The sequence below is a fragment of the Pteropus medius genome, unplaced genomic scaffold (genome assembly GCF_902729225.1).
Source record: "Pteropus medius unplaced genomic scaffold, Ma_sr-lr_union100, whole genome shotgun sequence".
Classification (NCBI taxonomy): Eukaryota; Metazoa; Chordata; class Mammalia; order Chiroptera; family Pteropodidae; genus Pteropus; species Pteropus medius.
This window is the reverse complement of record NW_024347788.1, coordinates 13,997,649-14,053,910: the sequence shown is the minus strand read 5'-3', so window position 1 is coordinate 14,053,910 and position 56,262 is coordinate 13,997,649. Positions and strand designations below refer to the sequence as shown.

The 56,262-nt window shown below is 50.7% G+C and overlaps 2 protein-coding genes and 2 pseudogenes across 9 annotated transcripts; 2 read left to right on the top strand and 2 right to left on the bottom strand.

Annotated features, from left to right (window-relative positions):
• Window positions 1–2,017: 2,017 nt before the first annotated feature.
• LOC120614496 (uncharacterized) lies at window positions 2,018–2,136 on the bottom strand (annotated as a pseudogene).
• A 1,731-nt stretch (window positions 2,137–3,867) lies between these two features.
• On the top strand, window positions 3,868–6,632 carry LOC120614422 (5-hydroxyisourate hydrolase-like). 4 transcript variants are annotated; one of them, XM_039877323.1, is made up of 4 exons: window positions 3,868–4,026; window positions 4,514–4,711; window positions 5,867–6,002; window positions 6,362–6,632. In XM_039877323.1, the coding sequence occupies exons 1-4, from the start codon at window positions 3,932–3,934 to the stop codon at window positions 6,449–6,451; spliced, it is 519 nt and encodes a 172-aa protein (XP_039733257.1). In that variant the 5' UTR covers window positions 3,868–3,931; the 3' UTR covers window positions 6,452–6,632. The 4 variants fall into 4 exon arrangements, with proteins under 4 accessions (XP_039733257.1, XP_039733258.1, XP_039733255.1 ...); XM_039877324.1 differs by lacking the exon at window positions 3,868–4,026 and adding an exon at window positions 4,029–4,156; XM_039877321.1 differs by lacking the exon at window positions 3,868–4,026 and adding an exon at window positions 4,077–4,235.
• Window positions 6,633–6,752: 120 nt separating this feature from the next.
• Window positions 6,753–13,249, bottom strand: LOC120614423 (dynein regulatory complex subunit 4-like; annotated as a pseudogene).
• Window positions 13,250–26,978: 13,729 nt separating this feature from the next.
• Window positions 26,979–52,928, top strand: LOC120614421 (zinc finger protein 705A-like). Of its 5 annotated transcripts, none has more exons than XR_005655983.1 (7): window positions 26,979–27,069; window positions 37,184–37,266; window positions 38,853–38,979; window positions 39,629–39,799; window positions 40,981–41,063; window positions 44,364–45,328; window positions 52,126–52,928. XR_005655983.1 is itself a non-coding variant. In XM_039877319.1 (6 exons), exons 2-6 carry the CDS (start codon window positions 37,255–37,257, stop codon window positions 44,433–44,435), a joined length of 465 nt encoding a protein of 154 aa, XP_039733253.1. In that variant the 5' UTR covers window positions 26,979–27,069; window positions 37,184–37,254; the 3' UTR covers window positions 44,436–46,407. The 5 variants fall into 5 exon arrangements, 1 of the variants encoding a protein (XP_039733253.1); XR_005655982.1 differs by lacking the exon at window positions 52,126–52,928 and adding an exon at window positions 46,201–46,407; XR_005655981.1 differs by lacking the exon at window positions 52,126–52,928 and adding an exon at window positions 45,942–46,407.
• Window positions 52,929–56,262: the final 3,334 nt, after the last annotated feature.

The window sequence follows — 56,262 nt, the reverse complement described above, 5'->3', positions numbered from 1 at the left end:
TGGCAGGAAGTGTGTGTGAGGCTTCAGTGTGAAGTCAAGTCTCATCAAGCACCAGAAGACACACTCAGGGGAGAAGCCCTTTGTTGGCAGGGAGTGTGAGTGAATCATTAGCATTAAATTGCATCTCAACAGCCACAGGACAAATGTAGCGACCACGCCCTTGATGCCCCAGCTCTGAGGGGGCTTCAGAGGAAAGTTACCAACCCCTCATGCTCCCCGAGAGCTAGAGTGAAAAGCGGACAGGAGTAACTGGTTGACAAATCTTCCACTTTCGTGACAAGAGATGAGATGGACAAATTGTTCTTAGCGCTACGGGGATGTCAGCACCAACCTCCATGGCATTTTTTTGCCTCCTGTTCTAATAAATTCTGTCTCCAAACAACTTTGAAGCCCGCATACCTCGTTACCTCCTTGTCAGTGAAATCAGAGAGGGTCCAGGAGGGCCACAGAGAACTCCTACCCTCAGCCATGGGAACTCAACCCCTGGAAAGGTATAGGCCTGGAGCCAGTCTGGTTAGGGTCCTGCCCAGGGAGAGAATCTAGGATTTGAGACAGACTCGTCGGGGAAGGGAGTTCCCTGGACCCCTGGGAAGTGCGGCCTTTCTCCCAGTAGGCACCCACCCTCCTCCCCCTCTTCTCTTGGCTCCTCTCCTGGTTTCCTGTCTGTTAAATCCTGGGAGGGACGTGTATGTGTGCGTGGACAAGCGCGTGGCTCGGTCTGGGGCACTTGGTCTGCCTCACTCTCTCCTTGCTGTCCCTTCGGGGTCAGCATCTCATGGTGCACAGCATGTATCTCCAGACTGGACCACAGTGGGTTCGGCTCTCAGCTCTGCCCTCACCAGCTATGTGACCTAGGCCCAGATACTCAGCTTCCCTGTGCCTGCATTCTAACCTATGAAACGGGAACGGTAACCAGCCCTTTGGTCTGACAGAGCTGAGTCGGCTCAGGCAGGACCCGGCACGGATGGCTGGGAACCCAGGCGTCTCCCTGAACAGCTTCCAGGGCCCACGTCTTCTGGGTCTTCAGTGTTGGACAAGGGGGCGTGAAGGGAGGGTGAGGGCATGGGAGTCTCCGCATTCAGAGCCTGTGCACACACACTGCTTTCTCTGCGAGAAGGAGGCGTGAGGTCAGGGAGGCAGAGTGCACAGAGCACCTCCCTCCAGGCCACTGCCCTCCCCACTGAGCCTGGGCCCCTTGGAGCCTCCTTCCACTCAGGTACTGAGAATGCCCCGTGAGGCTGACCTCGCCCACCCCTGCTGAGAACCGGCTCTGGGGACAGTCGGAAGTGGGTCTGAGCTCCTGCACGGCCTCATCTGCACACGGTGTTCTCCAGCCCCCAACACAGCGGCTTCTCTAAGGCACCCCTTCGTACCTCGGGACCCCCGTGGTTCAATGCACCCATTTCTATTTCAACAGTCTTATTGTACCTTTAAACTTATGTTTGTTAAGTAGAAGCCGATGGGACAATGGACATGCTATGAGCAGGGAGACATGCACAAGGTTGGTCATTCCTGGCCGCCTGCTCACAGATAAAGTCCACAATGGCCCAAGATCACGGGATCCCCGTGAGCCCGATGGGTGAGAGTCCAGGCAGAGCCGAGGTGAGAGCAGGGTGAACGGCTACACTGGGTGACGGGCCGACGGCTCCAAGTGGCCACGTTTCTCTTGGAACCAGGACGGACTTCGAGTACACAGGGCAGCACACACGGTCCGTGAGGGTCCCATCGCACCCTCTCCTGCACGAACCACCTTTCGCTGCTGAGGGAGACCAGAGCGTATCTCAGTCCTGCTCCTGCTAGGATGGGTTCCGAAGGCTGATCTCTGACCCCGGCTCCTTAAAGGAGACAGGAAGGAGTGCAGGCCACCCAGGGGCCACCCGAACCCCACAGCCCAGAACTGTGACCCACCTGTCCCTCTCCCTGAGCCGGGCTCGTGAAGAGTCTCCGCATAGACTATGTGGGTTTCAACAATGAATATCCGTTACTGTCTTTGCATTTTTCCCATGAATTTTTTTAATGCCTGCAGCACCTGGTATTTCTAGGTGGTCTCCCATCCAAGTACCAAGCAGGCCTGACCCTCCTTAGCTTCCGAGATCAGGAGAGATCGGGCACGTTCAGGGTGGCATGGCCGCAGACTCCATGCATTTTTAAAAAGATGTGTGTCTATAGTTCTGTTTCCCTTCCCTGGATACTCGCCTAGTAATGTAGGGAGGAGGCACCTGCAGAACACAGGAAGATTTCTGCTGGGATTGCTAACAAGCCATTCCCCACACCCGTGAAGGGGAACCAGGAACCTAAAGTCATTCCCCAAGGCTAAAACCATGGGGAACCTATGGATTAAAGGCGGGGAACTGCCAGCTGGCTCTTCGCTCTGCAAACTCTCACCTTCTCCCTTGCACACTCTTCCCCTCCTCACCGAATGTCCCTCCTACCAAAGGAAACGGGTTAGCAAAGTCTTTTCAACTGTAACTCACAGGAGCTAAACAATGAGATATAAACTGAATTCCCCGAACACCCGGGGTCCCTCTCAGTGCCTTTACTCTGTCCCCCTGCCTTTCCACAGCCCTCTCACGGTCCCTCTCACTGTCTGCCTCTGAGAAGAGACCACACTGTCTGTGGAGTGCGACCCCTTTTCTAATACACTTTCCTTTTGACTCTAACTTTGGCGTGTGTGTTGAATCATTTCTAGGGTCTCCACCAAACCCTCTTCTCTAGGTGCGGGGCTTCATCTCCCCACCAGCTCGAGGAAATCTGCCCTGTCCTGCATCACTAGGACAGAACGCTTTAAATATTCGGTGGCTTTCAGCAGGGGCTGTGGGCGAGGGGCGGAGTTACGGGGTGATGCTGGCAGAGAAGCTGGGACTGACGCACAGTCCTGTGGGAGGGGAGCTCACAGACGGCCACCGGGGCTGACCCCTGACCTGTCCTGGAAGGCTGAGTAATTCAAGACGAGTAGAGAGGTCTGCTCCCTCCTCCTCCCCTTCAGCAACAAACCGCATTCCTAACGTGCTCCCCAGCCTCCGAGATGGCCCCAAATTCACCTCCATCATCCTGCACAGTTCCCCCTTCAAAGAACAGGGCTGACCTGCGATGTGAACACGATGTGTGCACCTCCCAGGGCTCACTGATAAGGAGGATTTGACTGTCACTGTCTCACAGGCTCGTGCAGGGAGCTGGCGTTCACCTGCCCCTCCAGCCCAGCTGGCAGCTGCTGGCAGCCACGTCCCCGTTTTTTAAGAGGAGGCTCAGAGGAGTGAGCCCTGCTGGGCTCTGCGTCTCCTGTCTCCTGACAGTCCTATCCCCATGACACCTGGCGGCCCCCAGGGCCACTCCAGCTACACCTGCTGGTTTCCCGGCACCTCCCCCTGACATTGCGCTTGTCTTGGATGGGACAGGTCGATCGATAGTCCTTGGACAAAAAGGACGTCAGCAGCTAAGGCAACAGGACGGCGTGGCCAGCTGCCTCCACCGCAGCTATGCGTTGTGACCACAGTGGCCACCGCAGCTATGGCCAGCCCCGCCTACTTTCTGCTGTGCTGGTCTGCCACCCAGGTGAGGATGCTGCCAGCTTGCTTGGGGACCTGTAGCTGGGCAGGTAAAGGAACACTGGGCACGGTCAGCCAAGAACCCAGAAGAGCAGTGTGTTCTCCATAGCAGAGTCAGGCAAACCTCAGTAGGGACTGAGCAGGCGCGAGGGTTTACTTATCTGAAACTTAGTAAACGTGTCTTAACCCCCCCCAACCCCGCCCCGCAGCCCTCGTCCCCCCCCCCCTCGCTCCCCAGCCCCGCCCCATCCGCGCAGGTTCCCCGGGACTCGTCCGCTTCCGGCCCGGGAGGAACCTCCGCGGCCCTGCAGGTCTGTTCGCCCAGTTCGCCCCTCGGGCTCCATCCTCAGCGAAGTCCCCTGGGGCCCTCCCGATTGGGCACCGAGATGAATCCCCCACCTCCCCGTTTGGTCAGAAACATGCCTGCCCCGCCCCCAGTCCTGGGAGGCGATGTGGGCGGGGCAGGGGCCGGCCCTGGAAGGTATCTGTTCCCCGAGGCTGGTTGCGGGCGTGGGGTGACCTCTGGCCACCTCGACCTGCTCGGGCAGGAATGAGCTGGGGGGGAGGGGCCGCCGTGCACGCTGCAGCAGCGACACCTGGGCTTCCCCGAGGTAGGGGGCCAGGCCTGGACCGTGGTTCCTGTCCCTTGGTTTGCCTGAGACTAAGGTCCGGGGTGACCCATGAGCCAGGGTACAAAGAGGTGGATTCTGGGAGAACAGGGAGACCCAGCTGGCCATCCTGGCCAGTGCTGGATAGCTGGAAAAGGGCCGGAGGGGGCGGCCTGCCTGTCAGAGGTGGAGGGGAGGGGGCCTCAGCGGGGGCGATGGGGGACGTTCCGTGTGGTTTACCAACTGTATTTCACTGTTAACACTGCAGCCTTGTAAGGCTGATGAGAAATTCCAGCCAAGGGGCAGTGTGGGACGCTGTCCCCTGGGGCTGTTTACTCTAAGGCTGTTGCCTCATTGCAGTTGCTGTGGACACAAGGCTGAGCCTCACACAGTCGTCCCTGCCCCTCTCATGGCCCAGGACAGAGGCATGGGGCCGGTCAGCAGCCCACTGACCACACATGTGCTGGACACGGCCTCGGGGCTCCCGGCCCAGGGCCTCGGCCTCCGTCTGTCCAGGCTCGAGGACCATGGCCAGCAGTGGACCGAACTGAGAACAAGGTAGGAGGAAGGTCTGGGGCAGGACCTAAGCACGGGGCCGGTCCTGCGTTCTGACCTGTGACCAGAGCAAGGATCCCAGCCAGCAAGGAGTGTGGGCACTGAGGGCTGATGGCAGCGCGGACCACTGCCCCACAGTGCCCTGCTGACTCCCGGAGCCAGCTGCATCAGCCAGTGTCGTCCCTTCTGGGACAGCCTCACACCCCTGAGGCCTGGGTTGGTTAAGGCCTGAGGCGGCTTCTGAAAGGCCTCACTGTCGCCACGTTTAACAGGTGACCCTGTGCGAGGCAGCAAGCTAGCCGTGTTCCTCTTCTTTCAATCCTCGCCACGCGCTGTGGGCAGGCTCCACGATTACCCCTTTCACAGGCTGGACACTGAGGCAGCAGGAGGCAAGGGGAAAAGCTGGATTCCGCCCACGCTGGGCCTGTGCCCCTCGCTCAGGCTCTGCTGGGGGAGGCCCCGCCCAGGCTGGGTCATGGCGCTTGGGCTGGCCCTGTGAGCAGGCCCCCCAGGCCCTCAGGCCTGGAGGAGGCAGGCTCCTCTGGTGGTAGAAGTGGGGGCCCAGGCCCCAAAGGTTCAGGGCTCGAGAGTGTGGAGTGCATCCCCTCTGCATTCAGCCCCTCACAAAAGCTAGGGGTCCAGGTCTCTTGTGAGGGTCAGCTGCGGTCTTGGAAGAACACGTTGAGTCCCGGGGTGGGAGGTCATATGGACCCACTCCCACGCCCCAGGGACTGCTGGGATGTGATGCTCTTTCTAATCCTGGCGCAGCAGATACTTGAAAGCACAGTTGGTGGGAGCAAAGCCACAGGCCTCAGATCCCTCGGGTGCTCAGTGCAGCTGGGAACCGGGCTCGTGCAGATGGGGGTCTGCACAGTTACCGACCCAGAAAGCCATGCACAATGCAGTAAATGAAAAATCCCAGCTATAAAACAATATGAATGCTATTATGCACTGTAAGTTTGCAAATAAGAATGCTTATGCATAGAGAAAACCTGGAAAAATGTAGGCCAGATGTAAAGCGACTTTTGCTCCTGGGGTAGATTCTGGGAGGTTTTCTCCCTCTGCTTCTGGGTTGTCCAACGTGCCCCTGGGCCACTCCATAGCCCTGAGACGGGGTGTCTGAGGCTGGGGACCCCCATGCCCTCTCCTACCCCCTAGCTACACCGACCACGACGGCCGCTGCCCCGGGCTCCTGCCGGCAGGCCAGATGAAGGCGGGCACCTACAAGCTGTCCTTCGACACCGCGGGCTACTGGAAGCAAAGGGGACAGGAGAGCTTCTACCCGTACGTGGAGGTGAGGGCCTCGGCCGCCAGGAGAACAGTGACCTGCCCTGCTCGGGGCCAGGCTGTGCGGGCGGCTGAGGGTGACTCAGCCCTTGGGGACAGAGGTGCCGCCAAGCCCTATCCCACTCACTGGGCCCGACCTCGCAGCCTCCCCTCACCTGTTCAGGGTGGACCCCTGGGCAGCCCCGGCAGGCCCAGGGGGTCCCTAGAGCTGAGCACTTCTTTGGGGAGCGTTCGGCCCTGCCCACAGCTCTCCAGGTCCTCAGCGTCGGGCTCTAGCTCCGGCCCACGTCCCGGAGCCTTGGGGCCGGGCTGCTGGTGGCCGCGTGCGGCCCCGCGCTCTGCCCACAGCCTGCTCTGCTCTCCCAGGTCGTTTTCACCATCGGCAACGAGACCCATAAGTTCCACGTCCCCCTGCTGCTGAGCCCTTGGTCCTACACCACGTACCGCGGGAGCTGACCGCCAGCGGGCCTGTGGGTGCCCATCCCGTCACCATGGCCCCCGAGCCACCCCCGACCCTCACAGTGGGCTGCATGCCCCTCGGGGGACCTCAGGCCCCACCTCCTGCGGGGGGTTCTGGCTCCCCTTTCCCTGGGGCGGCTGTGACTTGGGCATCAATAAAGTCTCTGCTGGCATCCACGAGGCTGCTGTGGTCACTGCGCAGAGCTCGGCGGGTGCTGCCTGGCCCCGGGGCGGGAGGGGTGCTGGATGGGCAACTGGGGAGGTGTGTCTCCCACAGCCATGGGACAGGACACGTGGCCAACGTGGAAAGCCTTCATTTGCTGACCAGACAAATCTCAAAAACACACACCTGCTGTCCTTACTGTATAAAGGGGGTGTCGTCCAGGGAGAAGTCCCAGGCGGGGGCTACGTTGGCGTGCCCACGAGTCCCACGGGGCCCTGCCCCAGTGTCTGCCCGACCACGGCCGTCTCCAGGGGCTTGAAGCTCACGTTATCCAGGGGAACCCCGAAGGCCAGGAGCTTCGCCTCGTAGGTGTGCAGCAGGTCGCTGTGGGCCTGTGGGGACAGAGCAGTGTCGGAGGGGCTGGGCCCACAGCACGGGCAACGCCAAAGCCTACCCCCGCTCAGGCCCCCAGCTCCGTGGTAGGAGATGGTGCTGGCGAGCCACACGCTGACCTTCGCCAGCTGCTCACTCTGCCGGACCTGATCCTGAACTCAGGTGACCCATAGTGGCTGATGCTGCCACCACTCCTGCCCCACAGCCAGGGAGACCGAGGCGGGAGGTACAGACTCAGAGCAGGACTGTGGTCTGGGTCTGCTCCTGGCTCCACGGTCTCCAGCTGCCCGGCTCGGGCCCCTGTGTGTGCGCATTCCCTGTCTTGTCTAGAGGCACCTATCTCCTGCCCCCGGGGAGCATGTGGGCGGCCCCACCCATCCCAGAGAAGCTCAGGCTGGGCCACATGGTTTCTGCTCCCTCCTCTGGTAAGTGGGTGTTTTCAACAGGGTGCATTTCATCGGACGGTTTAAGGGTTTGAAGAGCTGACGCACGAGAAATGCGTGGAGCCTGTGGCTTAACTGGACGCAGAAGCCCAAGGGGCCACGTGATCCTCGCCGTCGTCAAGAACAGTGTGCCAGGGCTTGAAGTGGGGGTTACAGGGCGAACTGAGGCCGAGCTCCAGCGAGAACTGGGGGCTGGGCCTGGCTTCCACTCTTCACTGGGGTCTGGGCCTCTTGACAATCGGACACAACCTCTGGAAATCCCCCAAGAACTGCACGCACCAGTAGATGTCCCTAATTTTATGCACATAAGTATCGGGGTGCCAGGGAATCTGAGGGAGGGTCCAGATGGGCCGGCGGGCTGGGGAGGGCCAAGAGAAGGCCCAACACCAGCGACAGGCACTGCCTTCATCAGGTGCGACAGGACCAGAGGCGACGTCCACTCACAGAACTGGGCGCATCTAAGTCACTCGGGGCGCTGCTGCTGTGAATGCGTCCTCGGGCAGTGCTGTCTGCATCCCCACAGGCAAGACCCAGAGCGGTGGGGACACTGGGTGCAGGGCCCAGCCCCCACCGCCTCAGGGCAGGGACGGGGTCAAGGCATTCACGGCCCTCCAACTGCAGGAGGCCCACGCCCAGGTGCGTCGTGGGCATGGGGAGGGTGTGCAGCTTTCGTTAGACTTATGAAGGGGTTGGAAAATCTTAGACCCTAACTGTCCCTTGCTGGGGACAGTGGCCTGAGTCTGGGGGAGCACAGGAGGCCAGGTCAGTGCTATGGTGTGAGGGTAAGAGTCAGAGCTGCTGGACAGGACAGACGGCCCTGGCTGACCAGCGTGCGCCGCCAGGCCCTGTGAGGGACACCAGGAGAGGGGCGCGGCCCTGAGCATGGGGGTCCCGTACCTTGCAGACTCGGGCCAGCTCGTACTGTAAGTCCGTGATGGCGCTGTTCTTTGACTCCAAAACGTCCTGCGGAGAGAGGCAGATGTGATTTTGAGACTCGTCTTTGGGCCGAGGCAGACAGGGTAGCCTGGGGTCTGGGGCTCCAGCTGGTGCCCCAGATGTGCAGGGAAGAACAGCCTGGCCCCACTGAGGTAGACACCCACGTGGGAGAAGCCGGCGGGGAGGTCTCCAGGGAGAGATGACACAGGACCTGCCTCTCCACGAGAACTCCGCCTGGGTGGTAAGAGAGGAGACGGGCGGGCCTGGCTGGTTCCGGAGCCACCGCCACTGCCACTGTGGCCCGGGGGGGGGGCCCTCACACCCCCACCTGCCGCCTGGGAGTCGCTCTGGCACAGGGTTCCTGCCCACGAAGCCGGGTAACTGACCAGGGAAGGCGAGAGCTGACGCACGGCCACCCTGGCCCACGGTGCTGCTGCACGGACCCAGGGCAGGGCTGTTCATCCCCCATGCCACTCACTGGCAGCACAGGGCCTCGTCCAGCCACAGGACCAACTGTCCTTCCCAGGATCAGAGGCAAGAAGGTCCCCCAGCGGCCAGCGCTGTGCTCACGGTGGTTCACACAGAGACAGCAGATCCAGCAGCGGCCACGGTACTGGTGTATCAGCTGACCCAGCCACCTCTGGGCGCTGAGGCCTCATCTGTCTTGTTTACTGCTGTCCCCTGTGCCCAGGACAGTCCTAGCACCGAGGAGTGCCCCAAAGAACTGGACTGTAGTGAACGAAGGCTCTAGCCTCTGCCCAGACCTGACCCCACTGGGCAGCCATCCCTGACACTCCCACAAAGGCCTGGGCTTCCTCGCCCCGACCGTCCATGCAGAGCAGGGCATCGTAGTGTCCAGGGGGTTGCTGGCAGTGGCCTCGCTGAGTACAGGAGACTCAGCTGTCCCTAGGCCTGTGTCTGTCGGCCTCCAGAAGCCCAAGATTGGGCCCAGAGGTTCAAGAATGGCTTGAGATGCAGGGCCTGACGGCTGAGCTGACTCACACGTGAAGAAAGGGCCAGGGTGACCTCAGACAGGAGCAAAGCCAGTGAGAGGGCGGGGACCTGGTAGCCCAGGCCTGGGAGACGCTCCGCATGGCTGAGGGTCTGCACAATGACCACAGAAGCGAGACAAGGGGCCCCCAACCAGAGCCCAGACCACATGCTGGGGGCAGCAGCATGGGGCGCGGCCCAGTCCTCCCCAGGAGCCGAGCTGCGTGCGGCCTACCTCCAGCTTGCGGGACACGAGCGTCAGGGCCATGGGGTCCAGGCTGGAGGCCACCAGCACCTCCTTCCTGTCCACGGCGGTGCTCAGCACCTCCAGCTTGCGCTCCAGGACCAGGTTCTTGAAGCCGGCCTTCTGCTGCCCTCCAGGACGGCCGCGGTGAACCTGCGGTACAGCTCGTCCCGCTCCTGCTGCACCTGCAGACGGGCGGTGGGGGGGTCACACGGCGCTCCTGGGGCCTCTCGCGGCAAGAAGCCCCTCGCCCTCTGCCCCAGGCCAGGACACACTGCAGCAGAGCCAACACCTTCTCGGTGTCGGCTACACCAGTGCCACCCGCGGGCAGGCGGGTCTGCGTCTACACCGGTGCCTGTACCTTCCCTCCCTGTGACAGTACAGCTGCCCACACCTGGGCGGGAGGAAGAAGCACCAGCTGGACCCTCCCTAGGACGCTGTCTCAGGAAGCAACAGGGCGCACTGGCAAGGCCTGGAGAGGCCCCAGGGGGACCTGGCCCTAGGTTGAGGCAGTGAGCTCAGGACAGACACAGGCTTCAAACTCCAACAGGCAGTGTTTGGGGGGCCTCTTGGGGACCGACCTCCTCTGCCCCTGGTCCCAGACCCCCAGGTGCTGTTGACGTGCCCCACAAACAGATTTAGAGCACAGCCCTGGAGCCAACTGCCTGTCAATCAATAGTATTTTTTTATCTCCTAACCGTTACTGTTACCTGTGGAAAAACCAGGACTTCAGAAATGTGAAAAGTCAACACCCTTTGACCCCGCCTCCCAGAGCCAAGCGAACATCTGCTGTGACTCCTTTGCTTGGCCCCTTGCAGGCATCTCTGAAGAAGCCGAATCTAGGTCTGACATGATGGACGTCCCTGCACGTGTATGGGACGGAACCGGGCCCAACCCATCATCGTCGTCTGCGGCTGTGAATTTCAGTAGGTGAGTGAAAAAGCAGGCTGCCCGCGCCACAGCTCACGGAGACGGCAGACCCCGCAGACGGCACGGGCGCAAGGAGGGCATCCCTGCCTCACCAGACACCTCGGAACCGCGCGTCCGGGAGACGCTTCCACCCAGCCACGTCGGCGAGGTTCTGCGGCGCGTGCGGGTGGGAGGCGGCCCCGTGGGCCCTGTGCGCGACGGGCTCAGAGCAGCCCTCTCAGCTGCCTCTGCTTGAAACCCGAATGCGAACCTCCTGGCCCAGTAATCCCACTGCGAGGAGGGGACTTTCCTGAGATGGTCACACGTTGTAGCAGTGACGCCGGTAACAGCGAGGGACTGAAGCAGCTGTCTCTCACGGGACCGGCTCAACGGACGAGCACTCGCCGGGAGCAAGAAATGGATGTGAGGACGAGGCCACTGTGCAGGTGCCACCTGGGGGCGTTCCAGGGGTGACCCCACTCTCCGTGAAGCACGAAGCCACAGCTACATGAGGACACAGGAGGAGGCCTGGGGGACTCCGGAAGCCACTATCCCTTGTGAGGACCAGCATGAGGCAGCAGGAGGGCCCTCCCGCTGCCTTACAGACCCAGGAGTCCGTGAGCCCACAGTGTGTGCGTGACAGGACTTAGAAACGTGTATGTGGCGGAAAAGATGCTGCTTCTGTGACCCCTGAGGGGTGGGCAACCTGCTCCCCACCAAGGAGCCCACCTGAGACCCCGGGCCGCCTACAGGACGTGCTACAGGCCTCTTCCTCTTGAGGGCAGAGGGGCAGGCAGTGGGGCCTCCCTCTTCCGAACCCAGAAGCCTGGCCCGGCATGAAGGCCTTTGAGAAGCAGACAGGCAGGCACCAGGGAGGGCCCCTCTGCGGCTGGAGCCCGGCCTGCTGGCCCCTCACCTGGACGAATTGCTGCTCCAGCACCTTGTGCCCCCACTGCAGGGCCAAAAATAACAACCAGAAAGAACAGGCTCAAAGGCACAAGTGGCCCAGCCCCACGGGGCGGGTAACGGAGACATCTCTCACAGCACACGGGCTGCAGCCCCAGGAGAGTCAGGCCCCTCTCGCCGGGCCCTGGGCCTCAGCCACGGGTGGGCTGATGGCCCTTCTCTCCGGAGCCAACGGTGAGTTCGGCAGAAAGTCACCACCAGGATCTGCTTGTCCCTCTCATGGCTCCCGAGCCTCTTCTGCATCTCGTTCATCTCCTCCCGAGCCTTCTGCGGAGGGTCTGCCAGGCGCCGGTTCTGCATGGACACTCCATCATCTCCTTCTCCAGGTGGTCCTGCTTCTTCCGCATGTCCTCCAATCTGCTCCTGTCAGCACAGGTCGGGTGCGGGAGGGCTCAGCAGGCAGCACCGGGGGCTGTGGCCTCACCTGCCCCGAGACCGTGCCTGCCGGCGGCTCGCATGCGGACCACCTAGACCTGATTTATGTGTAAACACAGAGTGTTCCGCACAATTTTAACTCATTCTGAATTTTCCAAAATGTAGTTCCACGAGATGTGTTCAGGATGCCCCAAAGGGCATTGTGGGAACCCCATCACTGCCAGCACTTGGGTGACAATAACGCCTGCCTGTGCCGCGTGCTGCAGCCCCACTGCAGTCTGCCCAAGCCCATACCCATCGGCTACAGGTGGGGCAGTGCCTTGACTGCTCCCAGCTACGGGCACAGAGAAGCTGCCTCACCCGTGAGCTTCAGTCAAGGGCACCGAGGGGCATTATCAGTATTTTCACAGGCAGAGTGCGGGGTCTGACGGGTCGGGAGCTGTCGGCACACCGGCCCGGCCCGGCCCGCGCGGCACCTTGAGGGAGTTGATGAGGGCCAGGTTGTTGAGTGTGATGTCGTAGTAGTTCTCCATGTCGGTGAATGCCTCCTCGTGCCGCTGCATGAGCATGTTCTTCCTCTCCTCCACCTCGTGGATCTTGGTCTTTCTCCGCAGGTCAAGCTCATCCCGAAGCATCTTCATCTCCTTGTCGTACTTGGCCTCGATTTCTGCAAGGCAGCAGCCAACAGCGCAGCTCGGCAGGTGGAGCACAGCTGGGCCCGTGCTACCCAACGAGCCGCTCCCGGACAGAGGCCGTGAAGCAAGGCCTGCCGCGGAGCGGGTGGGCTGAGGCGGAGTGCTTTCCCGCGACGCCCACAGAGGACACGTCCAGCCCACACCACACCGCCATCCGCTGTCCTCTGCCTGTGGCTGGCACTGCTGACCAAGCCCTGCACGGGGCTTTTCAACAGCTGAGCATCCACTGACCCTAGTGGCACTAGCCACGGTCCAGGGGCTCAATTACTAACCAGACAGACTTCTGAGATGGAGCCTCCTCAGGCCAGGACCCCTGGAAAAGGCCACCCTAAGAACACTGCCCACGAGACTGAGTAACCAGCACCTGCTCCTGGCCACCGGTCTGGGTGGGAACCACGGCCCCCAGCTCCCATGGAAGGTCGCTGCGCCAGGGCTCTGACGGCCTGTCGCCTTGCACACCTGTCGCCTTGCACACCTGTCGCCTTGCACACCCTCTTCTCCCTGCACACCTGGCCTGAGCCCTGCGCTCACAGGCCCAGCCGTGATCTGCCTTCTGATGGCTCCGCCCCACCTCCCGCGCCACCTCCTGCGACACACGCGTGAGACACTGACCTCGCACTGGCCTCTCAATTCATTCCGCATCCTGGTGACCTCCTCAGTGTGTTTCTGCAAAGGCAGAAGCAGGACGTTACTAGGGGACGGAGAGGGGCCTCGCCCTCGGGCTGGCCCTGCTCCTCGCCGTGCAGAGTCAGGCTCAGTACACCCCGTGTGGCTTCCGGTGGGTGCTGTCCCCTCGTCTCCGAGCTCATGGGCCATGCCCAGAACGACACATTTCATAATTCATGGCCCTTGGCTAAAGTCACCTCTGAGGTTCCGAGAATGTTAACGGACACTCCAGGCACTGAGCACACTTGGCCCCCGCCTGCCCCCCACGGGGTGGAGGGTGCCATCTGCACAGACCTCCTTCTGGGCCAGCTTCATGACCACGGTGCCCTCAGCCTTCATCCCCATCAGGTGGTCAGGTAATTCTTAAGCTCGTACAGCAAGTGCTTCACCTTCTGCTTGTAGACATACAGGCAGGAGGAGTACTACCAACTTGCCTGCACACACACGCTCACTGCACATGCACGCACACCTGCACACGCACACACCTGCACACGCACACACACCTGCACACGCACGCTCCCCTGCACGCGCACGCTCACCTGCACACGCACGCTCGCCTGCACATGCGCACACGCACCTCCAGGGGCCCTGGGAGGACAAAGGTCAGCCAGAAAGAGGGAGGGGCCACTCACGTAAAAACAAGAGAGCTACAAGAAGTCGGGAGGGCTCTGGGGACAGGACACATTCAGCAAACAATAAAAAAAAAATATCTCTTGAATTTGGCAATAATCCAAACAATTATATCTTTCCATACACTCCTGGGAATTTATTCTAAAGAAATTTCTCGAAAGAACACAATAGCTTTCTGCTCAAAGATATTAGCTCCAACATTATTAAACCATCAAAAATTTATTTAAAAGAAATAGATCTAAGATGATTTTAAATATAGAAATGATTGAGAAATTAGAGTGTACCCACTACAAGATTATATGGTCCAAGGTGTATCAACGTGAAAGGCGAATGGCAGGAGCAAACACAGTCACAAAACGCGGAATGGGGAAAAGTTCACCTTTAAAACTACGTGTTAAGCAAAAATATGCAAAATCGGTAGACCCCTGACAGTCAAGAGGTTTGGTCCAGAGCCAACTGTCAAACTGCAAATAGGTTTAAAAAAAGAGGGCAGGCTCCCAGTGATCTGGGCACCACCTCGGGCCACCCACTGAGCACGACCTCGGGCCACCCACTGCAGCTTTCCTCGATGACAGCCCTTCCCCACAGGGAAGGCACGTTTCTCACTTCAAGAGAGGAACAAGGAGGTGAGGACCCCAGGTGGGGCGTGACTCCCCATGAGGGAGACACAGCACCCCGGCATCTGAGTAGGACCTCAGCAAATGACAACATCTTCAGGTCAGGGAACTTAGTGTCACTCACAGTCTAAACTAGGTTCCTCCCTACTGCGATTGGCTCACATTGTTAGATTTTGCCATCACTCAGTATTTAGATTTCTTATAAATATCCAGGTACCTAACTTCTCTTAACAAATCAGAAAACAGATGGCATGGCAGCCCATTGCCCACAAGATAATAATCCACTGAACTGACTGCAGCTGTGCCCAGCCCCTCACCCCTCCTGGCACTGGACGCCTCCAAGGTGTCCATGCCTCGGACCTGCAATGGTGAGGCTCTGCGGACCCACCACCGCCATGTCACAGTTCCGTCTGTGCAGGGACGGGGAGTAAACAGGAAGACAAGAAGCACCTCAACTGCTGAGGCAACGCGATGTACAAGCCATTCTGCACAGACCAGCCGCAGTGACCCCCCAGAACACAAACTGCACCCCACCACCCTCTCCTTAAAGTGCCAGTGGCTCCCTGCATGTGCGGTAAGTCCTCACTTAACATCTCCGATAGGCTGTGACTTTAAGAGAAACGGCGCACAAGGAAACCAGTGTCACCACAGGCCGATGCCGTAAACCAGAGTCCAGGCTCCCCAGCATCTCAGCCCCCTTACAACACGCTGCCATTCAAGGGCCTGCTCTAAAATCGAGCCACTCTTAACCAAGGTGGCACAGGGCCTTCGGTCCCGTCAGACGCTCACAGCCGGTCGTCAGTAACAGGCTGGAGGGGGCACCGCTCCCGTTTGCCACTGGCTGCAGTTTTCAGGAGTCTTTTAATTAAAATTGTCATTATATAATTATGTCCTCTAGCCCTAAATTTCATCAAAATGGACAAGTAGCTTAAAATCACTCCTGTTGTTTAATGGTGAGTAAAACGATCAACAAAAATACTATAGACGCAGGTACTATGATAATATCTGTGAAGGTCAGGGGCATAAAACAGTAAGATTGAAGACATAGAAAACTAAAAATAGTTTTTGTATCAGGAAAGCATTCCCTTCCAAATCCCTGGCTCTGTATAAAAAAGTTCTTCATTGTGGCTGCACTGCATTAAAAAAGTATATGCAGTGCATGTGGGAGTGCCAGTGAGGGCCACGGGGACCGGGAAGGCCAGACGGGCCTGGACAAAGCGAGGGCCACGGGGACCGGGAAGGCCAGACGGGCCTGGACAAAGCGAGGGCCACGGGGACCGGGAAGGCCAGGCGGGCCTGGGCAGAGCCTCAGGAGCCCGGCTGTAGGGAGATGGACCAAGAGGCAGGGCAGGACGAGCGGGCACTCGTCTGAGGTTCACGGAGACAGAAGGCCAGAGACGACGCAGACTGCCCCACCCACCCAGGGCTGGGCGAGGCGCACTGCCCGCTCACCTGCTCCTTGCTCACGTCCTCCGGAGCGAGCCCGTCAAAGATCGGGGTGCCTTTATGGGCGCCTTCGGTGAAAGAAGCGATGACTGGGTAAGGAAGGGAGGCTCTGTGTGGTGCCCGCACCTCTGGGCGGCTCTGATTCCTGCCCGGGGTCATCTGGGAGCAGCGTGCCTGGTCCGGACACCATCAGCCTCTCACTGCTGAACACGCCCCCCCGGAGCCCATCGCTCCACCTTACGGGGTCCCACCCCTAAGCGCACTCACATTCTCTGCTGACGCCTCTGGAGAAGGAGACACCTTCCTTTTCAGGAGAGCGGCTCCTCCCCAGAAAGGAACAGAGGGGCCTCGTCCCAAACACACTCCTTGGCACAGGGCAGAGACTGCCTTGGTGTGGGTGCAAAATTTACTTGGCCTCAAGAAGAAGAACCCCAATGCCAGTGTCCAATGTCACCACATGGGCCAATATGCTTGGTGACCACCGCAGAGAAACCTGCACAACTGTTCAGAAGTCCACAGCCACGCGAAGCGGCCACAGGAGGCTCCTTCCCTCCGATTGTGAACCCGCCCCCAGCCCCTGGTCCAGGGGGCTACCCCACCGCGGACACTCGGCCCCCTCTGCAGTTCTGGTGTCCTCCTTACTGTCACCAGTCACAAGATGAGCGAGGACCTTCCGCCACCTCGCACGTCCCCAATGTCGCACCCCACACCTCGTCCTTCTGCCTTCGCGTGCTCCGACTCCCTGTGGCCCGTGCTTGTGCGTGTGCATCTACGTGTCTCTAACATTTTTATGATCACAAAAAAATTTTATGGACATCTCAGCAAGCATGAAGAAGGGGCCGGAGGAGAGGAAAAGCATGCACATCCCCATACGCTAATAACCAGGAGAAGCGGTTTGCTGGTCTTTTTCCAGTTGGTTTTCAAAGAGCCACACACTGAAATCTTCATCCCTAATGCACGGCCCCCTTTCTACCCAGGCTCCAAGCGCCTCACAGGCGTCCCGCCCACCAGCCCACAGCAGCTGCTACAAGTTCCAAGTTCTTCATTGGGGGGAGGGGGGCTGAGGGCCCGCCTACCTGAGAGACAGGTGGAGAGCTGTGGCTGTCAGCACAGGCCAGATTCCTCAGAACTTCTCCAAGGAAATAGCACTGCCCTGGGCATCCCATGGGCACTGGAACCCCTGGATGCAGAGGGACCTCCAGCCACCCTGGCACGCCCCCACACTCTCCATCCCAGCGACTGGACGAACTGGGGTGCCCCTGCCCCCGCTGTCCTCCATGGGGCATAGGGCGGCAGTGGCTGCCCCAACGCAGGTTGCTGACAGGAGCCCGCCCCAAGCATTGCGGGAAAGTTCCAGAGCCGTCCCTTACGGGAACCGTAAGCGAAGCCGCACGTTAGAGGTGCGTGAAGAGAGTGGGCGCCAACCCCGCACCCGCACGCCCAGGTCTCTGCTCCGCGTCTTAGCACGAACCGGGCTCGGATGAGCAGAAACGATTTCCACTCTAGTTCCCTTTAAAACGGGACAGGCTTGACGTCTGTCCGTCACGTGTGCAAAACTCACTTTCCTTCCCCTTCTCAGGCCCCAGGCCTGGTGCCTGCGCCACGGACTGCATTCCACTTCGCTTTCAAAGGGTTTGGGCACCGTGGGCCGAGCCTCCACATGAGGTTCTGTTAGGACAAGGCAGGCTAGAGGCTGTGGGCCAAGGTCTCCAGCCCCTGGAACTAGGGGCAGGCTTGGTACTGCAAGCCAAGGTCCCCACTCCAGCCCCTGACGGAAGAGCCCAGGTTGGGGGCCAAGGCTGTAGTCTCCACTCGTTTCTCTAGTCCAGGGGACGGGCTCGTCGCTGGGGCCAACACCTGTACTCTCCCTCCTGTTAAGAAAAGACGGGCTTGGGACCGGCGGCGAGGCCTCCGCTCTGATGCCTGTTGGGAGGTGACAAGCTTGTGGCCATGGGTCAGGGTTTCCACGCGGCTTCTTTTTTTGTTTGTTTGTTTGTTTGTTTTTAAGCGAGGCAACCCCTGGTTGACCTCACAGATTGCAAGGACCTTGTCAGCTTACAGTCCCTTATTTTTTATTTTTATTTTATTTGTTTACACCTAAAGCACCTGGTCTTCCTGGGTGGTCTCCCATCCAAGTACTGATGAGGCCCGACCCTGCTTAGCTTCCGAGATCAGACGGGATCGGCTCGCTCAGGGCGGCCTGGCCGTGGACTCTGCTTCCTTTTAAAAGGAGACAAGCTTGGTGCTGTAGGCCCAGGGCCCAGCAATTCCCCCTGTTGGGCAAAGCGCGCTGAAGGCTGCGAAGGCTGCTGAAATGCAGCTTTCTAAAAGCTGACTCAGCGCTCGAGAGACGCGGCAGGAGTGGACAGTGCCGCCTCGGCCACGGAGCTCGCTCCCTGACGACCACGGTCCTGACGTCCGCAGTGCAACGTGACTGCAGGAGCCGCTGCTGCAGCGAAGTTCCCTAGTGACCGATGCCGCGGTGTCTGCTACGGAACACGTGACAGCCGCTGCTGTAGGGCGGTCCTGATGCGGCCGCTGCCGAAAACAGCCTCGCGCGCGAAGCGCCGGCCCTGCCCTCTGCCCGGGCTTGTCCCCGCGGCCATGGGGCGCGGGGTCGAACCCCGCCTGCGTGGGCTGCTTGACGGGAGGACCTGCTTGACGGGAGGACCTGCGCGGGCAGGTCCAGGCTTCCCCCAAGCAGAGGAGCGGGAAGGAACTGAGTTTGTTTAGCCCCAGGTGTCAGGGACCTCCTCCCTGGCTGGGCACAGCTGTGGGTCACCGCCAGGGGCTGGCACTTCGAGTGGGTGTTGGTGAAGATAACCGGCCTCACCCACCCGACCGAGGGGTCTCAGGTCTTTGAATTGTTAAAATGACCTCAGCGAGTTTGGAACCTTTTGACTTAAGTTTCTTGTCTCCACGCGAGCACAGATTTTTATTATGTGACCATCAAATTTACACGTGGTGAGTAGAACGTAACCGAATGGTACAGACGTTCACAAACCACTCTCTGAATGTCTCCAGGGGCTCCTGTGCCACCCCTGCTCCTCCGACTAAGTGAGCTGCCCTGCATTATATGAGCAACTTGGAGAAATGTGAGTGTGTTTATCTTGGCATTCTGACAGCTATCAGACAAAAATGATCCGAGAACTCCTTCCCGTAGTCAAAGAACCGTCAATGCCATAAGCTTACAAAATTAGAGATTAGACACGGTGCTTCTTTAAATATTCTGCTAGAGCGTATTGGAAAGGTGGCACTCGGGGAAGATGGGTTAATCTCCACCCAGCAGGAGAGACTAGAAGTTATTCGCCTACACATTTATTATTTTTAAAGTTTATTTTTTCTCATTCTAAATAAAAAAAAATTACTACCCATGGTACACAGTGTACATAAAATTATGGGCAGCGATACACAGGGCTGAGGGGGCCCAAACCACTGCCTGGTCTAGCCTGAGGCCCTTCGGGTTGACACTTGGTGGCCGGGCTGTGCCTTCCCCTGCTGTGCAACTCCCTTCTCCTCAGTGACCTCTGGCCCCCACCCCTGCAGTTCAAACCCATTTTCTCCAGGTTCCCGGCTCCACCCCTGGGGAAGACAGGCCCCAGAAGACCAAGTGGCCAGAAGACAGAGAGCGGGGAGAAGAGCTCGCTAAGAGTGCAGACTAGTCCCCCACAGTGACGGGGAAACTATGGCAGGGGCAGACATGACAGAAACAGCCTAGCCTGACCCAAAGGCCTGCAGTACCAGAAACCCGGCCGTGAGGCACAGCGCTGGACCGCAGCAGTGAGGGGTGCAGAAATGGTCAGAGGCTGACGCCGCAGAAGGCGTAAGTGCCATGAGATGCAGATCCCAACTGGAGAGTGGCAGGAAGGGACTGATTAACGCACGGTGGCGGGGGTGGCGCTGAGGACTGACAGGAAGTGGGCATCCGTCCATTGGCCCGGATGGAGCAGACAGGGGCAGGAGCTCAGCCTCGTCAGAGTGAAGACGCGGGTGAAAACACTGAACCCTGAGCCTAGTCGTTGGAGAAGGACAGTGGTGAGGGCCACGGCCGTGGCCGGACGGTCATGGGAGCGGAGAACGCAGGATGTGGGGGCTGGGCTGCTGCCAGCCCAGGGTCGCTGACTAGGCGTGTGGCCTGTGGGTTTGGGATCTTTTCAGGGGCCTTCACTGTGTTCTCAGGTCTTCCGTATGCCTGCAGGTCCCCAGAGCGTGAACTTCCCACACCAGGCCAGCCCTCTGACCCGAGAGCGGCCCCAGCCTCAGGCAGGGCTAAGCTGACGACTCTACCGCACCTGACGGACAGGTCCACTCAGCACAGCTGTGCAGGGGGGGCGTTCCAGCAACGCCGCCTGAGGAGCCTGGTGGTCAGCCCCTCTTACAAATGCTGCACCTGGAGTGGGGTCCCCAAGGCCCCTTCAGCTCCAGCCCTAGGCTAGAGCCCAGGACCCCACCGCAGGCAGCCTCCCCGGCTCTCCCTGGGGGCTGCGGTCCGGCTCCCGCAGGCCTCTCTGCGGTCTCCCCACACCTGAGCTCTCCAGCTGTCCGCTCTCAGACCTGGTTCCTTCTGGTCTGGTCCTGGGCTGCCTCTTTTACATGCGAAATGAATCTTTGGATGCACCCCACTGCCCCCAGGTGTGGTGAAGTACAGAGGGTCTCTAAGCACAGTATTAGTTCAAAAACTGCTCCGGGGAAGTTAGGGAGCCAGGAGGGGAGGGCGGCATGAGGTACATATAGGTAAGAGCCAGATAAGAAGGTAGTTGAGTCAGATGTGCCAAGCCCTGTGCCAGGTGTCACCGTGAGGACTCTACGTTCCACTGGACAGCTCCCAGGGCACAGAGCACCACATGGCGGCACCACCCTGGGCCTGACGCGTTCTTCACCTGCACAGACGCCTTGTAGAAAGAGATTTTCCATCTGGTATCATTCCCAAAATGCACACCAGATGGCAGCAGAGAAGAGCATTTCTTTGCAAACTCCACCTTAAAATGAGACGAGCTTCCGGTTAACTAAGCTCACTTTGAGATAAATCCTGTTCTAGGCCCTTTACACACCTCGTCTCAGCCACTGCTCCCGTTTGTCAGATGAGGCAGGGACAATTATTATCTCTCTTTCACAGGTATTTAAACTGAAGGCTGATCCTAACACAGTTCTGAGTCCGGAACCGAGGCCTACATGGGCCAGAAGAGCAACGGGACCCAGACACGGCGTCACCCGAGCAGCAGCGCCGGGCTGAACATTTGTCATTCTATTTGAAGAAAATTTGCATATAACCTGATGGTCCAGCTTGCCACGTAATCATAAAGCTGGCTTTTTGGGGTGGGACTTGGGCACCTGCAGAAGGGGACAGGTGAGGAGGGGGAGGTGGCCTGGCCCCTCACAGGGCTACAACCAGCACCAGGCCCCTACAGAGATGACTCCCCACTTCTACACCCGGCCATCCTCCAGCCTTTTACGTCTGCTCTTCCCAAGTCCGGGACACGGTCTGCTTCTGCCGTGTTCCCCTCTCTGAGGTCCCAGCTGCCAGGACTCCCCAGCGGCTCAGGATGGAGTGTGTGGTGGCAGCTTCCCTGTGGGGGAGTGCCTGGGCCCAGACAGGTGCGGGGCTGACTCCTGACCGCCCCCCTCCAGCAGTGCGACTTCAGGCAAAGAAATGGAAACTCAGTCCCCCCCGTCTGTCACATGGGGTAACTGCTCCCTGTCAGGGGCCGTGAGGGCGCAGTGAGGTGGTGACGTCAGCTCCTGCCCCACACGTGATCGGCACTCGCTCTCCCTCCCTCTCCCCTTCTCATCTACCTCCTACAGGCTGGACAAATCAAATCATCTCTTTTGGCAGAAGTTGCCAAGGTCCCCCTGAGCGCTGACGGGCATCTGTGCCAGCTTTGTCCGGAGGACAGCACTAACCACGCCCTTCTCCTCTCCACACTCACGGTCCCTGCCTCAGCCCCGGCCAGCGCCACCTCTCCCCAGCCTTCTCACTGGTCTCGCTGCTTCCTGTCCCTCTCTCGTCCAGTCCGACCCCTCACTGGACCAGCTTGGTCGTTCTAGATTAGGGATCTGATCCTGTCACTTCCTATGCACAGAACTGCCCACAGGTTCCCACAGCTTGGAGAATAAAGTCTCTGTCACAAGCACACTGTTGAGGCTTTATCAGGCTCGTTTCTCTCCTGGTCTCATTGCCTATTATTTCACCCCAATTCTGTCACCAGTACCCCAGCCGTCGGCTCTCACCCCTCTGGTTGGAAGATCGTGAGGCCTTTAACAGAGGCACCAGCACTGAGGCTGCGCCTGACGCAGGCACCTGAATAAAATGGACTTTAGTTAATAATCATGTATCAATATTTGTTTATTAATTGTAACTATTCTGTAAAAAAAAATAGAGAGAGGAGAAATTAAAATAAGAGAAACCTATGTATTAAAATGTAAACCTAGAAGAAACAGGTAACTTCCTAGCAAAATTACACATTAATAAAATGGGCGCTAAAATAAAGAAAATACAAACAGATCAATTACCCGTCCAGGGACCTCTCCAGCTGCTGGCTCTCCTCTGTGGTTCTGGGGATTCCCCGACCCGGCGCAGGGAAGGGGGACAGGGGCAGGGCGGTCAGCAGCTCCACTGAGATCTGCCTAGTGTCCTCCTCCCCAGTCGGGGGCGCCCAGTGAGGGAAATTCAGGGGTCACTGGTTCTGCCAGAACTTTTTTGACTTCAAGAAACTGGACACACTTGCTCAAGTAAAATTAATTTTCAAATGGCAGAAATAAATTAATACTTGCAAGAGACAAGTTTAAGAGAGGGGTTGAGCCTGGCAGGTCCCGGCTCTCGCACTGTCCCCGTGGGACCTGATCCCTCTTCAGCCCTCCCCCCTGCTAAGTGCCTGCGGTGGCGCCCTCACAGGTATGTCTCCCTGGCTATATGGGGCTCCGGGCCACTCCAGGTGAACGCCCCCTCCCCCCCCACCACCACCCCAGGTTCCGTGAAAAGCCACAGCTTCCAGCCTTCGGCCTGGCTGGGGTCACACCCCATGCTGGGCACATCAGAGCACCTGGAGCTGTCCCGTGGGGGTGGCCGGACGTGGGGCTATCTGGGTGGAACCGCGGGGCAGGGGGGGGGCGGGTGCATCCCCGGAGGGGACTGGGGCCCTGGCCTGGGGCGTGAGAACAGACGCTGGGTCATGGGAGCAGCAGACGGCACGTCACTGACACCGCCTGCACAGCTGCGGGGTCCGTGCCCGAGGAGGAACCGGGCCCCGGGGTCAGGGGTCAGGGCTGTGGCCGGTCCGGTGCTCGCTGTCCTCCCGCGGGCGGAGAAGCCACGTCCCCACTGCTGGGGGTCTCGGGGGTCCTGTCCTGGGCTCCGGGTCCTCACAGCCCAGGAGCCCAAGCGCCCTCGGGAGACACAGCGGCCTCACCTGTGTCCCTGGGGGGGTCAACCCGGGGGTCAGGCCTGCCCCGTCCCCGGGAACAAAGGGGCTCACGGGCTCCTGTCCCGTCTCTTCTCCACCGCAGTGAGCGGAGCAGCGGGAGCCCGTGGACCGGTCCGCCCATGGGGTCCGCAGGCCAGGACTGGACCATGGACGCGTATGGCTGTCCGGGTCCGTGCGGCCTCCGTGTGAACCCCCCGGGGGGAGAGCCCGTCGCCCTGTCTCATTCTAACGAGTCTGAACCGCTGAGGTTTGTCGCAGCCGACGGCCCGGGGCTGCGGGGCCACGACACTCCGCGTCCCCTGGGTCCTCTCCCTGCTGGCGGCTGAGGCTGTGATGGGGGTGGCGCTCGTCTCACCCACGTGAATGTCGGCGACAGAAACACGCCAAGGGGCTGTCTGGGCTGCCTAGTGGCTGCTCAAACGCCGGGCAGCGCCGACAGCTCGGTAACTGGCCAGGGCGGCTTCGCAGGGCCCAGGCTGGACCCTGGACATCTGCCTGCACGGTCAGAGGCCCGGGGCTGCCCACAGCTGCCCACTAGGATGGGAGGGAGGACACAGCCAGCCCCAGGAGGGCCTCACCAGCCCCACCAGGCTGCTCCTGGGAGCTGGCCGGCCATTGCACCCAGTCCTGTACAAACCTACAGTCCACTGAGTGCCCTCGAGTGTCAGGGCTGCTGGGGCACAGCGGGAGGAAACTCCATGTGACCCCACAACCCTAGGCTGAGGACGAACTGGATTTGAAACGGTGACCAGAGTCCAGGACTGGGGGACAGACTAGCAATGGCCCAGCTCAATCTCTGAGTCATGCGTGACCCTGGCCAGGTCCTGTCCATCCTGGAAGCCTCAGAGAGATAAAGAAGGGAGAGGAGGAACTGGGCCGGTGAGGCTTAACCTTAACCCTCCAACCCTAACCCCCTGACCATTATCCTAAGCCCCAACCTCTAACCTCAAACCCTAAACCCTGACAATCCTACCCCAGGACCCCAGGACCCGGAACCTGACCCTCTGACCCTGACACTAGTCTTCTAACCTTGACCCTGACTTATTCTAACCCTGTCCTTGACCTTGACCCTAACCCTAACAACAACCTTTTATAAACAAAACTCTCGATGAATGAAGCATAGATGGAACATACCTCAACAGAATGCCCCAGGGAGAGGCCGAGTCCAGACCCCCACAGCGGTGTGCTGGGCAGCTGCGCTCCCGCGGGGCCTGAGCAGGCGTCATACAGACCACGCTCATGCTCCCAGAGGCGGGCCGTGAGCTCAGCTCCCGGAGTGCTGAGCTCACGATGAGCTCTCCGTCCCCAAGCCTCCACCCTGGTCCCCCTGCCACCTGGCCCCTGCCACCATGTGGGGGCAGCAGGAGCCCAAAACAGCACCACAGCTCCAGGCTCTGGACTTCATAGGTCAACACCAGCCGTGGTCCTCACAGGTTAGACATCCCCGAGGAACGTGGAAATGAGAAAGATCATCCCAGGGTCTCCTTACTCTGATCTGGGGCAGACATCAGGACTGTGCATTTTTTAGTGCACGAGGGATAACAGTGAAAAGTAAAGCTTGTAAAAGCGTAGCCGACAAGATAAAGACGGATCCTTAATATGGGTTCAGGGAGCCCTCGGGTCATTCACTCGTATCCCCCATGAACAGAAGCACGGGCGGCTCCTACGTCCCGTTTATGGGCCACATGCTGACCTGCGTCTCATCCATGCACGCCCCTCTGACGGAGCCTCGCCTTCAGGCCCAACTTCGTCTTTCTGGACTTTCCCTCATCCTTCAGGAATCTGCTTGCATACCGTGTCACCTTGGGAGCTTTTCTGGAATGTTTCACACAGCATTGGTACCTGTGCTGTGCTCCCACAAATCTCCATGGCTCCCCAGCAGGCCATGTGCCACACGTCACAGTGGTCCCTAGCTGGGCTGTCTCCTACCCTGGCCTGGGCGGGCTCAGAGCAGGGACACCACATTCTATCTCACTCGGTGGGCACCAGAGTCCCCATGGTGTCTGGTGTGTGAAGGCACTTTGATGAGTGTGGTAAATGTAGAAGCTAAGGAACAGATGATTTATGACATGCAAAGTGCTGCTCTGTTTGAGGTGTATCAAAGCTGGCTATGACCGGGCCCTTCGGAGCCCTTTATTACACACTGAATTGTACCCTCCTCAAAGTTCATATACTGAAGCCCCAACCCCAACGTGTCTGTGGTTGGAAATAGGGCCATGAAAGATGTAATTCAGGTCAAATGAGGTCATAAGGGTGGAGCCATAATCCAATATTATTGGTGCCCTTATTCCAGCCAGCATGAACGTCAGCATTTCCAAAGGAAATAGGGAGATATCGGCCTACGACAATGACTTTTTGATTGACCAAACTTTGATCAGACTCCTGAACCTTCTCCTAAGCCCATATGTGCACTTCCTTGTAAAATCCAGTTTTAGCAAGAACCCCACTAAGTCAGCTTACCAGAATTCCCCATCCTTGATATCTGATCACCCTTGGTATCTGATCAGATTCCTCACCCTACATTGTGGGCCAGACTGTCTTCAACAAGAAACCTCTTAGGTCAAGTTTAGCCAGAATCCCCCTAACCCTATTGTTTCCTTTTAGTAATTTTCTGCCCACTGATGCCCACCCTACTCCTTGGCTATAAATTCCCAGTTCCTATGTTGCATTTGGAGTTGAGCTCAATCTCTCTCCCCCACTGCGGTGGGCCCTATGCCAATTATTGACATAGCTCTGCCCCATGAATAAAATCTTACTGTGCTTTAACAAGTGTCATTAAATATTTTTTAATTTATCATTTACATTCTGATAGCTCTGGGAATAAAAAAAATGAAGTCACGATATATTTAGAAATTAACGACTTAATCAAATTATGGGATGCCATCCATGCTAGTGGGCTCGTCCTAAAGGTCCTGGCTTTACAAATCATCTCAGCGAGTGTGAAACAGAACACGTTAGATGTAAAGAATTTGTATTCGCACAAGCAGCGAGTTTTGTTCTTTGAAAGCAATGCCTCGGCCCCTCAACCTCATGGCCTAGGTCCTGGTCCCGCGAACCCCCCGATATTGAGCCCCAGTGCTGTAGATACAGGCACCCTTGCCAGAGAGTAGGGAACGGGTACGGAAATCATGTTCTGTGGCATCGTCCTGCCTTTCACACGCCTGTTTCCGCAGACAACTCCAGTCCTTGCTCAGGTCAATGACTCATTCCCTGCGCAGCAGCCGCGACATCTGGGATCTCACCGCCGCCCACCTGGACCCGAGGCCCAGTCGCGCCCGCAGCGCTCGCAGGACACCTATCTCCGGCGCGAAAACGGTTGTTGACTTCAACCGCGTTCCACTTGTTCCCAGGGAAACAGCCCAGCCCTCACCAGAGTGGCCTCACGACTGTAAGCTCCTACCCTGATCTGTCTGAAATATTTCACCTGAAGTAGGGGGGAAGCAGCCCGGCCGCACGGGACGCCAAAGCGATTCAGACAGATGCAAGCGCGGAGGCCCTAGGTGCGCGTGGTGGGAGGCGGGGCCTACCCGGAACAGCCCGGGGCGGGGCCGAGGCCAGGCCCCGCCCACCATGCCGCCCCTCGATGCCCCGCCCACGCCGGCCGCTCCGCTCCGTCCGCCCCGCCCCCGGCTCCGCCTGTTCCTGGCTGAGGCCCCGCCCCATCCTCCGTCAGTTCCTGGGGACGCGGAAGGGGCTTTCCCGCCGCGACGGCCGCACTGCGGTGAGTGAGCTCTGTCCTGTGAGGTTTAGGTCCGCCCTCCGCGGCCTCCTCCGCACTCGGGGACGGCGGTCCTTGCGGGTGTCACAGGCCCCGCCCCCGGGGACCCCGTTGCCCTGAGAGACCGGGAGGCCGACCGCCGCGGCGCGGCATCCGCTCGTTTCTGTTTCCCGTCACCGGCGCCCCGAGGCCGTCGGCGCCCGGCCCTTCTGCCTTGAGTCCCTGCGCGGTGCCCCCGCCCGGCGCGACGGGTCTCGGGACGTGGGTCGTCGCCCTTCTCCGCAGTCGCCCCTCCCGCCCCTCGGGCAGCCCGGGACGCCGGGCCGTCCCCTTGCCCTGGGGTTGCGCCGTCCCCAGTCCTGAACCCCCCGCATCGTCGTCCTCCTGCAGCCGGGCCTGCCGCTCCCCGGGCCTCTCGCGGTCACCGCCTCTCGGGGGGCCCCTGATCCCCACGCTGTCCTGTGACACGTCGTGTCCTTCTGTCCCGAGTCCACTGTCTACCCCTCTGGCTGTGCCTGCCAGGGTGTGTTCACATTTCTGATGTCCCATTGGAAGGCGAGCTCGTGCTGGGCAGAGGGCCATTTCATCCATCCCTGTGGGTGTCGAAATGCGGGGGCGGGGGGTGAGGGGAAGGGACGGAGGAACGAGGAGATGGAGGGAGGGAGAGCGAGGGCTCAGAAAAGGGTAAAACAGGGCACGGGCGATGGGTGGGTGCGGTGGACTTGGAACATAGTCAAAGTGAAAAAGTGACCTGGGCAACAAGCAGTAGGGTGCATAGATGAGGGGACTTGGACCAATAGTAGCAGTTGGGGCAATAGAAGGGTAGATTCCAAATATATTGGTTGTTTTTTTAAATTTCCACATTAAATTACCTTTTAAATTAATTAATTAATTAATTAATTAATTAAATTAATTAATCTGTGTCAGATTCAGACTATGAGTCTTTAAAGCTTTTCCAGTCTATACTGGTGTGTAGTAAATAATTTTACACTCTTTTAGTGTGCAATTTGAAGGGATATTGTTTTTTTGTTTTGTTTTAACAGTGAAAACCAGGTTTAAACATAATCTAGTCAACAGCTGTTTTTTGTGATCTTTTAATTTAACGGTCTATGAACTAAAGTTTCCAAATAAGTATATGATTCCTTCAAATTCCCTTAGTTTTTTGTTGTTGTTTTTTTAACGAAGGTTGCTCTGGATTGTCCTGGTTCTAACAGAGCTTGTCTGTTCCTGATGGATCTGTTAAAACTTCCCTCAGAACTGTTTCTGTAGCTGACCTTTTATGTTTTCCAGGGCCAATAATTAGATATTATTATTTTATTTGAGGTACTAATGTGATAATCTCGAAAAGAGCAATTAAATGCTTTTAATTAATATGAATAAAACCATGCAAGAGAAGTTGCTCTTGCTCAGGAGGATGAAATATGGTCTGGACTATTTGGGGCAGAAGCGAGAAGGGCAAGCCTGGCCACTGGACAGTAGAGGCCATCCTGTGCTTGTGAGGCCAGTGACGGTTGCTCTTTGCTAGCATCTCCAGTCCACATCTCTGCCTGCCCCCAAGCACACAGTGTAACAGGACAACTAGGAAAAGACCAGGGCTTTTTAAACTAAACAGAACAAAGATATCTCTCCAATGAGGAGGTGGCAGTTGGCCCTGGGAATGCAGTTTGGGTGTAAAGGAGTGGGAGAGAGCCTGGGAAGTTCAGGAACAGGAGACAAGGAGAGCTCCGCCCTCCCTTACCTGGTGAGCCAGTGCTCAGCAGCTGCCGGAAAAGACTGTGACTTCAAAGGGAGGATCACACAAACTCTCATCCATAGCTGCCATGGGATGTGTGGCTTCATCAGGATGAAGCAAAAGCAAACTCATCTATGGTCTCCCTGTAGGAATTCATATCCCTTTTCCCCAGTGGTTCAGTGGACAGCAGATGGCCGTCTCTTCCACGTGTTGAATTCCTCCCCACCTGTGTGGTTGTAGTAAAGGGAAAGGAAGTTATTCCGACACCTGGATGACACATTCTCAACACTCAGGAGTGACTTAGCAAGACTGATCTTGCCTGAGGAGGCAGGAAGATCAAGAGGAGTAAGGACTGGCTCTTTCTCTGGGAAAAGTATTAATCTGTTGATTGTCTCTTCTTTTCTGAAATGCTGTTTTTCATACTTGTTAATCTCTGACAATCGAGGGTCCTGGGGAAGGTTCCCTCAGTCCACTCCCAGTTCTAGACCTATGCCATCTCACTGTGAACCAGCCACAGGGAGCTTATAAAGTGGCTCCATGTGGGAGCCACTATGATGAGGGCTTCGTGCCTCAACATTGATGGGAGGCCAGGACTGGGTCCGTGGTGTTATTGTGGTTGGTCAGTGGGGATTGCAGAGTGGCCAGATGTGGACGTACTGTCAGCTCTGTGTAGACCAGGACTAAAGAAACCACACATTAGTAGTGAATTAAGTCAGGAATACCTGAAATAGCCAGGAAAAGAATATCGATGAGGGGAAATTTGTTCTACTTGATTGTATAATGCATTGAAAGCTTAACAAAATCTGTATATTTGGTTTCAAAATATTAATGTTTTGCAATAGAAGGGCAAGTTAGAAACTGATAGCCATAACAAATTAAAGTAGCATTTCTTCCACATAATGGTGTGTGTTTTAGTCCGTAATTGTTTAAAACTGGAATTACTCTAAATGTCTAAATGTCTAGGGAGATTTTAATATTGTTCACAGCGCATCCATCCCAAGGAGACCTTGATTGTCATAGATTTGTAAACTGACTTCTATGCAAATATCTAAGAGTTCCTACACTTTGGGTAAATTGAGGTTTGATTGCTGGATTAAGAGATGGTGTATTTCATATTGCAATAAATTATGGCAAAGACTCCTTTTCCCTCCCCCTACCAACAGCTGCAAATAAGTTCTTATCCACCAACTTGTGAGATCTCCCCCTGCTTTAACCAGGACTTTGTGTGTGTGTGTGTGTGTGTGTGTGTGTATATATATATATATATGTGTGTGTGTATATATATACACACATATCTATGTATTTACACATATATTTGTAAAATTGAATAAAATACAACTCTTTGCTTCTCTTTCTGTTTCACGAATTAAGTGACTGAATAAATTTATTCATTGTAGACATGTATATATAAAATGAATTTTTCTACTTGACTCATTTTGATGTGCATTTAGATACTATTTGATATTTTGTAGTTTAATCAAACACACACGCACCTCTGCATACTCTGGTCTGGTCTTACAATGTTTATGCAATGAAGGCAAAATCCTTCCTTCATGTCCTTTGCTTTTGTGTTTTCCTTTGGAAGGTGTCATCTATTTCATATTATAAATAATACGTTCCATTCGGTACTAACATTCTATTGTCTAAGAATGTTTAACCGTTTAATCTGATGTGTTTTAAAGTTTCAAATAGTATAGGTTCAGATGTAATTTGACCTGCCTCCATTTTTTTCCTTTTTACGATTATTTTGGCTATATCTTCAACCTCAAAATGAGACAAAATTTTTATTTATTTTTTTATGTGAAATACTGCATGTGACTTTTAAATACGGGTTGCACCAAATTTCTGCATTCACTGAGGTTTTTGTGTGACTGTGTCCTCTGGTCTAAGAAGCCTGGTTTGGCAGACTTTTATCATGTCATTTTATGTCCTCAAAAAGTTTTAAAATTTCTTTACATGAGTCTCAAACTTATTTCAAATGGGAGTTATAATATTTTGCTGTTGTAAGTAGAAACTTATTTTTGTTAGTTTGTAAGTTATTGTTACTAAACAGGAAATACCAATGTAAGTATATTCAGAATAATATGTAAGTATATTCAGAATAGATTTGATGAAAAATATTCTTAAGTACGATAGTTAAAATGGATTCTCTTGTATTTTTGAGTTTGCAGTTTACATGCCTTCTGAGAGTAAGTACGGTTCCAGCTCTCCGATGCCATATTGTATTTCTTCTCCTCTTGGCCCTGACCCTGAGGGTTTTGTGCGCTGGCGAACCAGTCCCTCTTCTCGCCCTTGCCTTTAGTGAAGCTGCTTCTTTGTTTACTGCTCAATATATTTGCTAGGATTTTCTCGATTAACAAGAATTGTTCCCCACCATTTGACATGAATTTTAAAGATTTTCAATTATTTTTAAAGATAAAATATGTTTCCTAGAGTCTATTGACATGATCTAATTTTTTTAGATCCTTAAAATTACCGTGTGAGAGTGATGGGTTTTTAGTATTGAATCAGGCTTTCGTTTGCAGTAAACTGCACTTGTCCGTGTTGTGCCAGTATTTAACCTTGGCAGTAATGGCCAGAATAAATAGTTAAACGGCTAAATTGTATTAATATCTTCTGTAAAATATACTCAATGAACATCATTGATATCATTTCCAATTTTTTTGTACAGGTATATACATTTTGATTGGCTTGGTTAACTAATGCAAACACTCGTTTTTCTCCTTTGGAGCAATTTACCTTACAAATTTACTCTCGAATCTATTTTGGAGATAGATTTTGATATATAATTTAACAATGAACATTGCCTAATGAGATTGTTCTTATTTGTGAGTGAATATTCATAACATTTCCTCAGAAATTAATTTATCCTACATATACAAATTAATAAGAATAGGATTCTCCCCATTTTCCTTACATTTTAAATTACTGCTTTTAAATGAATGTGGTCTGTTTTATTTGTCGGTGTTATTTTTCTTGAGTCTTTTTTAATTCCTTGATTTCCCTGTCAAAACTTTTATTGATTCGTCAAATGTTTTCCATTTCATTCTGTAATCATTTAATCTCTTTATTCTTTTTAACTTTCATTAATATCTGCTTTATTTGTGAAAATTTGAAAAGCCAGAAAACTCATGTTTCTTTTTTCCTTCCTTGTTTTCTAGATGTTTTTAAAGTCACTGAAAATGTTGGCCTTAACTGTTGCACAGAGGCTTAAATTGTAGTGGATCTTGGTGCAAACCTTTCCCTCTCCCCCAGCACAGCCGACTGCACTTAAGACGTCGTTGTGTTTGATCCTCAGGGCGAGCTCTGTCCACGATGGGAGCTTTCTCACCTCGTCTCCTGCAGCCTCTGTGACCCAGCGCTGATTCCAGGGCACTTCCTGCTCGTCCCTTCTGTTGACTCTTAGACAGGGCTTCTCCACACTGCACCCAGCCACATGTGAAGTTCGGTGCTTTTCTAACGTGTCTTTCTCTGTTTCTCTCATATCCTTTCGCCCACCCCGCCCCTCACAGTTTTACTACCAACACTTCATGCCAGACAGCCATCATCTAATTCTTAAAATTCATCAAACCTTTCTTAATTATTTTACTCCGTTTTTCAGCAAAAACCTCCACCTATGAGCTTTATAAGAAGGACCAATCTAATTACAGTGACCTTTGGTCCCTAAAATCTACTTGTTTGCTACCCTCCCCGGTCCACCTCATCACTCAGCTGCCTTCCAGTGTGTTCTGACTTCTTGGGGCGCAGCAGGTCTGTGATGTATCCACAATATTATACTGTTCCCTCATCTGGAACAAAAAAACAAAAACAGACCTCTGAGCTCCATCCCTGCAAAACTTTCTAAGTCTTTGCCCGACTGAGCTTTTTAAGTGTCAGATAAATTATACATGCATTTCAAGAGAGCTTTTCCGCAAATGAAATACTTCAGTACATGTGCAGAGTATGTTTGTCATTATTTCTTTAAATAATCTCTTCTAAACTAGACTTTTAACCCCTCAGGGGCAGATTTTCTGGCTGCTTTATTCATGAGTATAATTTCACTCTTTGATATCGTCTTGGCTGTAAGTTGACCTGAAAGCTATGTTCATTTATGACAAAAGGGGATCATCACTTGCCTCGCGAATGTTGCAGTAGGTAGACTGAAAAGACATAGAACCTAACAGAAAAGCATGAAAATCATAGTTTATTACCTAAAGGTTTACTACAAGAATAATAGGTACTCAGATTTTTTTTACTGTCAGAAGAGTGTAATTTTAAAAAAGAAAATAACAGCATTCCTTATGGGACGAAATGCGTATACCTGAAACAAATATATTGCTTGATTTTTCTTCAGTGATATGTCCTTCTATGAGAAAGGTCTTAAGATATTTAAATGTTTAGTTTCCTTTTTAACATCCCTTTATAGAGACGGAAAGTAGAATGGTGGTTGCCGGGGCCGGGGGGAGGAGGCCATGGGGGTTGTTTAATGCGTTCAGTGTTTCAGTTTTACAAGATGAAGGAGCTATGAAGATAGGTGCTGGTGATGATTACACGCTTTATGAATGTATTTAACACCACGAACCTTAAGAATGGTTAAGATAGTACATTTTGTGTTAGAGGCTTTTTACCACAATTTTAAAAAGGAAAAAAGAAATCTAGTGAAATCAGTACTGAAACTGGTCATTTACTCTGGGAGTTTCTAATATTTTGAAGCTTGCAGAGTCTTATAGTTCTTGGGACCTCAGCTAACTCTGAGTTGAAGAGACCTACACTGTATGGCTATTTCTTGCTTGGTAGTAAAAATGCACATTCTAGTACCCTAAAAAAATATTTTTCTTGAATGTGTATTTATTCGGCACACAAACATATTTATGTAGAGTCGAATCGATGCCTACGGCCAGAGAATGTGTTGGTAGAGTGCAGGTCCTTGTAGAAACGAAGAGCAGGATGGATCCTTTTGCTGCAGGTTCTCTAGAGCAGGGGTCCCCGACCCACGGGCCATGGACCGATACTGGTCTGAGGCCTGTTAGGAACCAGGCACGCAGCAGGAGGTGAGCAGCGGGCAAGCGAAGCGCCAGCATCCCACCCCAGCTCCACCTCGGATCATTAGGCATTAGAGTCTCAGGAGCACCGGTCCCTGATGCCACAAAGGTTGGGGACCGCTGCTCTATAGCACTGCCCAGAACAACCACAGTCCACAAAACGGTGAGGCCTCTGGGAAAAGCTTCTGAGGTCGCTTCTGAGACTTTTAGAAGAAATACAGAATTAAAGGGTAGAATTTGATTCCTTAACTTCACCTACTTAGTTTACCTAACGAGAAGGGAAGAGCTTCCGCACAGAGGCATTCCTGATAGAAAACTCGATTGGGACCTGAATTAATCAGGTTTGTCCTTTGGATTACGACGCTGATGGGTTATCAGCTACATTAAAAGAGAGACCACCATCAAAATGGTTCGTTTTCTAGAGAGAGAAAGAAGCTCTGAACTCTGGATGTTGTGGCAGCTTCCTCAATAGATTCGGCTTCACTGGACTTCGCATCTGCTTGGGTTCTGGTGAGGACTGGAGATTGTCTTCCCCAGGAGGGATGTACCTCCTTTACTTTCTAAATGAGTCTGTGAAGAGAAGTGTTAATTTTGTTAGGAGTTCAGTGAGGGGATCTCTTAGGAATTGACATTCAAACTGAGATTGGAGAAAATCAGGATGGGGTGGGAAATTGTGTGTGTAGATTTGGGTGGAAACAGTGATAACAGTGAACAGTGGAGAAACGATCGAATACTGAATTGTGTCTGCTGTCCTGGAAGAGTGTACAAGATTTCAAACCTTAGGTGTCTGGCGGAGACATGAAAAAGATTCTAGACTAGATACAGAGTTATATTTGGGGGGATGCGAGGTACTGTCCTGAGATGTATTTCATTTTGGGTGCCCGTTAGCTTGCAAAGAGGGATGCTCAGAAACGGAACTCCCACGTGAGTTTGTCACTTTCAACTTGGAAAAAGTAGAGAAAGAAATGGAAGCGCCTGAGCGGGCCGGGCCGGGTGGCGGCGTGGGACCGGGGCTCGAGGCCTCCAGCGGGATAGCATGGGAAGTTCCTCTCAGGTGGCGTGGCCTCGGAACGACAAGTTTGGTTTGAAGACAGCGAGAAGATGGAGCACGCTCTCGGCGACGTCCCGGGCACACTTGCTGCGTGGCTCCAAGACGCCCGAGGCGCGTGCGTCGCGCTGGTTTCTGCAGATGTCGCTGGGGATGTTCATGAGCCGGACAGAGAGGGGGCGCGAGCGCGTGGCGCGGCACCCTGGCGTCGCGTTGGATCGTAAAGGCAGGAACAGGACAGAGGGTTTTAAGAGGAGCGCGTTCAGAGGAGGTTTTAGTTTGCAGGGGGAAGAGGGGACATGAGTGTCGATCCCGAGGGGCTGCGCTGTGGCAAGAGGGAGAAGTTGCTGGTAAATGAAACGATGCCTTTTAATCAATAATAGAAGGTTCCTGACAAGACCAGAGGACGGGCTTCCGTTGGCGACGTCAGCCTCAGCCAGGAGTAGGAGAGGGGCAGTAGCTAACGGGCGTAATGCAGGAACGTTCGTGCATCTTATGATGTCACGCTGAGCCATGTGTCGGCATGCGTCAGACATCGTAGTAGGGAATAAATGCCTCATCCACTGAGAGTGAGGAAGGTGCGAGAATGTGGGATTCAAAGGCAAGAGAAACGTTTGAAATGTTTGGGCAGCCGGCAAGACTGGTTAACCCTGAGACATAGTGGGGTTGCCAGATATATTTCGAAGCTACTGTGAGGTGCAACTCCATGGTAAAGGGAGGTCAGCGCCCTAGTCCTGTGCAGTCAGACACAGCCATGGAGCAGGTGTCGGGCATCACCTTGTGCTGGGATCCTGTTCAGCAGATGTGGTAGTCAGACGGACATGGGAAATAATAAATAATGCTGGGCTTGGAGAAGCGCTTAGGCAGCAAAAGCGAGGCCGTTGGAGGCCGATGTCTAGGACCTGGACCATGCTCTGCGGCAGAGAACATGGGCATGGGAGGAATTTTGTACAAAAGCCAGGAGAATACATTGTAAAACAGGGCGGGCCTCTGGATTTTAATGCCAAAAGTCGTATTCCAGGTAAAGTCTAGTGCTGGTGTGCAACCCCTAAAGGATCTGAGCTTAGGAGGAAGGCAAAGGAAAATCCACACTATACCTGTGTCCCTTCTTATGCGTGCTTATGTGCATCCTGTAGGTTTGTATGCGTGTGATTTTGCCACGTCGCTAAAGTTTTCTGAACCTTAGGTCATGTCATTTATTAAAGTGATAAATGAACCATAACTAGCAGGGTTACTTTGAAGAATAAATAAGCAAATGTCTATAAATCTCTAAGCAGAGTCACATTTGGTAAAACTTTTCTGTTCAAAAGTTACAAATGGATGAGTTAAAGCTGCTTCTGTTAATGACTCATTATCATCACTTGTCTATGAAATAAGCAGAAGTATTGATGTTTGAGGGGAGGATTTATATTTTCTAAGTGCTTTCACAGACACATGTTGAAATAATGAAGCAGGGGAAGTCGCAGCTAATGACCATTAGTGAAGGGCGGGATTCCAGCCACCATTTTTCTAATTGATCAGATGGAACAACCGAATTTCCTCTAAAAACCCCTTCGCTCTGGATTCTCTGCGCCCGCTGCCCGTAAGGGTCATTGACTGTGCCGGTAGTCTGCAGTCCACACACTCATGCTGGTTTTCAGTGCAGGGGGCCTCAAGGGGCAGCTTTGCAAGGTGGACGCCATTGATTCCTGCAAATGGAACAAGTCACTGAATTGGATAACACTGTCATAAAGTGTATTCTTAATTCTCTTAGTTCACAACCAGATTCATGCAGAACAAATCTCAGTCAATGTCGAGGGATTAGTATTCCTGGAAACTTGGCTTAGAGGACACAGAATAACTCAGGACAAGTGTATCTGGGGGCCAGGGCCAGGGAATAGCAGCAGTGGATAAAGGCTCCAGAGGGCAGGGGTGGAGAAATATTGCGGGTGTGCAGCTGAGAATGGTGGGACCCGACGGACGCCTCAGGAGTTCCTGGAGTGAAGACATGAGTCGCATGCGTCGGGGGACCTCTGTTTTGGAATGAGGAGGGAATTGAAAAGCTTCTGAAACCATGGGTTAATTAGCATACAAAACCCAATGGATTTCACATCCTTCTCTAAATTGAACGTGTCTGTATAGTCTTTTCTAGCAACAGTCGTCCTAGCCTTCCGACCCTGGGAGAGGCGAGCCTTCTTCTGTGTCTTAGAGAGTAATACTGCCGGTTTCTGTTGGTTGGGCTGGGGCTACTTCCAGGTGAAGCGTTGGGACTTCATGACAGTTGGGTCTAGAAATTGTGGATAACTAGAGTCTCATGCCTTCCTTCTCTGTCCTCAGCTTTGCCTCCTGTTGCTTGGACTGCGTGCCAGTGAAAACCCAGAAGACAGGTGACAGCTGAGCTAGTGACAATGGAGTCACAGGTGTGTTGGGAATTACTCTTTCTACAGAAATTGCATCTCCGTTGCCAGTGTATGGGTATATTTATCCTACAGGCATTGATGTTCTAAGTGCTTGCAGGAGATTTTTCAAGGATCTGAGCTCTCAGGATCTGGACTGGAATGGTCGTGTTGGGTCGAGTCCTCAGGTGGTAGTGTCCTTCCCACCACTGCGCCAGGATCGTCCAGCCTCTATTAAAGCCGTGCGTTTACGAAGAGGGGAGGGAGCTGTTCTTTTTCTCACCCAACACATGGCCTTGTTAGCAAAAAAAAAAAAGGTGCCCCTTAATCCTATTATTGACTGTAATGGCCTTAGGATTGAGGTAAATGCAGGTGATAAAGATGAGGAGCAGAACAGACAGCGCAGAAAGGTAGCGGATGTTTCCACAGGCGCGCTCCGCCAGCCCAGTTACAGGTGCTGGGGCAGTGATGATCAGTGTTGAGGGAAACGAGTTATGATCACGCCAGAGAAGGCAACGAGGAGTCATTTGTCGTTTCCAGTTTTAAACCTCTTCAAGTTTCGATAGGGTATATTTGTGCTTTTTGAAAATGAATAAAACTAAAATTCTCATTATTACCTATGTCCCAAATCATGCAATTTCTCTGTAATTTCTTTCCCCTTTGTTTAAATTTGATAAGTGGAAGCAATGCATAGTGAATGTTGTTTCGCTCCTTTGGGCTGTGGTTGAGGAGCAGGTCTAGAAGAGGTAGAGTGAAGCATAAGGCCCTGTGACATTTTTGATGAACTTGAAGCAGTTAGAACAGTCGAGTGGCTTCAGCTATGCTTGAATAGAGAGACAAGATGAAGAAATAGAAGAGACCGTGATAACTGATATCTGGAAGTCCCAGAAAGAGTCAGAATAACTCTGCACCGAGGTCTCAGCTCCCCTGGCTCCTGCGGCTGAACCGATTCTCCTTATGCTGTGGAGATGACAGGCTGCTCCTGCTCGTCCCAAGGCCTGCTGAATTCTGTCCAGTTTTGTGGAATTCTGGACATTGCTTCAATAATCTCTGCCGTTGATTGAATAATAAACGTAGAACTTGTACTTAATCTTGTTTGCCAGTTATCACTACACATTAGCTCATTGGACCTTTAAGATTTCATAACAGCCATTAAACCGGTTCCTTGATGAGGAACCTGAGGTGACAAAGGGGAACAATGTAGCTGCAGTTGTGGTCAAAAAGTGGCAGATCATGGATACTGCATCCCGGTGACGAGCTTGTAGATTTACTTGAAATTGGTGGAGAAGAGTGTTTTGTTATAAATTTTGACGTGAAAATTTTAAAATCATGGCTTTGAAGTCAGAATTACAAGTTTATTGGGAAATCTCCAGGTTATATTATATTACACCTCGTGCGATATTTCTTTGTAATGGAGTCTTTTGTATTTACAGTGTGTTTGTCTCTATAGGTACATTTGAAAGTCAGATGCCCAGGCCAGCACTGAGAACAATACTGTCTGAGCTTTCCGTGCACTCAGCCACCACTTTCTTAGTGCTGTCACCTGCACCACCCTCTCCTAGAGGCTAGCAGAGATGGCCATGTCTGAAACACTGTTCCTAATGTTTTAGGAATCAGTGACCTTCGAGGATGTAGCTGTAGATTTCACCCAGGAAGAATGGGCCCTGCTGGACACATCCCAGAGGGAGCTGTTCAGAGACGTGATGCTGGAGAACATCAGTCATCTGGTCTCGATCGGTGAGTCTCCTCATCTCATTACCTGCGTGTGTGTTCGTTTATTCATTCGGCAGGTATGTGGAAAAGCTTTCCCACGTCTCACTCCACACTTTGTCTCGATTCTTCCATAACTCTGCCACCACCTCACAGCCATTGTCTTCACTCTTTACTTATACTTAGTTTATAATTCCAATAGAATGTAATCTTCCTGACACAACTTCCTGTCTTTCTTGCTACTGAATCTTGACCCATTCAAAAATCGTGAGTTCTGTTTTTGAATGGGTAAGTAAATATATTGCTTTTTTAAAAAATTATTATTATTTTGCTGCAGGGACTGCGGTTAGACCAGACCACAGTCTTAAAAATGACAGACATGTTATTTTCCACATAGAACCTACATTATTCTGGTAGAGGTTGTATTTATTGGATTTTGGGGGGTATAGTAGTCAAACACTGTGAAAACTTACGTTTTCTCACTGAAAGAAAACATTGAAGATTCTGCAGCCTGTCTTTGAACTTAAGCATGGGCATCAGCAATGACAGAGGTCCTTAATAGCTTTTGGGACAAGTTCCAGAGCTGTTGTTTTGCTGGTGAAGAACAATCCATGTTGTTTTCAACCTTCTCTTCCCTGCACTGACCCTCAGAGGTTATCTCATTCTTCCTCATTAGTTGACCTTGTATCGATGATCACGCACTGTTATCAGCACAGAGCTCAAAATCCACATGTCGTTTTCCTACAAACAGTCAGTCAACTCTACAAATCAGATGTGATTTCCCTTTCGGAGGAAAGAGAGCAACTTTCAAGAGAGGGGATTGGTTTTCTGCAAGGCCAGAGTCCAGGTGAGCTCCGCTGTGGTTGAGCCCTATAACTCCATCCTCGCCACCTAGCCAACCCAGAACACTCTGATTGTGCTTTCGTGGCTGACAAGACCATCTAAGACATCTGTCATACAAACCTCGATATTGAACGCCCAATCTACAGTAACAGTCGCCTTACTAGCCAGATTGTGCCCTTTATCACTGCTTCCCTCATGTTTGATGAGGCCCTGAATGTCTATCTGACAGAATTCCAGACCAGCCTGGTGTCTTATCCCTGTATCCACTTCCCTCTGGTCACATGTGCCCCTGTCATTTCTGCTGAGAAGCCCACTATGAACAGCTTACTGTAGCGGAGCTCACTGGTGTGTGTGTTGAGCCAGCCAATCAGATGCAGTTTGGCCCTCGCCATGGTAAATGCACGGCTTGCTCCCTGTTCTGCTCTGGTGACGTGGTTCCCAAAGATGTCAGTGTTGCCATTGCCACCATCAAGACCAAGTATACCATCCAGTTTTGGACTGGTGCCCCGCTGGCTGCAAAGTTGGCATAAACTATCAGCCTCCCACTGTGGTGCCCAATGGAGACCTGGCCAAGGTACAGTGAGCTGCGAACGTGCAGAGCAACACAGCTGTTGCTGTGGCCTGGGCTCGCCTGGACCACGAGTTTGACCTGAAGTGTGCCAAGTGTGCCTTTGTTCACTGGTACATGGCTGAGGGCATGGAGGAAGAGTTTTCTGAGGCCTGTGAGGACATGTATACCTTTGAGGTCTGGGAGGACATTGGAGCAGATAGTGCTGAGGATGAGGATGAGGGCGGAAAGCATTAACCTCCCTGGTGCAGTTTTACCCACATTGCCTTGGGACTGTCTTATTTCTGCCCTGATAAACTGTCCATTATATCCTTAACTTGTTGATAAGTGATGTTTTATTTTTTTTCCCTTTATAAGATGTCCCTTTTTATGATCCTATTCTATGAAGATGTTTTTTTCTTTTTCTCTCCAACTTCATTTTATTTTTCTCATGTTCTAGTCTTGAAAATGTCAGTTGTTGGTGTCTGTAATGCATTTCTTCTTAGAGTAGTCCTTAATTTGACATTCTTTCCCATCTGTGTGTTAATATTTGAAATATCCTCAAATGAGTATTGCGTCTTTTCAACATTTTAATTCCAATTCGGCTCTATCAAGTTATTTCTTTCCAATTATTTCAGATAGGGGAGATGATCTTAAAAAACAAGAAATGATATCTATTCAACATTCCTACAAGAAGGACACATCCTTACTCGATGCAGTGGTAAGCTGAACCTGTTCTTCCAAATAAAGTCCTGGGTATTGAATAAGTTAAGAATTTGGCACAATTACCTAATTAGAGTTAGAAAGTTTTGAATAGTTTGGTTTTGGGGAAGAAATTAACTTGAAGTCAAAGCCATAACCTGAGGTCTTTTAAACAGACAGTTGCATAATCCTGGTTCACATACATAATCTTTGAAATATAATGTCTAAAAATTAATCAGATGTCTCTGCAGTTGGTGTGCCACAAAAGAGAAAATCTTAATGCATGCGGGAGGGTAATACCCCATGTCACTAAAATAGGAACAGTTTTAACTGGAGTCTATTATTGAACGATTACTCTAGAATTTATATTTATAGAGAGAGAAATGAATGAAAGAATGAATAAATGTGGGTAAACTTTTAACAGTTTCTCATTTCTTTTCAAAAAGCAGAGATTTCACACTCAAGAGTATCCTTTTGAATTGAATGATTTGGGAGAAAATATTACTGAAATCTTAATGTTGACTCGGTATGGGATTGCTCACGTGGGAGAGAAACCCCATATCAGCCATGAATTCGGAAAATCCATCAGTTCGTTAATCAACATAAAGAAATTGATGCTAGAAGTCACAGTGAATGTCATCAACGTGAAGATACCTTGTTTAGAGCTCTGCCATAGACAACATGATAATTGGCAAAGTGGAGAGAAAACATTTGAATGCCCTGTATGTGGGAAAGTCTTCAGTAAAAGTTCTAACCTTAGACGGCATGAGATGATTCACACTGGAGTGAAACCACATGGATGTCATCGATGTGGGAAGCCTTCACTCATTGTCTTAGAAACATGAGAGAACTCACACTGGAGAAAAATCATATGGATGCCATCTGTGGGAAAGCCTCTTCAGTAAAAGTTATAACCTTAGACTTTCATGAGATGATTCACACTGAGAGAAGCCAGCATGGATGTCATTTATGTGGGAAAGCCTTCACTCATTGTTCTGACTTTAGAAAACATGAAGAACTCACTTTGGAGAGAAACATATGGATGCCACTTATGTGGGAAGGACGTTCGGTAAAACTTCCTACCTTAGACAACATGAGGACTCACAATCGAGGAAACCATATGAATGTCATTTATGTGGGAAAGCCTTTACTCATTGTTCTCACCTTAGAAAACATGAGAACTCACACTGGAGAGAAACCATATGAATGTCATCTATGTGGGAAAGCCTTCACTGAGTCTTCTGTCCTTAGACGACATGAGAGAACTCACACTGGTGAAACCATATGAATGTCAACTGTGTTGAAAGCCTTCACTGATTCTTCTGTTCTTAAACGACATAAGAGAACTCACACTGGAGAGAAACCATATGAATGTCGCCTATGTGGGAAAGCCTTTAATCACTCTTCTGTCCTTAGACGACATGAGAGAACTCACACTGGCGAGAAACCATATGAATGCAATATATGTGGTAAAGCCTTTAATAGAAGTTATAACTTTGGACTGCATAAGAGAATTCACACTGGAGAGAAACCATATAAATGTTATCTATGTGGAAAAGCCTTCAGTAAATATTTTAACCTTAGACAACATGAAAGAACTCACACCATAAAAGTTATAAACGTGGAAGACTCACCACCCACAGCTTCTAACTCTAAACACTCTTGAGAACTCGGACATTGAACTAACAATATGTTTATAATCAATGTAGAAGAGCCTTTATTCATCCTGATTATTTAATTTGATCAAAGGTAATTCAAAATAAAGAGAATCTATATGTATTGCATCTGTTTGACAAACACTTAACAATGGACTGACCTGGGAGACAATATATTACCTAGGAGAACTCAAACTGTAAATGGAATGAATACGAAAGAGTCCTTATACACAGTTCTAGTTGTTAAACAAGATGGAGAAGTCACAGGTCATAAATTCTATTTATGTAGCCAGTTTATTAATACCTTCACTTATAATTCATCCTTTAAACAAAATAATAAACTACACAGGAGAGAAATTCTAGATGTGGAGTCATTGTGTACTCTCATTCAACTTAGCACCATTCTTGGTGTGCACAAGAAAATTTAGTGTCAGATAACTACTGAAACAAGAAATAAGCGGGAAAAATCCACTACTAGGAGGACAAAGCCTCTTGAAGAATAGCAGATAATGTGTGTTGAATAAGTTATTCTATGAAAAATGGTAAAAGTGATTTTATTAATAGAGCAAGACTATTGCTCTAAAACAGATTAGGATTCACACTGTATAAACACTCAGTGACTCCTATAAAACACAAGTGAAGGAAACTTTTCAGTGATTACTCATTCCCTAGTTAACACTAATGATCTCGCACTGAGAAGAAAACAGTCCTGAGGAGAAAATGGATGAATCTTTAGGTGGATTTCACCTTAGAAATTTTGGACTGGAAAAAAAATTCTAAAAGAATCATTGAGCATATGATTCAGCAAAAAATTCAGAAGTTTACCAAAGATTTGTCATTGAAAACATGTATGATAAAATGCACAATTGTGAAACACTTTGGGAGTATTGAATGCAGAATTTTGGAAGAAATAATAAAGACACAATGGTTGATACTGAAGAAATGCAAGCATTAATTGTTAAAAAAAAATCTGATATCTTGATTAAGTTCCAGTTTTGCTGGTATAAACACATGTATTTAAGTCAATTATAAAATATTGAAAGTAAACTAAAACACAAAACTATGTTTTACCTATAATATTTAAGTCAGAATTTTGACAATACTGATGCCTATATAGGAAAATTCACAACTAACAGAGTGGAATCACATTAAAACCTTGATGCTTTTTCCTGGAAATCTGGTTTAATTATTTGCACTTACCTGATTTTTTGCTGATGCAATTTTATCGGACACCCATATGCAGATTTTTTTTGTCTTCACCTGTCTCTTTACCATATGACACCATAAGTCTGCTGAGTCTTGGAGGCACTCAGTACACATTTTATTCCTCTGCCATGTGTCTCTCCCTTTTTGATATTAAAATATGAAATGCTTCATTATCAAAGCACACACAGGCACAGCCAGGTTTCTCTAAAGACTGTGTCAGCTATTGTGTTTGGTCAGAGGACAGTGGTCATTATGTTATCAGCGTACAGGTGTTTCCTTGATTATGTGACTTAGAGCATGTAGGGCAAAGGCATCTGTGAAAGTATCTGTTCAGTGTGAAAGGTCCACACATGATTGAGTAAACATATCTTATGTGGTCATTTGGAGTGTGTTAGGTTAGTATGTGTTAAGAGGGTGTCGTAACAGTTGGGTCAGTGTGTGTCATCATTGTATTTCAGAGTGCACGTGAAGCGCGAAGCATCGTCTTCTTGGCCTCAGATCAACAGTCATCACCCTTGGAACACCAATGAATTGAACAGAGGCCCACCGGGCACTCTGGGGAGCCCAGGAAAAGTGGAATTAGCAGCGTAGTCAGGCCTGTGGTCCCTGGTGGGGCTATGCAGATGGGAGGGGCGAATCCTCATCAGTGGGAAGCTAGAACCCAGGATCTGTATGGTTCAGAGATGGGGGACCTGTGGGCATCAGTGATTGTGGGTCTGAGTGGGAGAGTTGTTAAGTTCAGGCAAAAGATCGGGGACTGAGTCATGGCGTTCTGTGGCAGGTTCATGGATTGAGGGTCCTATGTCCTCCACTAGGGGGAGGACTAAAGCCACTTTGAGGCAACAATCCTAAGGCAAAAATGTGAGGCGATAGGTGGTGTTGGAATAAGGGACAGACCCAGAAACAGCAGGGGGTAAGACAGGAGACATAGGCCTGCCCACACTGGCCACATCTTTTAAGCCCCACCCTTACCAGGCCCCACACTACCTGGCTAAAGCTCCACCATGCCCCTGCCCCTTCCTAAGTGAGGCCTCTCTCTGGCCACTCCCACTTTGACCCAGGCCTGCTTTCTGCCCCAGTTTCCTGCCAACCTAAGGAAAGAGGGGGATGGCCTCTGTAGCCGTTCCTAGGCTGCTGAGTTGAAGTCAATAATATTGTGGTGGCTCTGGAAGGGCAAGGTCTGTCCCTGCCCCCCAGCTCCCAGCATGGCGGTTGTGGTTGACGGCGCCTGGAGGGGACTGCAAAACATCTCTAGAGGTTCATCTGGAACTAAGGATGCTTTCTGAGACCACCTCCGACAACACCGTCTGGTCCCTGTATCTGGAGGTGTACTTGAAATATGTCGGGAATGACGTGAACATGCGCCTGGCAATACAGTGGGATCCCGGGGCTGCTGTGTGTATTTGTGTCTCCACAGTCTTCGGTAAGTTAGAAACTCTTATGAACAGAAAACTTCAGTATTGTCTAACGACAATCACAAAAGTGATCTGTAATAAGAATGGTAATATCTGGGGCGGCTGGGGCGGTGTGTGTGTGACAGCTATAAAGAAAAAGAGTTTTAATGTTATTTAAGTCGGTGTCAACTTAAAATAGATTGTTATAATTTTAGGACATATCTAACCTCCAAAGTAACCATAAACAAAATGTGCAACATACACAAAAGGAAGTGAGAAAGTTATTTCTTTGGGGAAATATAACCATTATCTTTTTCCTCATCTTCCACATAGACATTACAAGCATACGTAGCTGCTATAACACGATACAATTCCTGGGGACTGAAACAATAAGATACAGTTATATTTTTGAACACTCAGCCAAGGCTTTACATAAAAACACCATCCTATTTTCCCCCTAAGTTCCTAAAATATCACAAATCATTCTCCCAGATCTACAACCATTCAGGAATTTTTAGGGAAACTTTGTGAACGATCTTAATTTCCAATATCCGGCTATGTAGGCTCAGTAACAAAAGATCAGAATAGCTAAAAATGATGAATCACTTGAAATCAGACAAATCCTGGCCCCATTCATCTCAGGATGAAGGCTGTGCCACATGCACTGGCTTCCTGCAGCAGGGGCACATGACAGACTGCCGCAGCCACTCGTCGATGTCGTCCAGGTGGTAGAAGTGCAGGCATGGCAGAGGGCAGGTGGCATCTCCGTTAACGAAGCCCACCAGACAGACCGCACCCTCCTGGACCTTTCCTTCTCCGTCTCTTCCACAGTCATAAAGTCCTTTCGGCAGATGCTGTGTATGGCTGATTCTTTGCGCTATCCTAATTTGTTCCTCTTCAGGCAGCTGAACAAGGGGACCTTGTTCCTGACGTGGCAGCGACGGCCCTGTCCTCTCCCCAGAGCGAGCCCTGCCATGGTGCCAGTGGGGGGACTGAGGCTCAGGGGCCAAGATGTCATCTGAGCTGGGGGATTTGAGGCAGTTCCCCATCTTCCACTCACTCCCTTCTAGCTGAATTCCAGAGAAAATAAAATTTTTATTTAATGTGACTCCCTGCCTGCAGATTTACATGTATACGGGCTTGCCGACCCTCACACCTCTGCTGATTTGGGTTCACTTACCTATTTAACAAGGGCTGTGACAGGTGTTCAGACAGCTTTGGTAACACGACAGAATTGCATGACTAGAAAATGGGACAGTTAAAATTTTAATTTTGGTCTAATTGTTTTCCAAACTCTAATTTCTAAACTGATTGCACCTTCTTGAGGGGTACATGCCACACCTGTGTTTCACTAGGAATTGTCATCTCTCTGATGAGTAATCAGAGACCTTGCCTGTAACCACAGCGTCTCTCTTTCCACCTGGCATGTGGAATCAACCCCCATGCCCAGGCTCTCCAACCATCTGGGGACCTGCAGTCCATCGCACCCCACATTCCTAATTTTGAGTTTTGATTTAAGCCACATTTACTCACTTCAGTCGATATGAAACAGGACCAGCCATTCGTATGTGCATCTGACCTCTTTAGCACATCTGATCAAGACATCACCCCCAGCGACTCCAAATTCTCGATTCCGGGGCTGCTTGTGACAAAGCCCGTGGCTGCGATGTGGAGCCTGGTCTCAACGCAGACTCGCCTCCAAGTAACTTTCCAATGTATCTGGCAATCCCGTGTCTTGACAGTTCTAACTCCGTCATAGTACTTCAAATGTTACCCAGGCCTTTTTTTGTGGTGCACATAGCGTTACCGTTCCTTCCCACGGCTGAGATTGCCTCCCACTGCGTAGTTGAATTAGATCCTCTGAGGAATTACTTCAGCTCACTGCCAAGAAGCCTGCAGTTATCTCTGCATCCATAACTTTCCAACACTCTTCTGTTGAAGAAACGTTTTGCTCCTGGATGTGTCCAACTTCTCCAACTAAGTCCCTTTCTCCTGCTCTCTTGGGAACTCTATACTATCAGTTGTATATGGGATCTGGTTTCCCAGCCACCTCTCTTAATATCACTCTGTCATTATTAAGTTTCTCTGTCTCTTCCGTTTTGAAACAAAAACCTCATCCAGAATTGTTTTCTCTCTAGTTTTGTTCCCTTCTTTCGTTCCTTTGTTTCTTCCTTCCTAGTCTCCATTTCTTCTCATTCCTTCACGCTTCGACTTATCAAGGCCACCAGTTATCTCCCCAAAAATATGTCTTGCTAACACCGTGAATGTTCTTTCTATAAAATATCTAAGGGGTGTGGCTCAGCCTTTTATTTGGAACCAAAGAAAAATTGAGCTGTGACCTCCCTTGGGGAGCTTTGCTTTCCTGTGACTATAGTCACTCCTCTCATATGTCTTGTGAAAAGAACTCAATACTATAGAAATGCCTCACGACTTCATTCTGGACCCCATTTTCTCCACACAGAGCTCTATTATGTTTCATCCACAGACAACCACCCCCCGCCCACGCATTCACACTCCATATTTATTGGTCTTCGGTCTCAGTTTACATGACAACTCAGATATCTTCACTGATGAAGTTAGACTTTCCCCCTACCCCATTGCCTTAATTACAACTCTACTAGTCCTTCAGGCCACTTACAGAATGTCATATTTTTCTTGTTAATTTTTTAAATACATTTACTGTCTCCTGCACTGGACTGATCACAGAAAGCCATGCCCTGAATTATAAAGTTAAGCATGTTTCCCTCTGACTATATGTGTGAGTTAAAATTTCAGAGGAATTCCATGTTCATAGCCTCATCCTCCCTCAGACGATCTGCTAAGCAAGAAATGCCTGAAATCAGCTTAAACAGTCATTTTCTAATCAATTCAATTACAAAGTAACTGAAGTCTTTACTTCCTGGTGAAAATAGTCTTCAGTATTTACCAGAATCCAAATAGATGGAAGACAACGAAGTCAATTCTTTGTTGAAGTCATGGTCACCACATTTTGCAGCTCAAGCTACTTCTCTCTGAAGACTAAGCATCATTTTGAACCCGAGCTCTCTTTATAAGCAGTTGATAACCCCATCAACAATATAACCTCATCAGTTATAGAATCTCATCAAGCATGTAATCCAAAGGGCTCAACTGAATGACTTGGATACCAGTCAAGATAAGTCTAATCCATCCTGCCTCTTCGACAAAATATTCTCCTCCTGAATTAGCAAACTGTACCTAGACTTAAGGAAAACATATTTCCTTTAGTTCTCATTTCTAAAAGTCTTGCAAGTTGCTGTCTTTTCCAAGAGGCCTCATTGTTTTGTGGATTCTGTACAGCACCATAGAGAATCTATTCTTCATTTCTAAGAGGATATGTATGACCTTTAGAAGTGCAGAAATAAAGGCCTTAATCAGTTCTTTTTAATTCTGTCTACGTGATTTACCTAATTGGGGGAACATTAAGTGGAATGCTTGGCTGGATTCATCTTGACTGGTTTCCAAGTTATTTAGGGTGTGTCCTTTGGATGATATGGTTGGCGCGGTTACGTGACTGATGAGGTTATAGATGGATGAAGTTACCGACTGCGTGAGAAGAGCACTCACCACTGAAGTGGGGCTTTGGTAGAGAAAGAACTGGGCTTGGCCGTGTAGTGACAGCGACCTCAACAAAGACTTGGCTTCATTAGATTTTCGATCTATTTGGTTTCTGCTGAGCCATGAAGAACATTTTTACGAGGAGGGACAAATCTCATTTATTTTAAAAATTAATTGAGAAGCGATCGTCTAATCTGACTACAGGCATTGCCTGGTAGGCCCTCTGAGGGTAAGTTAGGTTGCTTTAGACATGAAATTTTTCTGGATTTATAACATGCAATGGTCAGAAGGAACTGCAGTTAGACCAGTGGAACACACATTAAATAATAGAAAACAAATGAGTGATTGAATGAGTCATGAAAAATTCTATGAGTTGGCATAAATAAATAGTAAAATTGTATTTAAGTCAGTGGGGAGAGAAAGGAAGGCTGAGGCTGAGATTCAAACTGAGGAGATTCCTCTGAGGAGCCGACATTTGAACTGAGACAGAAAGAGACTGAGCACAGCTGTGAGAGTGCGCGCGCATCAAGGCTGATCATAAGTCTCAGCAGAGAGAGAAAAGCAAGGCCTAATTGTATTTGTGTGGTCCTCGGGGCACGTAAAAGATCAATCCTCAAATGTTCGGGGGAGCCACTAACTAACATTGGAGACTAGAGGAGTTTGATTTACATTTCATAGGGGAAGTAATGTCCTGAGACATATTTAATTTTTGTGGCATGTGACTATGCAATTAGAGTTTCTATTTTGGGAATACAGACAAGACATTTATCACCATCCATTTACAGATAATAAAGGTAGAAATAGAAGTTATCAAATAAATGTGAGAGCGGCAGGCTCGTGCATAAAAAAGGAGAGAAGAGAAGTTGATGCCAACTTAACTTAAATCACATGTTAAAACTCTTCTCCAAGCGCTGTCACCTTCGTTAAATACATTCTTTCTATGGATCGCTTTTGTGGTTTATATCATGGAAAGAGAAATTTTGTGATTATTTGTGATAAATTTTGTGATAAATAATGCTGCCATGAACATATGGATGCACAAGTCCCTTCAAAGGAGTGTTTTGGTTTTCTTTGGATAAATACTCAGAAGTGGGATTACTGAGTCTTTTGTCTCTTGTTATAGCCTTTGTTTTAAAGTAGTACAAAAAAATGTTAAGGGGAGTTTTTAAAGAAGAAGGAGAAAAAGAAAAATATGAATAATAAAATGGCAATAACTACACATCTATCAACAATCACTATAAATTTAAATGGATTAAATGCTCCAATCAAGACACAGGGGGCTGACTGGGTAAGGAAGGACCTCACACTTGCTGCCGACGATTGACCCGCTTCAGGTGCAAAGGCACAGACACAGCCTGGCAGTACAGGGATAGAAAAAGGTATTTCATGGAAATGGAAACAGACGGGCAAAAGCTAGGGCAGCAATACTTATGCCAGACAAAACAGACTCTAAAACATAGTTGGGCACTCTTAAGTTGGGTGCATAAATATTTACAGATGTTATGTCCTCTTGCTGAATTGACCCTTTATCATTCTGCAGTGCCCTTCATTGTTCTATAAAGGCACTTACAATGGAAAATGTTTGCACCTGTAGACTTCGCTCAAAAATGGTCTGTTTATTGATTTTTCATTCATCATTGCGATGTGCATACGTATTAACAGTATATAGCAATGACATATCATGTTGTGTTTTCCATTTTTCAGTAATATTCAGAGTTACTTTCTGGTTAAACCTAATCACTGAAATTATCCCTTCAAGAAAAGTCAAAACTGACCAACATAATAGATTTTTCAGCAACAGCTGTGCTTAATATGTATTTTCTAAGCACTACTTTGTTTAAAAAAAATCATTGCTTATCGTTACGAAATTCTGTATTCGGAATTTTCACATGATGTCACAATCCTACATATTTATCCTACATTTTCATAATAATAGGCCATTAGCAAGGTTAGAAAGTAATGTCCAAATTATGTGGTTAAACATTCTTGAGAGGTGTTTTTCCCAATCAGGAATCTCTTTTTTTTTTTAAATAATCAATTAATTAATTTTTATGGTGATATTGGTTAATGAAATCCAATAATTTTCAGCTCTACTCCCAGTCAGGAATTTCTAATGCAAACTCCAACCATCCATTTGATTTAAGCATCGGTGCATACACCGTATGAGAAATTAAATGCTGACCAAGGAATTCAAAATGACTGGCTTCCCTTCATCTGTTGCACTGAAAGTGTTTTATACCTACAGGGGCTCCTCCCTCTCCGCAGCTTCTTCCATGGTTTCAGTTCCCTGTGGTCAACTGAGGCCTGAAAATAGTAAATGGAAAAGACAGAGACACACCCCTTAGGTATTTTATGGGAAAACACTGGCGGTGTTAGCGAGACATGTTTGTGGGGAGATCATTGGCGACCTTAGAAAGTGAAAAGACGAGAACATGTAAGGGAATGAGAACCGTTCCAGTTTTGTTGAGTTGGGAAAGGACGGGAGAGCAGATTAGAAAGCAAATAGGGTTATAGGAATATTTTCTTTCAACATGGAAGAGTCATGATAGTTTAATATTGAGTAGACAGACCTGGAAAAGTAGGGCATGTGTCTGGCAAAGCAGATGTAACATAGAAGCAATAATATGAAGTTCCATAAGATAGCAGGAGAGAAAAGGGTCTAATTGGAGAACAGGCACAGGATGGAGAGGACTCCTCATCTTAACAGGAGACAGGCAGTAATGGATGGGTATGAATGCATGAATAATTGTAGGCGTCATGGCAGTCATCTAAGGTGCGACTAACAATTTCTCGAGTGATTTAATTCATCGGTGTCGTAGGAGGACAACCCTTTGGTGGAGACTGACCGTAAAAGTAAGTATGTGTGTGATGGAGAAGGTTTGAAGTATTTATGGAGCTAAGAGGATAATTGTGTTAGCGAGATGTCCCATTATATTTGAGAGTTATAGGAGTTGGCTGGATTTAAACTGGGGTCAATATCCTAGTCACGTGCTTTGTCAGAGGCAGCCCCGGAGCAGTGAGGATTTCAGAGTCACCAGGATTGGTGTGTTGATCAACAGATGTGGTAAAATGGACACGAGAATCATTTTGGCAAATTATATTTTAAAAACTAAATTACTATTTATTAACAAATTGTATTAGTACATGAAGTTAAAGTAGAAAGTATCAGAGAACTTTATCTTTGGCTGAGGACAGCATAGGACAAACCTGTCTGAGGAAGCGTTATCTAAAAGTGACCCTTGATGAGCAGGAGGGAATCAGCCCAGAGGCCCGTGCTGGGCAGCGAGGACCAGAGGCCGGCGGCACTTCCTCGGCACGAGCAGAGACACTCTCTCCGCCCTGGAATCTGGGGGTCACGGGAGCATCTCACGTGGAGAACAACCTGCTTTGATTTGAATGATGTGAGTCAGGCTGAATCTTCTTTGAGCTACAAATGGGGTGGGGGGCAGGCAGCACGAAGTGTCCCCGTGGCTCCATCTCGCCACTCCACTCGGCTGACCTGAGTGTGGGTCCCTCTCGGGCTCTTTCATGGTCAGACAGCGATGGAGCTCCGGGCCTCTTGTTCCAGGGGTAATGGAGGAAGAGGAGGGGTTGGCTCAAGGTAGAGGTTTCATTTGCCTGCAGAACTGTGTTTATCGTACGAGATTTACTTAGCACAGTTTAATGATATAACACAGATGGCCTGGGCTTTGCCCCTCGCTTTCGCATGTTTGTGCAGAAGCTGCAAGCCCAGCCACGGGGACACTTTGAGGGCTGAAAAGAAAATGGGGCGACTGATCTAAAGTGAGGGTTCCAGCCCGGCTGCACAGAGCCAGCCGAGAAGACTTCACGACAGAAGCTCGTAGGTTTCACTAGTCAGAGTGAGCAGGGTCTCATGGGGACGGTCTCTGCTCCCACGGGGTCTTCGGGTGGCCACCATGTATGTGGCCAGCTCATCTGGACTAGTGGTTGTAAACAGTGTTGTGAGCCAGCATCTTCTCGTAGCTCGTTTATAAGCAAAAGCCCAGACTGCACCCCAAAATTCTGAGGGAGCAGCTGCACGGTGCCTGGTAATCTGCATTTTATTTAAATGCTGCAGATGGTTCCAGTGCAGGTGGTCGAGGGCCTCGTGCAGAGCAGCACTGGCCCCGGGGACCTTGAGGACACACGGCGGTGGCCACCTGGTGCCTGGAGCACTCACATACGTGGGGTTCCCTTCACTCGCTCTGAGTCCTGAAGCTCGGCCTCACTCAAAAGCAACTGCAGGTTCTTAGTTGTGGAACTGTGAGCAGTTTATGATAGTTTCTTCTTTACACTTGTTTGCATTTTCTACGTTTTTCTCTTCTCCTCCATTTTTTGATTCAACAAATATGTATTAAGCATATAGCAAATGCCATGTATGATACTGTCTCAGAAATCAAATAATAGTAATCAATAATTTAAAAATGCGAAAACACTGAAGAACCCGTCTCCTCTCTAAGCAACTCTCAGGAAGGCATCCTTGCTCGCCTTTACCGGTCAGTCGCCTCCTTTGCCACCGGACTCCTGCTCTGCATGTCGCGTGCAGTTCCTGGGAGCTCGCAGTTCCTGGGAGTCAAGGGCGGGCTGAGTGAAGCTCGTTTCTCTGAGTTTTTTCAGAGGAGCCGCCAGCTTCGTAAACGCACCGGGGCCGCCTGTCACCTCTTATTCTTCACCCTGACCCCACCCACTTGAATCTCTACTTAAAGTAGGGGAAGCTTCATGCAAAGTCTATACGATGGTAGCAAATTACTATCTTTTTACAATATGATTAAAATGGTGTTGTGTTATTTTTATTGAGATACGATGCACATATAACATCATATTAGTTCCAGGTGTACAACAGGATGCATCAATATTTATCTTGAGATCATCACCACAGTAAGTCTGGCTGACACCCATCGCCACACACAGTTACAAAGTGTTTCCTCGTGTGACGTATGACCCACTTTCTTAGCAACTTTCAGATATGCGCACGGCACGCTCACCGTCATCGCCACGCTGCCCGTCACATCCCTAGGACGTATTTATTTTATAACTGGTGTTTGTAGTTTTGGACCCGTTTCTCCCACCCCCTCTGCTCACTCTAGCGAACACTGCTCTGTTCTCTGCGTCCTCGAGCTCATTTCGTTGTTGTCGTCATTTTAGATTCCACATCTAAGTGAGATCACATGGTTGTCTTTCTCTGATTTTTTTCCGTTAGCATAATGCCCTCCAGGTCCATTCATGTTGTTGCAAATGGCAAGATTTCATTCTTTTTTTATGGCTGAATAATATTTACATATATGTGCGCCACGTTTTCGTTAACCATCTATTGATGGACAGTTAGCTTGCTCCCATGTCTTGGTTATTACATATAATGCTGTAATTAATGTGGGGATGTATGTATCTTTTTTAGTTAGAGTTTTTGTTTCTTTTGGGTCAATACCCAAAAGTGGAATTACTGGGTCACAAGGTAGTTCTATTTTAATTTTTGGAGAAACCTCCGTACAGTTTTCCATAGCGGCTGCACCAATTTACATTCCCACCAACAGTGCACGAGGGTCCCGTTTTCTCCACATCCTCATCAATACTTATTATCTCTTGTCTTTTTGATGATGGTTGTTCTAATAGGTGTGAGGTGATATCTCATTGTGACTTTGATTTGCACTTCTCTGATGATTAAGGATGTTGAGCATCTTTTCACGTACCTTTTGGCCACTTGTAAGTCTTCTTTCGAAAAATGACTATTCAGGTCCTCTACTCATTTTTAAATCAGAATGTTTGATTTTTTTTTTCTATTGGGTTATATAAGTCCTTTATATATTTTGCATATTAACCCTCGATTATCAGATATATGATTTACAAGTATTTTCTCTCATCCAGTAGAGTGCCTTTTCATTTTGTTGATGTTTTCCTTTTCCGTGCAGAAGCTTTTTGGTTTGATGTGGTCCCACTTGTTTAAGTTTGTTTTTGTTGCCTTTGCTTTTGGTGTCAGATCCAAAAAATCATCACCAAGACCAATGCCAAGGTGCTTACCGCCTATGTTTTCTCTAGGAGTTCTGTGGGTTCAGGTTTCTGTTAGGTCTTTAATCTACTTCAAGTTTGTTTTTGTACATGGCGTAAGATCGTGGTGTAGTTTCGTTCCTTTGCATGTTGCTGTCCCGTTTTCCCAGCACCGTTTGCTGAAAGAGCCTGTCTTTTTTCCAGTGAATATTCTTGGCTCCCTTGTCAAGTTTTAGGTGACCATTTATCTGTGGGTTTATTTCTGGGCTCTCTATTCTGTTTCATTGATTGGTGTGTCTGTTTTTATGAGAGAAGCTGTCCGATACTAGCGAATGGGACGGATGACGAGTGCGCGGAGGCTGAGGGAAAGGGGACACTTAACACAGCTGCTCAGTTAGGTTCCTGGGGACAGTGGGTAAGCAGTGATTAGGCCGAGCCCCGAGTCTGGCCTGGATCTGCTTCTGCCTAATGCAGGGTCCCCGCGAGGACACTCAGCTTTCCGGAAGCTGCAGGGGCCTCATTTTGAGGACACAGTAATAACGGCATTGACTGTCCCGGGTTACACTGAGCCTAAATCGAGCAGAGTGTCTGGCAGAGCCTGGTGTGTAGTCAGCACTCAGTAAGTGTCAGCCGGTGACGTCGCGATCGGGGCTCTCGATGTTGCTGTCGTAACCCCACAAGGAGCAGAGAGCTAGTCTGAGCCTTGAGGAACAGGGTGATGTGGACAGGCCAAAGACAACTTGGGACTCCATGGCGGTGTTCCCTTCAAGATGCCAGAACTGGGAAATACTTTGAGTCCTGCCATTCTCAGGTCTAGATTGCAGTGTCTGCTACCTAGGGTTTACACGAAAGGAAACACGACTCAAAGAGATGACAAAAAACCTCTGCCGTTAGATTCCAGGCACCTCCATAGTTTGATGTAGATCTCACTTGCCAAGGAGAATTTTAGGGTCTTCTCATGCCCGCCCCAGGCTGAACTGATTTCTTTGCAGGTGTGGCCTCCTACAAAAATTACCGGCCACTTGTGCCATTGATTTGGCCCTTCAGTGGGTTCTTTTGAATTATTTACATCTTCGATGGCTCTTTATCAGTTTTACACACATATTTCCTGTCTCATCAATCAAAGAGTGCAAGCTGCTAAAGTTCAAGAAAGGTTTCTACATTTTTCTACATTTCCTTCGACTCTTAATATGATGGTGGGTGTGCGGTAACCACTCAACATATTTGCTGGTTGTTAGATTTCTTTTATTCAATGTTACATAAAATTTGAGTAAGAATATGTCAGATAGAAAATGTTTCTCCCAAAGGGAAAAAGAGAGATTGGTTTGTTGAGTTATGTCATACAGAGAAGCACTCAGTCAGATGTAACATATTCAGACTCTCGCCCCAAACAAAACCAGACATT

What these genes read in the sequence shown, in the direction of transcription:
- LOC120614422 (XM_039877321.1), top strand. Translation starts at nt 4,096, where the DNA reads ATGAGCTGGGGGGGAGGGGCCGCCGTGCACGCTGCAGCAGCGACACCT. An exon ending in TGGACCGAACTGAGAACAAG is followed by an intron (nt 4,712 to 5,866) that starts GTAGGAGGAAGG and finishes CCTACCCCCTAG; the next exon opens with CTACACCGACCACGACGGCC. An exon ending in GCTTCTACCCGTACGTGGAG is followed by an intron (nt 6,003 to 6,361) that starts GTGAGGGCCTCG and finishes CTGCTCTCCCAG; the next exon opens with GTCGTTTTCACCATCGGCAA.
- LOC120614421 (XM_039877319.1), top strand. An exon ending in TCTGCAAGGCCAGAGTCCAG is followed by an intron (nt 39,800 to 40,980) that starts GTGAGCTCCGCT and finishes CAATTATTTCAG; the next exon opens with ATAGGGGAGATGATCTTAAA. An exon ending in CATCCTTACTCGATGCAGTG is followed by an intron (nt 41,064 to 44,363) that starts GTAAGCTGAACC and finishes ATTGTATTTCAG; the next exon opens with AGTGCACGTGAAGCGCGAAG.